The sequence below is a fragment of the Rhinopithecus roxellana genome, chromosome 15, assembly GCF_007565055.1.
Source record: "Rhinopithecus roxellana isolate Shanxi Qingling chromosome 15, ASM756505v1, whole genome shotgun sequence".
Lineage (NCBI taxonomy): Eukaryota > Metazoa > Chordata > Mammalia > Primates > Cercopithecidae > Rhinopithecus > Rhinopithecus roxellana.
Genome location: NC_044563.1, coordinates 9,627,384 through 9,698,263, shown reverse-complemented (window position 1 = coordinate 9,698,263; position 70,880 = coordinate 9,627,384). Strand labels below are relative to the sequence as shown.

The 70,880-nt window shown below is 47.7% G+C and overlaps 2 protein-coding genes and 1 pseudogene across 5 annotated transcripts; 1 reads left to right on the top strand and 2 right to left on the bottom strand.

Moving 5' to 3' along the window:
• Positions 1-3,352: 3,352 nt before the first annotated feature.
• LOC104679450 lies at positions 3,353-4,196 on the bottom strand (annotated as a pseudogene).
• An 8,565-nt stretch (positions 4,197-12,761) lies between these two features.
• Positions 12,762-13,276, top strand: LOC104679365 (U6 snRNA-associated Sm-like protein LSm5). Its single transcript, XM_010384911.2, has one exon. It carries the CDS (start codon positions 12,777-12,779, stop codon positions 13,050-13,052), a length of 276 nt encoding a protein of 91 aa, XP_010383213.1. The 5' UTR covers positions 12,762-12,776; the 3' UTR covers positions 13,053-13,276.
• A 10,189-nt stretch (positions 13,277-23,465) lies between these two features.
• Positions 23,466-54,251, bottom strand: INCENP (inner centromere protein). 4 transcript variants are annotated; one of them, XM_030918726.1, is made up of 19 exons: positions 54,044-54,251; positions 49,605-49,755; positions 49,036-49,149; positions 47,328-48,136; positions 40,081-40,132; positions 39,209-39,263; positions 38,974-39,091; positions 37,800-37,851; positions 37,275-37,392; positions 37,052-37,183; positions 36,583-36,594; positions 33,021-33,130; positions 32,823-32,943; positions 32,344-32,478; positions 31,266-31,450; positions 29,616-29,694; positions 29,349-29,456; positions 27,981-28,131; positions 23,466-26,414 (listed from the first exon to the last, which is right to left on the bottom strand). In XM_030918726.1, exons 2-19 carry the CDS (start codon positions 49,742-49,744, stop codon positions 26,200-26,202), a joined length of 2,706 nt encoding a protein of 901 aa, XP_030774586.1. In that variant the 5' UTR covers positions 49,745-49,755; positions 54,044-54,251; the 3' UTR covers positions 23,466-26,199. The 4 variants fall into 4 exon arrangements, with proteins under 4 accessions (XP_030774586.1, XP_010383214.2, XP_030774588.1 ...); XM_010384912.2 differs by having other exon boundaries at positions 32,356-32,478; XM_030918728.1 differs by lacking the exon at positions 36,583-36,594.
• Between the last annotated feature and the right edge of the window lie 16,629 nt (positions 54,252-70,880).

Here is a 70,880-nt window from a genome sequence, read left to right as displayed (position 1 = left end):
ACATGGTGAAAACCCATCTCTACTAAAAATACAAAAATTAGCTGGCTGTGGTGGCATGTGCCTGTAATTCCAGCTATTCATGTGGCTGAGGCACGAGAATCGCTTGAATCTCAGAGGCGGAGGTTGCAGTGAACCCAGATCGTGCCACTGCATTCCAGCTCGGGTGACAGAGCGAGACTCTGTCTCAAAAAAGAAACAAAACTCTGTGTCTCATTTTCTGGCTCCAGGTCTTACCTTCAGCCTCTTGAACCTGCTGCCATCCCTAATGAAGTTAATAGGGGTCTGCCAGGACAGTGACTGTTTCCACTCTTTATATCCATTCAGTGACTAGGCTCCGCTTGTTCTCCTTCCATGCACCACTCCTTCACTTGCGATCTGGCTTCTTCTCCAACCTTTTTACTGAAGCTCTTCTTACATTTTAATCTGGAATCTAGCTGGAATTTATTTTTTGCATGGTAAGAGGTAGGACTCTCTTTATTTCCAGGTGGTTAGCCTTTAATCTCCAAACCATTTATTAAACTATCTTTTACCCATTGAATTATAATGTCATTTATGCCATATATTAAATTCTATCTATGCACGGATATAGTGGTGAGCTCTTTATATGTCCCCCACACATAGTTGTCTATTTCTGTGCCAATGTTAACATTCACAGTGGTGGGGTGTGTGTGTGTGTGTGTGTGTGTGTGTGTGTGTGTGTCTGTGTGTGTATGTGTTTGAGACAGGGTTTTGCTCTGTTACCCAGGCTGGAGTGCTGTGACATGATTATGCCTCACTGTAGCCTAGAACCCCTGGGCTCAAGCAATCCTCCCACCTCATCCTCCCCAGTAGCTGGGACTACAGGCATGTGCCACCATGCCTGGCCAAAATTTTTTGGAGACAGGGTTTCACCATGTTGCCTAGGCTGACTGATTTTAGAAGTTTCAATATCTGATATAGCAAGTTACTTCATATTGTTCTTCCTAATCTTCTTGGCCATTTTCTGACATATATTCTCCCAGATGAACTTTAACATAATTTTACCTAGTTCCTGAAGAAGCCCCACTGAGATTCTGGTTTGAAGTACATTAAATTGGCCAGGAGCAGGCAAAAAAAAATTACAGATTTGTGGAAATTAAATAACACACTCTTAAGCAGTGAATCAAAGGAGAAGTCAGAGGGAAATTAGAAGATACTTAGAAACATATGAAAACAAAAACACAACATATTAAAACTTATTGAACATGCAGCAAAAGCCGTACTAAGGGGGAATTTTTTTTTTTTTTTTTTTTTTGAGACTGAGTTTTGCTCTTGTTGCCTAGGCTGGAGTGCAATGGCACAATCTCAGCTCATCGCAACCTCTGCTTTATGACAGTGTTGAAGGCACCAGCACAGAGTAAGAAAGCTAAATTTTAAAATGAAGATTTTTTAAAGTAATTTTTTAAATCAAAAGGCTAAAAAAAAAAAAAAAAAAGGAAAGAAACGAAATCTACCAATCTACAACCTAACTATACAACTGGAGGAACTAGAAAATGAACAAACTAAACCCAAAGCTAGCAGAAGGAGAGAAACATAAAGATTAGAACAGAGATAAATGAAATAGAATAGAAATAGAAATGAATAGAAAAATAATAGAGAAAAGCAATAAAAGCAAAAGTTGGTTCTTTTAAAAAGATAACAAAATTGACGAACCTTTAGCTAAGTGGACCAAGAAAAAAACAGAGAAGACTCAAATTACCAAAACTAGACATGAAAGTAAGGACATGACTATTCTGCAGATTTCAGGAGGATTATAAAAGAGTACTATGAATACCTGCATGCCAACACAGTGAATAACCAAGATAAAATGGACACATTTCTAGAAATACAAAACCTACCAAGACAAAATTATGAAGAAATAGAAAATCGGAACAGACCTATAACTCACAAAGAGATTGAGTCATTAATCACAAATCTACTGACAAAGAAAAGTCATAGACCTGATGGCTTTCCTGGTGAATTCTACCAAGAATTTTAAAAAGAACTAATACCGGCTGGGCACTTTGGGAGGCCAAGGTGGGCGTATCACAAGGTCAGGAGATCGAGACCATCCTGGCCAACATGGTGAAACCCCGTCTCTACTAAAAATGCAAAAAAAATAAGCTGGGTGTAGTGGCACGTGCCTGTAATCCCAGCTACTCAGGAGACTGAGGCACGAGAATCGCTTGAACCCAGGAGGCGGAGGTTGCAGTGAGCCGAGATTGTGCCACTGCACTCCAGCTTGGTGACAGAGTGAGGCTCCGTCTCAAAAAAAAAAAAAAAGAAGAAGAAGAAGAAGAAAAGAACGAATACCAATACCTCCCAAATTTTTCCAGAAAAAATTAGAGGAGGGAACACTTCCTAATTCATTCTATGAGGCTGGCCTTACTCTGATAACAAAAGCAGACAAAGACACCACAAGAAAACTACAGACCAATATCCTTTATGAATATTGACATAAAAATCCTCAAAAAAATACTAGCAAACAATTCAGCAGTGCATTGAAAGGATTCCATCCCACGACCAAGTGGAATTTATTCTTGGAATGCAAGGATATTTAAAATACAAAATTTGGTCAATGGAATACACCCCATTAACAGAATGAAGGGGCGAAAAGCACAATTAACAATTGATACAGAAAAGGCAACTGACAAAACTTAACATCCTTTCATGATAAAACATTCAACAAACTAGGAATCAAAGGAACATACAACATAATAAAAGCCATATATGAAAAACCCACAGCAAACATTATACTAAATGCTGAAAGACTGAAAGCTTTTCCTCTAAGAACAGGAATAAGACAAGGATGTCCACTCTTACCACTTCTATTCAGCATAGTACTAGAAGTTCTATCTAGGACAATTAGGCAAGAAAAAGAAATAAAAGGCATCAAAATTGGAAAGAAATAAATGAAATTATCTCTGTTCACAGATTATATAGTCTTACATATAGGAAACCTTAAAGATTCCATCAAAACAAAGTGTTAGAACTAATACAGGAATTCAGCAAAGCAGTGGGACACAAAGTCAACAGGAAAAGATTAGTTGCATTTCTATACACTAACAATAAACAACATGAAAAAAATTATAGAAATAATTCCGTTTACAATAACACCAAAAGAATAAAATACTTGGTGATTAAGGAGATGAGAGACTCATACAATGAAAACGACTATATATTGCTGAAATAAGTTTAAAAAGACATAAATAAATGGAAATATCCCATGTTCACGGATTGGAAGACTTAATGTTTTGGTTGTTTATTGTTTGTTTGTTTGTTTGTTTTTGCCAGACTCACTTTTTAATCATGGCAGGGCCTCACGCACACATGTACACATGCACACACTCAGGCTTCAGCTCTTGTTGAAAGCTGCAGTGTTGACACTCTGCACATGCTCCTCAAACATGGTGATCTCCTCCTCCAGCAAGTCTGTCCCCACCTTGTGTCCTCCACCACACACTGAATCTGCAGTTTCTGGATACCGTAGCCCACAGGCACCAGCTTGGAGGCTCCACAGACCAGCCCTTCCAGCTGGATGAAGCGCACACAGGCTTCCAGCTGGGCCGTGTTCCTCTCATCGTCCCTAGGCTTAAAGTCCAGCAAGATGGAGGAGTTGGCCACAACCACGGGCTTCTTGGCCTTCTTCTCTGCATAGTGCCGCAGCCATTCCTCCTGCAGCTGTGCTGCCTCCTTGTCCTCCTCCTCATTGTCGCTGCCAAAAAGGTCAACATCATCATCCTTGTCATCCTCTGCTGGTGTGATTGGCTTCTTGGCCGGGGCTCCATTTGGCACATGGGAGACAAGTGCTGGGTCTGAGGGACTGTGGCCTGGTGGCCAACAGAGCTCTTCTCCAGCACGTTCAGCCAGGCCTCCAGCTTGGACATGGTCTGCTGCAGCTCCTGCACCACACAGCACAGGCTCTGGTTCTCCACTTCCAGACTGGCGATCTGGACAACGAGCTCACTGTGTTCTCCACTGGGGCCACTAGAGGCCCTGGGGCCTGAGTTTCCCGCCAGGGATTTCTGGATGTTCTCTCTGGCTCTCGCAGTGTCACAGAGGATCATGCTGGCACCATTCTCCTGGCGGGAGGTGCTGGCCACAGGCTCGTTCATCTGCTTGGAGAATCTCCTTTCTGCATCATTATATTTTAACTTGTCGAACCAGATCTTCTCATGTATTGAGAAGTTTGTAGCCATTTTTCTGACACCAGCCAAGGATGCAGCGACCAGGGAAGAGGCAAGAGAACAGAAGACTTAATATTGTTAAGATGTCATTACCACCCAAAGAGTCAATGCAATCTCTATCAAAATTCCAAAGATGGTTTTTGCAGAAATAGAAAAAACAATTATAAAATCCACATGGAATATCAAGGAACCCCAAATAGTGAAAGTAATCTTGAAAAGAAGGAACAAAGCTGGAGAACTTACTACAAAATGACAATAATCAAAACAATGTGGTACTGGCATAAAGACAGTCATGTAGACCAATGGAATAAAATAGAAAGGCCAGAAATAAAGTAAAAATAGAGTTACCATGTGATCCAGCAATTCGCCTTCAGGGTATATACAAAATATTTGAAAGCAGAGTCTCAAAAAAAGATTTGTACACCCATATTCACAGCAGCATTATTCACAATAAAACACAGAAGCAACCCAAGTGTCCATCAACAGACAAATGAATAATCAAAATATAGTACATACATACAATAGAATATTATTTAGTCTTAAAAAGGAAGGAAAACCACATGCTACAACATGAATAAATCTTGAAGACATGTTAAGTGCAATAAGTCAGTTACACAAAAGAAGACAAATAATGTACAATTCTACTTATATGAAGTATGTAAAATAGTCAAAATCACAGAAACAGAGGGTAGAATGGTGATTGCCAGGGGTTGGGGGGGGAGGGAAGAATAGGGACTATTGTTTAACGGGTGTAACTTTTCAGTTTTGCAAAATGAAAAGCACTCTGGAGATAGATGGCAGTAATGGTTGCACAAAATTACAAAATGTATTTCATACCATTAATGTGTACGTTTAAAAATTATTTTTAAAAACTCATTAAGATGGTAATTTTCATGTTTTGTGTATTTTACTGCAATAAAAGAATTGAACAAAGTAATGGGAATTTTTTTTCATGTGACAGCTTTTCACTTAGGGCAGGGCTTTTCAAAACAAATTATAGTTATTAGTCAAGGTTATGTGTCTTGGAGACTTTATTATTATGTCTGTTTGTTTTTAATAAGTACAGACAGGGTCTTGTTATGTCACTCAGGCTGGTCTCAAACTGTGCCCGCCATTCTTTAGAAATTTTGGGAAATACAGGGTTGGGTGCGATGACTCACGCCTGTAATCCCAGCACTTTGGGAAGCTGAGGCAGGAGGATCACTTGAGCCCAGGAGTTGGAGACCAGCCTGAGTGACATAGTGAGACCTCATCTCTACAAAAAAATCAAAAAATGAGGCAGGAAGATTGCTTGAGCCTGGGAGGTTGAGGCCGCAATGAGCCATGATCGTGCCACTGCATTCCCACCCGGGGAACTGAAGTGAAACCCTGTCTCAAAATAAACAAATAAATAAATAAAATAAATTGGGGGAAATAAAGAAAAGCCCATGGGAGTCACCCATATACAACCAATGTTAACTTGCTGGGCTCATGGGGTCAAGTCTTTTCCCATCCATCCAGACACAGATACCTGGATATCAGCATCTTGCTGCACAGGTGGGCTCATGCTCTGTGTGCATTGTTCCCTGGATAAGGCATGATGGCCATTCCCCCATCGTGATAAATGTGCCTAACTCTTCTCTTCCTACCTGCATGTGCAAAAAGGTAGTTGAGTCAAACAAAGCTTCTTTGAGGGCTCCAGTGCTGGCTTCCCAGCTACTACTGGTATTTTTGGGTCCTCGGCCAGTGTTGAGAATCCTGATTTCAAGGACCCTGATTTTGAGGGTCCTGAAGAAGTTCAAAGAGGAGGTGGATATCCAGCCAGCTGAGCAGAAAGCAGCACCAGTCAATAATAGTGAGACCCTCTCTGCCCTTCTCTCTAACAGTGACGTCCTGAGTCAGGGCTCAGTCCTGGGCAGGACAACCCCGAGAGGAACTGGCCTGGAGGCGCAAAGGGCGGGATATCCACTTCACTGTGCCTTGTCAGTATGCAACTCAGGTATGAGAATCTGGCCATTAGGCCCTGACCAGTGATGTTCCCAACATCCAAAGTTACAGAGCCCCCAAAGTCCCCCAGCCTAGAGGCACTTAGCAAAAAATAAAAATAATACAACTCTGTGTTTGACCCTGACATACTCTACCGCTCCTTTGGCCACTCCCTTTCTCTGCCAAACCCCAGGATTCTGTGTACCCCTGCTGCTCCCCCTGCCCCACCAAATCTCCCCTGGCCTCACAGGAACCTGAAAAAAGGGAAGTGAGACAGGACAGATATGAAGCAAATGTGAAGTGATGGTTATTTCACACCTAGGCATCAAGAGACACCGTCATTTGCTCAGCAGGTGGGATTTCTCCTGATGGGCTGCAAGGAGAAACAATGCTGGGTCCAGCCTCAGAGAGACAAAGGTGGCAGAAATCACCTGCCCAGATCCCGCCTGCCTCCTGTTTCCCATTGGCCAAAGTTCACCCCATGAACTTCCATTCCCTGCACTTCTGGGACATGTCATCCGTACAGCTCCATCAGTGGTACCAGATCCCACATCCTGCGGCCAGGGGCCAGAAACCCTGGGTGGGAAATAGCAGTCTGGGGAGAGGGCCCAACTTTGCCAGGGCAAGGACTGGGAAGTCCCCGCTGGCATCAGAAAAGTCTGCGTGCTTTTGGCCATCAAGAGGCAATGGAGGGAAGCCTCTTCACATTGCTGATGTCTTGACATGCGTCATAGCAGACTTGCCTTAGAGCAACACCGTCGAAGTCTAAGGGAGCTTCCTGCCGGACTGCACACTCCATACAGCCTCAAGCTTGAGGTTGCTTTAACTCTTTGAGTGTCACTTTCCAGAGGCTTAGAATGAAGATGAAGATTTTATCACCCTCAACTCCACAAATGCGATCGAAGGTTATGGCCAATGCAGCGCAACTCACCCAGTGCCTCACACACAGTAGGCGCTTTGTGATTAAAGGTTGTCATCCGTATTTCCAGACTGTTCCCTGGGAAGTGGTTAGACAGAGCTGGACAACAAACCCCATCTCCTTGACCCTGACACAGGGAGTGGCAAAAGGAGCTATAGAGTCCACATTAGGGCCAAACATAGATTTTTATTATTTTTATTTTTTGCTAAGTGACTCCAGGCAGCTGGGGGACAACTAGGGGAGGTCCCTGTAGTAATTCCCAGCCCTGCCCTCCTACCCGAGGAATGAGAGAGGATTCTCTCCGTTGCAGTCTGCACGTTGACAACATGTAGACTAACGTGCCTTAGTCTACCGGAGGGAGATAGAGAACACCTGTGTTCTCTGCCCGAGTCACTCTCCTCAATCTGCTTCAGTAGAACATGAGACACGACTGTTGAAGGCCAGCGGGACCTGGTCCTGAGCGCGGCACAGGTGGACGCTCTCCCACCTGAGCCCTGGGACTGGGCCACGGTGGCCCCTGCTCCCACAGTCGTCACTGTCTCAATCCCGATAGTGGAGCTCGTAGGAGCAGCACCTCATTGCCGCCTTTTCTTGGCCCCTTTCATTAAAAAAACTACAATTGCCTTGGTGGTGAGGCTCCTCCCTGCGGAGATCTCCTACAGAGGTAGGTGAGGACTGGGTGCTGGGGTGGAAGAGAGCGGCATGGTAGCTGAGGATAATAAGGGGTACTGGGGTAAGAGGGAGAGATTTGGGGGCCATCTAGGGAACGTAGTGGTCACCTAGGTCAAGCCAGTGTTGCCCAAGTAGCAAAAAAAAAAAAAAGAAAAAAAAAAAAGTCTGGTCTTTTAGCCCCAAGAGATGTCTCTGATGAAATTCTGACCAGATGAAGCCACCATCACTGCCCTGGGCTTACAGATTACCTACATACCCCAAATCAATCACTCTCTCTTTTCTCTCTGTCTTTCTCTAAGCAGTAGAGCCTGCTCTCAATCTGTTAAATCTGGGGCCATCACAAACATGCAAGTAATGACACCATAAGATAATTTGGGCCAGGTGCAGTGACTCACGCCTATAATCCCAACACTTTGGGAGGCGGAGGGTAGGGGGAATCACCTGAGGTCAGGAATTCAAGACCAGCCTGGCCAACTAACATGGAGAAACCCTGTCTCTAGTGAAAATACAAAAATTAGCCAGGCATGGTGGCGGGCGCCTGTAATCCCAGCTACTCGGGAGGCTGAGGCAGGAGACTAGCTTGAACTCGGGAGGCAGAGGTTGCAGTGAGCCAAGATTGCGCCACTGCACTCGAGCCTGGGTGACAGAGGGAGACTCCTTCTCAAAAAAAATAAAATAAATAAAAAATAAGGTAACTGGGGCAGGAGGCCTCTAGCCCCTTTCCCTACCATTCTCGTAGTAGTGGCTGCACCCCTCCAGTCCTTTCTACTGCACCTGCAGCACCTCTGGGGCACTTTCTGAGTTAAGTAATCAGTTATAGGACTCCTCATGGGGATAATCCATGCTTGTCTTGTTACAGTGTCCTGGGGCAAGTAGGACAGGAGCCCCGCAGAGGGCTCCTGCCTCTGTTATTCTTAAATCACAGCTCAAAGACACTAAACACATTCCTCAAGATCCCTTACTCCAATTATCAGGGACCAATTCCCCACCCAAAGCAATCCTGCCAGGCCAGGGGTAGAGCTGGCAGGAAGAATAGAGATCCAAAAAAATGTCATAGCACTCACGGGTTATTAGCTCCTCTTCTTTTATAGGTAACTCCAGAACAGTTCACCTGAAATTAATCTGATACTATCAACTTTCCTGTATCTTAAGAGCAGAGGAATGGGCATATTTAAACTGCAAAGTCATGTAGGTAGGGGTATGTGTGTGTGTGTCTGTGGGCAAATAAGATTAAAGCTTCATGGATCCAGCAACCAAACCTGAGTCAAAGTATCCATATTCATGTCAGCTCTTTCAGGCTTAATAAACTGCAATAAAAGCAAATACCCCCACAAAAGAATGACTACTTAAAAGGTACTGAAAAGATCAACAAAATTGACAGACCACTAGCAAGACTAATAAAGAAGAAAAGAGAGAGGAACCAAATAGACGCAATAAAAAATGATAAAGGGGATATCACCACTGACCCCACAGAAATACAAACAACCATCAGAGAATACTACAAACACCTCTACGCAAATCAACTAGAAAATCTAGAAGAAATGGATAATTTCCTGGACACTTACACTCTTCCAAGACTAAACCAGGAAGAGGTTGAATCCCTGAATAGAACAATAGCAGGCTCTGAAATTGAGGCAATAATTAATAGCCTACCAACCAAAAAAAGTCCAGGACCAGATAGATTCACAGCTGAATTCTACCAGAGGTACAAGGAGGAGCTGGTACCATTCCTTCTGAAACTATTCCAATCAATAGAAAAAGAGGGAATCCTCCCTAACTCATTTTATGAGGCCAACATCATCCTGATACCAAAGCCTGGCAGAGACACAACAAAAAAAGAGAATTTTAGACCAATATCCCTGATGAACATTGATGCAAAAATCCTCAATAAAATACTGGCAAACTGGACTCAGCAGCACATCAAAAAGCTTATCCACCATGATCAAGTGGGCTTCATCCCTGGGATGCAAGGCTGGTTCAACATTCGCAAATCAATAAACATAATCCAGCATATAAACAGAACCAAAGACAAGAACCACATGATTATCTCAATAGATGCAGAAAAGGCTTTTGACAAAATTCAACAGCCCTTCATGCTAAAAACGCTCAATAAATTTGGTATTGATGGAACGTACCTCAAAATCATAAGAGCTATTTATGACAAACCCACAGCTAATATCATACTGAATGGGCAAAAACTGGAAAAATTCCCTTTGAAAACTGGCACAAGACCCGGATGCCCTCTCTCACCACTCCTATTCAACATAGTGTTGGAAGTTCTGGCTAGGGCAATCAGGCAAGAGAAAGAAATAAAGGGTATCCAGTTAGGAAAAGAAGAAGTCAAATTGTCCCTGTTTGCAGATGATTCATGATTGTATATTTAGAAAACCCCATTGTCTCAGACCAAAATCTCCTTAAGCTGATAAGCAACTTCAGTAAAGTCTCAGGATACAAAATTAATGTGCAAAAATCACAAGCATTCTTATACACCAGTAACAGACAAACAGAGAGCCAAATCATGAATGAACTTCCATTCACAATTGCTTCAAAGAGAATAAAATACCTAGGAATCCAACTTACAAGGGATGTAAAGGACCTCTTCAAGGAGAACTACAAACCACTGCTCAGTGAAATAAAAGAGGACACAAACAAATGGAAGAACATACCATGCTCATGGATAGGAAGAATCAATATCGTGAAAATGGCCATACTGCCCAAGGTTATTTATAGATTCAATGCCATCCCCATCAAGCTACCAATGAGTTTCTTCACAGAATTGGAAAAAACTGCTTTAAAGTTCATATGGAACCAAAAAGGAGCCCACATTGCCAAGACAATCCTAAGTCAAAAGGACAAAGCTGGAGGCGTCACGCTACCTGACTTCAAACTACACTACAAGGCTACAGTAACCAAAACAGCATGGTACTGGTACCAAAACAGAGATATAGACCAATGGAACACAACAGAGTCCTCAGAAATAATACCACACATCTACAGCCATCTGATCTTTGACAAACCTGAGAGAAACAAGAAATGGGGAAAGGATTCCCTATTTAATAAATGGTGCTGGGAAAATTGGCTAGCCATAAGTAGAAAGCTGAAACTGGATCCTTTCCTTACTCCTTATACGAAGATTAATTCAAGATGGATTAGAGACTTAAATGTTAGACCTAATACCATAAAAACCCTAGAAGAAAACCTAGGTAGTACCATTCAGGACATAGGTGTGGGCAAGGACTTCATGTCTAAAACATCAAAAGCAACGGCAGCAAAAGCCAAAATTGACAAATGGGATCTAATTAAACTAAAGAGCTTCTGCACAGCAAAAGAAACTACCATCAGAGTGAACAGGCAACCTACAGAATGGGAGAAAATTTTTGCAATCTACTCATCTGACAAAGGGCTAATATCCAGAATCTACAAAGAACTCAAACAAATATACAAGAAAAAAACAACCCCATCAAAAAGTGGGCAAAGGATATGAACAGACATTTCTCAAAAGAAGACATTCATACAGCCAACAGACACATGAAAAAATGCTCATCATCACTCGCCATCAGAGAAATGCAAATCAAAAGCACAATGAGATACCATCTCACACCAGTTAGAATGGCAATCATTAAAAAGTCAGGAAACAACAGGTGTTGGAGAGGATGTGGAGAAATAGGAACACTTTTACACTGTTGGTGGGATTGTAAACTAGTTCAACCATTATGGAAAACAGTATGGCAATTCCTCAAGGATCTAGAACTAGATGTACCCTATGACCCAGCCATCCCACTACTGGGTATATACCCAAAGGATTATAAATCATGCTGCTATAAAGACACATGCACACGTATGTTTATTGCGGCACTCTTCACAATAGCAAAGACTTGGAATCAACCCAAATGTCCATCTGTGACAGACTGGATTAAGAAAATGTGGCACATATACACCATGGAATACTATGCAGCCACAAAAAAGGATGAGTTTGCGTCCTTTGTAGGGACATGGATGCAGCTGGAAACCATCATTCTTAGCAAACTATCACAAGAACAGAAAACCAAACACCGCATGTTCTCACTCATAGGTGGGAACTGACCAATGAGATCACTTGGACTCGGGAAGGGGAGCATCACACACCGGGGCCTATCATGGTGGGGGGGGGGAGGGATTGCATTGGGAGTTATACCTGATATAAATGATGAATTGATGGGTGCTGACGAGTTGATGGGTGCAGCACACCAACATGGCACAAGTATACATATGTAACAAACCTGCACGTTATGCACATGTACCCTAGAACTTAAAGTATAATAAAAAAAAAAAAAAAAAAAAAAAAAGCCCCACCGGCCAGGCGCCGTGGCTCATGCCTGTAATCCCAGCACTTTGGGAGGCCAAGGTGGGTGGATCACCTGAGGTCAGGAGTTCGAGACCAACCTGGCTAACATGATGAAACCCCCTCTCTACTAAAAATACAAAATTAGCCAGGCATGGTGGCGTGTGCCTGTAATCCCGGCTACTCGGGACGCTGAGGCAGGAGAATCACTTGAACCCGGGAGGCGGAGGTTGCAGTGAGCTGAGATCACACCACTGCACTCCAGTCTGGGCAACAAGAGCAAAACTCCATCTCAAAAAGGAAAAAAAAAAAGCTCCCCTTTGCAAGCTATAGTTTACTTCCTCCTTCCAGCATGCAGGGTAGATCTCTTTGGTTGAGAACATTCAAAATTACCGGACAGGAGTGGGGATGTGGTTGAGATTGGCCATGTAAGTTGCTTTCTACTTTGCTGGTTCAGAGCAGCAAGCACTGTAAGGAATACAGAGCAGGTGCTTCAGGCATCAGGTAACTCAGCTTAGCTCTGCGTGCTGCTACCCAGGTTTCTATAGATATCCAAGGAAGCCTCAGAGTCAAGCTCCAAGAGGCTCAGATAGGACAATAACCTGTGATCTGCATTGTTTGCAATCCCTTGGAATACAGGTTACAGATCACTTTCCTTCTCATGCCTGCTCTTTCTTCTTTCCTAAACCTGGAGGAGGCCACTTCCGGCGTAGCCATGGCGGCTAACGCTACTACCAACCCGTCACAGCTGCTGCCGTTAGAGCTTGTGGACAAATGTATAGGATCAAGAATTCACATTGTGATGAAGAGTGATAAGGAAATTGTTGGTACTCTTCTAGGATTTGATGACTTTGTCAATATGGTACTGGAAGATGTCACTGAGTTTGAAATCACACCAGAAGGAAGAAGGATTACTAAATTAGATCAGATTTTGCTAAATGGAAATAATATAACAATGCTGGTTCCTGGAGGAGAAGGACCTGAAGTGTGAATGAGTTTCCATGACTTACACTAGATTCTGTTTTGTCTTTTAATGACAAGAAAATGGAATTTTTTTTCCCCACCTTCTAATGTTTAAATCCCATAAAGCTAAGTTTCCCGTTAAAGGGAAGTGCTTTGAAGATGTGTACCCATTTTTGTAAGTTAATCATAATTATCCTGGAAAAAGAAGAAAAGAGCTTCTTCTTTGGAGACGAAAATAAAGGTGTTTTTGGTTATAAAAAAAAAAAAAAAACAAAAACAAAAACAAAAAAAAACTGGAGGAATGTTTGCATCATGGAAGCCCAGAGGGAAGAGAGGCTGCTATGGGTCTTGCCCCTGCAGAACTCAGCCAGCATCCACAGTTGCTCAGCAGCAAGTGGTATCCACAGCTCAAGGCCCCAGATCCCACTGCAAAGCGTGGACAGGGCGTGTGCCCTGAAAAGCCCATGTGGAGCCAGAAATAAGCTGTGGCTTAGTCCACCTAAGGGAGACAGGAAAAGCCTCACACGGCAGGTAACTAGCTGCTACTTGACAAGAGGAAGTGTGCCAGGCATGCATCTGGGTGGGCTACAGTGAGGGGTGGGGTTAGCATCCATAAGTAGGTCCTACTGAAGCAAGAGAGCCTGGATGATCCTAGGTTTTCTCATCTTCATCCTAACCAAGTGGTGAGGATCGAGCCCCGTTCTATTCCTGAGAATATGGCAGGATGGGCTATTTGTACCATCCCACCCCAGGGCAGAATGAAAGATGCTGAGTAACAGTAACTTTCAAAGAGCAAAAGTTTCTAATTTTGATGAAGTCCAGTTGACTTTTGCTTTTATAGTTCACACTTTTGGTGTCATATGTTAAAAAACCTGTGCCAAACACAAAGACACTAAGATTTTCTCCTGTTTTCTTTTTTATTTATTTATTATACTTTAAATTCTGAGGTATATGTGCAGAATGTGCAGGTTTGTTACATAGGTATACATGTGCCATGGTGGTTTGCTGCACCAGTCAACCCGTCACCTACATCAGGTATTTCTTTTAATGCTATCCCTCCCCTAGTCCCCCACCTACCTACAGGCCCCAGTGTGTGATGTTCCCCTCCCTGGGTCCATGTGTTCTCATTGTTCAACTCCCAATTATGAGTGAGAACATGTGGTGTTTGGTCTTCTGTTCCTGTGTTAGTTTGCTGAGAATGATGGTTTCCAGCTTCATCCATGTCCCTACAAAGGACATGAACTCATCCTTTTTTATGGCTACAAGTATTCCATGGTGTATATGTGCCACATTTTCTTTATCCTGTCTATCACTGATGGACATTTAGGTTGGTTCCAAGTCTTTGCTATTGCGAATAGTGCCACAACAAACATACATGTGCGTGTGTCTTTATAATAGAATGATTTCAAATCCTTTGGGTATATACCCAGTAATGGGATTGCTGGGTCAAATAGTGTTTCTGGTTCTAGATCGTTGAGGAATCACCACACTGTCTTCCATAATGGTTGAACTAATTTACACTCCCACCAACAGTGTACAAGTGTTCCTATTTCTCCACATTGTCCCCAGCATTTGTTGTTTCCTGACTTTTCAATGATCGCCATTCTAAATGGTATCTCATTGTGGTTTTGATTTGCATTTCTCTAATGACCCATGATGATGAGCTTTTTTCATGTTTGTTAGCTGTATAAATGTCTTCTTTAGAGAAGTGTCTGTTCATTATCCTTTGCCCACTTTTTAATGGGTTTGCTTGTTTCTTTCTTGTAAATTTGTTTAAGTTCTTTGTAGATTCTGGATATTAGCCCTTTGTCAGATAGATAGATTGCAAAAATTTTCTCCTATTCTGTAGGTTGCCTGTTCACTCTGATGATAGTTTCTTTTGCTGTACAGAAGCTCTTTAGTTTAATTAGATCCCATTTGTCAATCTTGGCTTTTGTTGCCATTGCTTTTGGTATTTTAGACATGAACTCTTTGTCCATACCTATGTCCTGAATGGTATTGCCTAGGTTTCTTCCAGGATTTTTATGGTTTTAGGTCTTACATTTAAGTCTTTAATCCATCTTGAGTTAATTTTTGTATAAGCTGTAAGGAAGGGGTCCAGTTTCAGTTTTCTGCATATGGCTAGCCAGTTTTCCCAACAGCATTTATTAAATAGGGAATCCTTTCTCCATTGCTTGTTTTCATCAGAGTTTTCAAAGATCAGATGGTTGCAGATGTGTGGTGTTATTTCTGAGGCCTCTATTCTGTTCCATTGGTCTATATATCTGTTTTGGTATCAGTACCATGCTGTTTTGGTTACTGTAGCCTTGTAGTATAGTTTGAAGTCAGGTAGTGTGATGCCTCCAGCTTTCTTCTTTTTGCTCAGGATTGTCTTGGCTATGCGGGCTCTTTCTTGGTTCCATATAAGGTTTAAAGTATTTTTTTCCAATTCCATGAAGAAAGTCAATGTTAGCTCGATGAGGATAGCATTGAATCTATAAATTACTTTGGGCAGTATGGCCGTTTTCACAATATTGATTCTTCCTATCCATGAGCATGGAATGTTTTTCCATTTATCTGTGTCCTCTCTTATTTCCTTGAGAAATGGTTTGTAGTTCTCCTTGAAGAGGTCCTTCATGTCCCTTGTAAGTTGTGTTCCTAGGTATTTTATTCTCTTTGTAGCAATTGTGAACAGGAGTTCACTCATGATTTGGCTCTCTGTTTGTCTGTTATTGTATATAGGAATGCTTGTGATTTTTACACATTGATTTTGTATCCTGAGACTTTGCTGAAGTTCCTTATCAGCTTAAGGAGATTTTGGGCTGAGACGGTGGGGTTTTCTAAATATACAATCATGTCATCTGCAAACAGAGACAACTTGACTTCCTCTTTTCCTATTTGAATACTCTTTCTTTCTCTTGCCTGATTGCCCTGACCAGAACTTCCAGTACTACGTTGAATAGGAGTGGTGAGAGAGGGCATCCTTGTCTTGTGCCAGTTTTCAAAAGGAATGCCTCCCATTTTTGCCCATTCAGTATGATATTGGCTGTGAGTTTGTCATAAATAGCTCTTATTATTTTGAGATACATTCCATCAATACCTAGTTTATTGAGAGTTTTTAGCATGAAGGGCATTGAATTTTGTCGGCCTTTTCTGTATCTATTGAGATAATCGTGGTTTTATTTTGTCATTGGTTCTGTTTATGTGATGGATTACCTTGATTGATTTGCAAATATTGAACCAGCCTTGCATCCCAGGTATGAAGTCGACTTGATCATAGTGGATAAGCTTTTTGACATACTGCTGGATTCGGTTTGCCAGTATTTTATTAAGGATTTTCGCATCGATGTTCATCACTAATATTAGCCTGAAATTTTCTATTTTTGTTGTGTCTCTGCTGGGTTTTGGTATCAGGATGATGCTGGCCTCATAAAATCAGTTAGGGAGGATTCCTTCTTTTTCTATTGTTTGGAATAGTTTCAGAAGGAATGGTACCAGCTCCTTTTCGTACCTCTGGTAGAATTCGGCTGTGAATCCATCTGGTCCTGAACTTTTTTTGGTTGGTAGGCTATTAATTGCTACCTCAGTTTGAGAACTTGTTATTGGTCGATTTAGGGATTCGACTTCTTCCTGGTTTAGACTTGGGAGGGTATATGTGTCCAGGAATTTATCCATTTATTCTAGCTTTTCTAATTTATTTGGGTAGAAGTGTTTATAGTATTATCTGATGGTAGTTTGTATTTCTGTTGGATCCTCTATCATTTTTTATTGTGTCTATTTGATTCTTCTCTCTTTTCTTCTTTATTAGTCTGGCTGGTGGTCTATCTATTTTGTTGAACTTTTCAAAAAACCAACTCCTGGATTCATTGATTTTTTTGAAGTGTTTTCATGTCTCTGTCTCCTTCAGTTCTGCTTTGATCTTAGTTATTTCTTGTCTTCTGCTAGCTTTTGATTTGTTTGCTCTTGCTTCTCTAGTTCTTTTAATTGTGATGTTTTGGTGTCAATATTAGATCTTTCCTGCTTTCTTTTGTGGGCATTTAATGCTATAAATTTCCCTCTACACACTGCTTTAAATGTGTCCCAGAGATTCTGGTACATTGTGTCATTCTCATTGGTTTCAAAGAACATCTTTATTTCTGCCTTCATTTCATTTACTCAGTAGTCATTCAGGAGGAGGTTGTTCAGTTTCCATGTAGTTGTGCAGTTTTGAGTGAGTTTTTTTAATCCTGAGTTCTAATTTGTTTGCACTATGGTCTGAGAGACTGTTTGTTATGGTTTCTGTTCTTTCGCATTTGCCAAGGAGTGTTTTACTTCCAATTACGTGGTCAATTTTAGAATAAGTGTGACGAGGTGGTGAGAAGGATGTATAGTCTGTTGATTTGGGGTGGAGAGTTCTGTAGATGTCTGTAAGATCCACTTGGTCCAGAGCTGTGTTCAAGTCCTGAATATTCTTGTTAATTTTCTTCTCGTTGATCTATCAAATATTGACAGTGGGGTGTTGAAGTCTCCCATTCTTATTGTGTGGGAGTCTAAATCTCTCTGTATGTCTCTAAGAACTTGTTTCATGAATCTGAGTGTTCCTGTATTGGGTGCATATATATTTAGGATAGTTAGCTCTTCTTGTTGAATTGATCCCTTTACCATTATGTAATGGCCTTCTTTGTCTCTTTTGATCTTTGTTGGTTTAAAGTCTGTTTTATCAGAGACTAGGATTGCAACCCCTGCTTTTTTTTTTGCTTTGCATTTGCTTGGTAAATACTCCTCCATCCCTTTATTTTGAGCCTATGTGTGTCTTTGCATGTTAGATGGGTCTCCTGAATACAGCACACTGATGGATCTTGACTCTTTATCCAATTTGCCAGTCTTTGTCTTTTAATTAGGGCATTCAGCCCATTTACATTTAAGGTTTATATTTTTATGTGTGAATTTGATCCTGTCATTATGAGGCTAGCTGGTTATTTTGCCTGTTGGTTGATAAATTTTCTTCATAGTGTTGATGGTCTTTACAACTTGGTATGTTTTGCAGTGTTCCTTTCAATGTTTAGTGCTTCCTTCAGGAGTTCTTGTAAGGCAGACCTGGTGGGGACAAAATCTCTCAGCATTTGCTTGTCTGTAAAGGATTTTATTTCTCCTTCACTTATGAAACTTAGTTTGGCTGGATATGAAATTCTGGGTTGAAAATTCTTTTAAGAATATTGAATATTGGCCCCCTACTCTCTTCCGGCCTGTAGGGTTTCTGCAGAGAGATCCGCTGTTAGTCTGATGGGTTTCCCTTTGTGGGTAACTCTACCTTTCTCTCTGGCTGCCCTTCACATTTTTTCCTTCATTTCCACCTTGGTGAATCTGACGATTATGTGTCTTGGGGTTGCTCTTCTTGAGGAGTGTCTTTGTTGCATTGATCCCTTTATCATTATGTAATGCCCTTCTTTGTCTCTTTTGATCTTTGTTGGTTTAAAGTCTGTTTTATCAGAGACTAGGATTGCAACCCCTTCTCTGTATTTCCTGAATTTGAATGTTGGGCTGCCTTGCTAGGTTGGGGATGTTCTCCTGGATAATATCCTGAAGAGTGTTTTCCAACTTGGTTCCATTCTCCCTGTCACTTTCATGTTCACCAGTCAAATGTAGATTTGGTCTTTTCACATAGTCCCATATTTCTTGGAGGCTTTGTTCATTCATTTTCATTCTTTTTTCTCTAACCTTGTCTTCTCGTTTTATTTCATTAAGTTGATATTCAACTTCTGATATCCTTTCTTCCACTTGATCAATTCAGCTATTGATACTGTGTATGCTTCACCAAGTTCTCATGCTGTGTTTTTCAGTTCCATCAGGTCATTGATATTCTTCTCTAAACTGGTTATTCTAGTTAGCAATTCGTCTAACCTTTTTTCAAGGTTCTTGGCTTCCTTGCATTGGATTAGAACATGCTCCTTTAGCTTGGAGGAGTTTGACAGGAGTAGGCTTCTGGAGCCTACGTCTGTCAGTTCATCAAATTCATTCTCCATCTAGTTTTGTTCCCTTGCTGGTGAGGAGTTGTGATCCTTTGAGGGAGAAGAGGCGCTCTGGTTTTTGGAATTTTCAGTCTTTTTGTGCTGGTTTCTCCCCATCTTCATGGATTTATCTACCTTTGGTGTTTGATGTTGGTGACCTTCAGATGGGGACTCTGAGTGGACGTGCTATTCCTTTCTGTTTGTTAGTTTTCCTTCTAACAGTCAGGCCCCGCTGCTGCAGGTCTGCTGGAGTTTGCTAGAGGTCCACTCCAGACCCTGTTTGCATGGGTATCACCAGCAGAGGTTGCAGAGCAGCAGATTCGTACCTGTTCTTTTCGTTGGAAGCTTCATCCCAGATGGGCACCTGACAGATGCCAGCCACAGCTCTCCTGTATGAGGTGTCTTTTGGCTCCTGCTGGGAGGTGTCTCAAAGTCAGGATACATGGTGGTCAGGGACCCATTTGAGGTGGCAGTCTGACCCTTAACAGAGCTTGAATGCTGTGCTGGGAGATCTGCTGCTCTCTTCAGAGCCGTCCAGCAGGGACGTTTAAGTCTACTGAAACCGCCCACAGCCGCCCCTTCCCCCAGATGCTCTGTCCCAGGGAGATGGGGGTTTTATCTCTAAGCCCCTGACTGGGGCTGCTGCCTTTCTTTCAGAGATGCCCTGCCCAGAGAGGAGGAATCTAGAGGCAGTGGCCACAGTGGCCTTGTTGAGCTGTGGTCCGCTCCGCCCAGTTCGAACTTCCAGGCGGCTCTGTCTACACTGTGAGGGTAAAACTGCCTACTCAAGCCTCAGCAATGGCAGACGCTCCTCCCCGCACCAAGCTTGAGCATCCCAGGTCGACCTTAGACTGCTGTGCAAGTCAAGAATGTCAAGCCAGTGGATCTTAGCTTGCTGGCCTCTATGGAGATGGGACCCGCCAAGCCAAACCACTTGACTCCCTGGCTTCAGCCCCCTTTCCAGGGGAGTGAACGGTTCTGTCTCTTCTGTCTCGCTAGCATTCCAGGCACCACTGGGGTATGGGAAAAAAAACTCCTGCCGCTAGCTCGGTGTCTGCCCAAACAGCCATCCAGTACTGTGCTTGAAACCCAGGGCCCTAGTGGCGTAGGGTTGGAGGGGATCTCCTGGTCTGCAGGTTACAAAGACAGTGGGAAAAGTGCAGTATCTGGGCTGGAGTGCACCGTTCCTCAGGTACATTCCCTCACGGCTTCCCTTGGGTAGGGAGAGAATTCCCTGACCCCTTGCACCTCCCAGGTGAGGCAACGCCCCACCCTGCTTTGGCTTGTCCTCCGTGGCCTGCACCCACTGTCCAACCAGTCCCAGTGAGGTGAACCAGGTGCCTCAGTTGGAAATGCAGAAATCACCTGCCTTCTGCATCAGTCTCGCTGGGAGCTGCAGACCGGGGATGTTCCTATTTGACCATCTTCCCAGCAATCCCTGTTTTCTTCTAGGAGTGTTGTATTTTTAGCTCTTACATTTAGGCCTATGATCCATTAGGAATTAAACCTGATATATGGTGTGAAGAAGGGCTGGAGCTTTTTAAAAACACTCCCAATTGTTCCATGACAATTTGTTGAAAAAATTATGCTGCCCACATTGAATGGCCTTTTCACCTTTGCCAAAAACCAAGTGATCATATATGTGTAGTTCTATTTCTGGATTCCATAAAAGTTCATGTATCTATGACTACCTTCACACCAATATCATACTATCCTGATTCCTGTAGCTTTGAGAACTAGGCAGCCGCTTGGGCTGACTCTGGATCCGTCGCTGAAGGGGGTCCACCAAACCACGAGCATGTAGCCACAAGGGCAATCCCAGATGAGCCCTCAAATTTGTAACTGCCCAAGGGATTCACCTTGCCCGCTGGCTAGACAGAGCCTATTCACCAAGACAGGGGAATCGAAATAGAGAAAGAGTAATTCATGCAGAGCCACAGCTGTGCGGGAGACTGGAGTTTCATTATTACTCACATCAATCTCCTCCTGTAGCTTTGAAATCAGCCTTGTATGTAGTGTAACCTCTCCAAATTTGTTTTTAAGTTGTTTTAGCTATTGTAGGTCCTATGCTGTTAAATAGAATTTTTCAGACAGGATCTTGCTGTGTTACCCAGGCTGGAGTGCAGTGACACAATCACTGCTTATTGCAGTCTTGACATTCCAGGCTCACGTGATCCTCCCACCTCAGTCTCCTGAGTAGCTGGGACTACAGACATGTGCCCAGCTAATTTTTGTATTTTTTGTAGAAACAGGGATTTGCCATGTTGCCCAGGCTGGTCTCAGACTCCTGGGCTCAAGCCATCCACCCACCTCAGCCTCCCAAAGTCCTTGGATTATAGGTGTGAGCCACTGCACCAAGCATAAATACAAATTTTAAAACCAAATTTTTTCATAAACTTCTACCTCCACCCCCCCCCCCCCCCAAAAAAAAGGCCATTTGGGGCTGGGTGCAGTGGCTTACGCCTGTAATTCCAGCAATTTGGGAGGCCAAGGCAGGTGTATCACTAGAGGCCAGGAGTTTGAGACCAGCCTGGCCAACATAGCAAACCCATCTCTACTAGAAATACAAAAATTAGCCAGGCATGATGGCACACGCCTGTAGTCCCAGCTACTTGGGAGGCTGAGGCACAAGAATCACTCGAACTAGGGAGGCAGAGATCATGCCACTACACTCCGGCCTGGGTGACAGAGTGACACTCTCCTAAATAAATAAATAAATGAATAAATAAATGAAAGGCCATTTGGAATTGGTTAAGACTGGGCTAAATCTTTTAGGGGGAAATTGACATGTTCAGTACACTGAGTTTCTGATCCATGAACACAGTATATATCCCACTTAAGTCTTCATTGATTTCTCAGCAATCTTTTGTAGTTCTCACTGTATTGTATAGGTCTTCCTGATCTTTTATCAGACTTATTCCTTAGATTTTGATAATTTTGGACATTATAAATGGCATTCCTTAAATTTCAATTCCTGCTTGCACATGGGTAGTACACAGAAATACAATAGATTTTTGTATATTAACCTTGTATGCCAAGCCCGTATTAATCCTAATAGCTTTTGGGTAGATACTATCGGATTTTCTACAAGTTGTCTCTGCCATTAATTCTTCCTTCCCAGTGCCTTTTTCTTTTTGCCATACTGCGCTGGCCAGAACTACCATAAAATGTTCAGAAGGAATGAGAGTGGGCATCCTTGTACTTGAATTGGTAGCAGGAGGAATGCGTCTAGACATTCACCAGGAAATGTTTGCTGGAGTTTTGTAGAAATGCCCTATCAAACTGCCCAATCTTATTGAAAGCTTTTATCTTAAATTACTAGTGTGGAATCATCGAATCATTGAATTTCTGCATCTATTAATTTATTTTCCTCCTCTATAATTAATACAGTGAATTACATTAACTTCCAAATGTTATACCTACCTTGCATTCCTGAGATAAACTGTTTGGTCAAGATGCATTATCCTGGCCGGGCATGGTGGCTCATGCCTGTAATCCCAGCACTTCAGGAGGACAAAGTGGATGGGTCACTCAAGGCCAGGAGTTTGAGACCAGCCTGGCCAACATGGCAAAACCCCATCTCTACTGAAAACACAGAAATTAGCTGAGCTGGTGGTGCACCCCTGTAATCCCAGCTACTCAGGAGGCCAAGGCACAAGAGTTGCTTAAACCCAAGAGGCAGAAGTTGCAGCGAGCTGAGATCCCACCACTGCACTCCAGCCTGGGCAACAGAGTGAGACCCTGTCTCCAACAACAACAAGAAAGTGTAATACTTTTTATTTAACTTGCACTTGATGAAACTCTAAGAATTCTCGTGTTGATGTTCATGAGGGATAATTGTCTTCTTTTCCTGCAATGTCTGATTTGGGGATCAAAGCAATGCTGGCCTCAGAGACAGAACTGAGTATTCTTTCCTCTTATATTTCCTGTGAGAGGTTGTGCAGAATTAGTATTATTTCCTTAAATATGTGGCAACATTTACCACTAAAGCTACCTATGTCTACCGTTTTCTTTGTGATAACACATCTTTCATAGAGCTATGTAGGTTTTCCATTTCTTCCTAAGTAAACTAATTTGCATCTTTTAAGGAATCTGCATTGCTTTCATCTAAATTGTCAAATGTATTCCTAGAAGTTGTTCATAATGGTCTCTTATTGTTTTAATATCTGTAGAATCTGTAGTGAAGCTACCTAATTTCTGACATTGGTAATCTATCTTTTCTCCTGATCAGTCTAAATAGAATTTTCTTGAGCTTCTCAAAGAAACAGCTTTTGGTTAATTAATTTTCTATATTTTCTCTTTCTAATGTCTGATTTCTGCTCTACTTGCATGATTTCCCCTTTTTTGTGTACACTTTTAATTTGCTCTTTTTTTTTTCTAGTTTCTTAAAGTGGAAGCTTTTTTCTAACACAGGCATTGAGCCCTATAAATTCCCCTCAGTACTGCTTTACTTGCATCACGGGATAAAAAGTTGATACAAAAGTCAACTGTATTTCTACACATCAGCAATGAACAAGTGGAAACCAAAAATCAGAAAAACAATACCATTTACAACAGCTCCAAGAAAATAAATAGTTATAAATCTAAGAAAATATGTATAGGATCTGTATGCTTAAACTATAAAATGCTGAAGAAAGAAACTAAACATGCAAATAAATGGAGGACACATCATGTTCACGGATTAAAAGACGATCATAAATATGTTCATTCTCCCCAAACTTATCTATAGATTTAATGCAATTCCAATCAAAATCCCAGCAGGACTTTTGTAGATAAGCTAACCCTAAAATTTAAATGGAAAGGTAACACTGATACAATAAACTAATTTTAAAAGAAAAATAAAATTGGAAGAATTATATTACCAGATTTTAATACTTATTACAAAGCTATAGTCATCTTGATTTATGTGGTATTGGCAAAAGGAGAGATGTACAGATCAATGGGAGAAAATAAAAAGTCTAGAAATAGACCCATACCAATGTGGCTAACTCCTGACAAAGATATAAAAGAAATTCAGCAGAGAAAGGATAGTCTTTCCAACAAATGGTGCTGGAACAATTAGACATCCATCCATATGCTCCTAAACACAAACAAAAAACATAAACTTCATACTTAAAAAAAAGTTAACTCAAAATAGATCACAAATCTAAATGTAACATGTAAAATAAAAAACATTTAGAAGAAAACAAAGGAGAATTAGGACCTAGGACTAGACAATGGTTTCTTAGACATGACAAAAAAACACACTCTATTTTTAAAATGTAATTAATTGGACTTCATCAAATTGAAATTTTTGTCCTGTGAAAAGCACTGGTAAGTAAACAAAAAGCTGGGCTAGGCATGGCAGCTCACACCTACAATCTCAGCACTTTGGGAGGCCAAGGCAGAAGGATCGCTTCAGACCAGGAGTTTGAGACCAGCCTGGCCAACGTAGCAAGACCCCATCTCTACAAAAAAAATTTTTTAAAAAGACAAGCTACAGATTGGGAGAAAATACTGCAAAGCATATATGTGACAACATATTTGTATCCATAATATGTAAAGATTCTTAAACCCAACGGTAACATAACAATCCAATTTTAAGATGAACAAAAGATTTGAACTCTTCACCAAAGATATACAGATGACAGAAATGTACATGAAAAGATGTTCACCATCAGCCATTAGGGAAATTCAAATTAAAGCCATGATTCGATATCCGTACACACCTATTTGCATGGCTAAAATAAGAAACAGACAATACCAAGTGCTGATAAATATGCAGACCAATTGCAATGACCTTTCTGCTGAATAATAACTTTTTCTTAAACACACTATATAAAGATGCTTTAAGTGATATTTTGATATTGTGGTTTTAGACAGACACACTCGCCAGTTTACTCAGTACAAGCGTCTAGTCAGAGAATAGCGGGAAAAAATTTGAACTGCACAACATATTTAAACAAACCATAAAACGCTTTTCTTGGCATAGGTAGAAACTTCCAGACTTCCATCTATTGTGTTCACTATTTCCTCATTTTTAAAAGTATTCTTGGATTTAGGCTTTATTTTGTCCTTAAGCAGAACTTCTGTAAAAGTTCAAATAGTAAACATTTTCAGCTTTGCATGGATGGGCCTCTGCTGCACAACTGAACACTGCCCTCAGAGCAGAGCCACTGGAGACAACCGGTAAAGAAATGGGCATTTCCATTGCTTGTGTTTCGATAAAACTTTAAAGAACTCACTGCAGCTGGATTTGGCCCACAGGCCATAGTTTGGCAACCCCAGGCTAGAGTAGCAGATGTATACATTCAGAAGGCAGCAGCAGACAGCTCACAGGCAGGACCACAGCCAGCTTTCATCAGCGCTAAGCATTTAATTAGCAGCTGCCTGGTTTTGCTGGGGAAATATCTCGCTGCTTGCAAGCACTGGTCCCAAGGTGGTCTCAAGGGATATCCCTTTTCTACTCAGACCTCATGCTTCACCAGCACACAGATGTTCTCAAGTCCATTTGTACCTGTGCAGCAAGGGTGGAGCCTGGGGAATAGAGAGGGTAGGGGACTAAGTGGCAGGGCTGTGTCAAGACACAGGTCTTTCCCAATGAGCAAGTTTCCCGTTACAAACAGGGAGCACCCAAAAAAAAAGGAAGGAGCTCCACCTGCCCCATTGTGACAGTAACTGAAGTGTTCCTCAGGGGTTATCCAGGCAGTGGAACCACCCACTGCAGCAGCATCTCTGAGGGCGGGCATCTGCACCCGGTGATTCTGAGGCACACCGCACGTGATGGAACAGTACCTTGGTCCTGCAGGCCACCGGTGGCCCAAGACACACAGCTACAGGGCCAGGGCTGAGGCGCCCAGTCTTCACGGTATCAACAGCAGGCTTGAAGGAATATACTTTATTAATCTACCTCCCAAACACTAAAATGCCAAAGACTAAAACGCTAACATTCAGCTAAATTAAAACAACTATTTACAGAGCACTGTCTGCAGGTCATGTGGGGCTGGGCCCAGTTCTTCCCCACCCACCCACCCCGCCCATCCTCCAAACAGGCCTGGGGCCACCTGCCACCTGCAGCAGAAACACCCAGCACAGAGGACGTTTATATACACCTGGCCGAGCCCTCCACGATGGCATGCCAAGAAGGAGGTCAACAGACCAAGACAGAGACCGACAGACAGATAAGATACAGACAGGAGGTGAGGCTGCTAAGAAAGATGCAGGCCAGCCTCAGTGCTTCTTCAGGCTGTAGGCCAGGCTGCTGGGGACCCTGGCGCCTGGCAGAGGCGGGGAGTTCCAGACAGCAGAGCTGGTGCGCTTGTGATAGCGAGGCTTGCTCTTCCTGAAGATATCCTCCAAGTCCAGCGGGAGAATGGCTCCAAAGAGCTCCGGAAGGTTCGGCGGGTGGTAGTACTGGTGAATGATGGCCTGGCTGAGCGGGGTGCCTACCGGAGACGACAGACCAGACACTGCCTTGGGGCTCTCCATGAACCTCCCCATCCCCTGGCCCCCAAAGAGCCCTGTCACCCTCTCCAACCTCCCTACAGAGAGCTCTGTCACCCTCTTCAGCCCTGCCCCTGCCTGTACCACCATCAAACCCAGAGAACGCCCTTGTGTCACATCCTTCCTACCGTCCTCTGGCAGCTTAACCTGTACAAAGCCCTCGAGAGCTTGCATGAGACAGGCACTCCTTGAACCTGTCCCGACCACCACCTGGGAGGCAGGTTCTGTATTCTCCCATTCAGCAGATTTGCCTAAAGGCATACAGCTAACAATGGCAGAGCCTATGTTTGAAGACAAGCCAAGTTCGAGAGCTTAAGCATAGGATGCCATCCTCGACCACCCTGGCCAGCTGCTTCTCACAGACCCCACAGGCCCTGGTGCAGTAATGAGGGGCCTCTGGGCAGTGGATGTGGGAGCGCACAGTCCTGACAACGGGGCTGAGGAAGACCCAGGGGATCAGGAGGCCAGACATGCACCAGCACTTGCTCAGCACCAGGTGCGGCTCTAAGGGCCAGCCCTGAGCTCACTCATGTCACTCTCAATACAACTCCTCAGCTGGGTCTTGTCATCACCCCCCTTTCACAGATGAGGAAACTATTTAAGGAAGCTGTTCAAAGTCACCTCCGATTAGGTGGCTTTGCAAGTGATCTGGCTCCTGCTCACTGCCATCTCCCAAACAACTTGACACTAGCAGTTAAGAGGCTTAAAGCACATGCCAGTCACTGTAGGGTTCAGATGAGGTGAAACTCACAAAAACAAGTTTTTGTGAGTTTTTGTGCAGAGTGCCTACCAGCTATGGGATTCCAGGCCCTTGCATCTGGGGCGTCTGCACCCTTCCCTGACTTCCAGTTCAGCAAACACTGCAAGGCACCCATGGTACCCACTGGTCCTATCCACTCTGGCAGCACCCACCGCTAGCACCTACCCTGCTCACTCAAGCTGGCCTTGCACTCAGGCCTGAGGCACTGCAGTCACGCTCACCCAGGTTCTGGTTTAATGTTGGGGCCTGTAAACTCCAGGTCAGATCCTACTCAAGTGCCTTGGGCACTCCTCAGGGCCTTTCCTGCCTCCCCCAGCTGGCCAGAAGCCCCAGGCTCCAGCTTGGTGTTCTGCCTAAACCCTTTCCCATTCTAGCTCTGTCCCTGCCCCAGGTGGCTTACTTGGGTCCAAGTCTCTTCAGCCTTGCTGGATGTGACTCTAAGGAGGGGCCCAGTCCAAGTTGGGACACCCAGCAGCATATGCTGTGCCGAGGCCAGCGCAATTTCATATATTTTTTTGAGAACAAAGGAACCCAACCTCATAGGTCTGGTCCTCAGGAAAGCACAGTGACCATAGGGTGCCCGACTCTCCCCGGGGGACATGCATGCCCCAGGCCAGAGCCTCGAGCCGCCAACTCAAGCACACAGCAGCCTCCCAACACCATAGCAGCCAACTCACTATTTCCAGGGCCCTCAAGGTGAGGACCAGGGAGGGCCTGAGTCCCCCAGGGAGCTGTGGGCTTTGCTTACCTCGGGCCCAGTTGGGGATGGGCTTCCGGGGATGGGCCTCATCATCGGTGGAGTCGTCGCTATTCAGATCCATCCCGTAGTTATCTGGGTTGATCTTGGGAGGGGCCCTGTGCCCTTGCGGAGTCATCTGATATGAGGTACAAGCTGGAGACTGGAAAAACAAACATGGCCATCAGCTCCCTCCGCGGCATTCCAGTCTCTCACCACCGAGGAGCGCTGGGGCACTGCTCACCTCCTCCCATTTCACAGGAGAAACAAAAGGTGCAGGATCACTTTTTTTCTTTCTTTTTTTGAGACAGAATCTCACTGTCGCCCAGACTGGAGTGCAGTGGTGTGATCTCGGCTCACTGCAACCTCCACCTCCCAGGTTCAAGAGATTCTCATGCCTCAGCTTTCCCAAGTAGCTGGATTACAGGTGTGTAGCACCACACCCGGCTAATTTTTTGTATGTTTAGTAAGGGACTGGGTTTCACTATGTTGACCAGGCTGGTCTCGAACTCGTGACCTCAAGTAATCCGCCCACTTTGGCCTTCCAATATGCTGGGATTACAGGCGAGAACGACTGCATCAGGCCTACTTTTTAATTTTAAAAAGTCACAGAACACACACTACTCTGTGTCCCCTTTTTTCATGCTAAGGTATACTGCAAACTTTCTTCCAGGCCAGTGTGTCTAGAATCCTCCTGGGAACCGCTCAGGAGACTCCAGGATTTGCAACTTAACCATCCATCACTGACAGATACCATACTAACCTCCAAGTTTTCCGCATCTTAACTGTGCTGCAGTGAAAACATTATGTTTTGTTTGGTAACAGCACTGAAGTGAAAATAGATCAAATGCTCACAAGAGGAGCCAGCTGAATTCCAGCACCATGAAGGTACACGACCCTCAAAACTAAGAAATGTACCTGTGCTGAAACAGACAGATGTCTACAATATGCCGAGCGAAAAAAAAACCGTGGGGGTGAGGGGGCTGGAAATCAAGCCACCAAATGGTATGTGTCCATTTTAAATATGTGTGTATATGGGTGACAAAGAGAGACAGAGAATATCTGTGTGTGTTAAAAGGGTTACATATGCAAAACTCTAGAAGGATATACAATGGGCTTAGTAGAGTTTTCCTGAGGGTCCCTTTTCTTAAAACTTTACACTCTTTTATAAGGTTTATTTCCTTTTTATCCCCCACTTCAACAAATTCTACTTTTAGAATAACAAAGAATACAAAAATAGTAAAAACAATTGGGCCAAGTGTATCTGTCCTTTTCCTTAGGGGCCTAACTAACATAGCCTGTGCCTCCAGCTACTGGGAAGAGAATAATCAGACTCCGCCCCTCCGCCCAAGGGCTTCTCCACTGGGGCCCAGGCTGTACCTGCACATCCACAGTCACATTCAGGGCCTTGCTGGCCCCTGCTGCCTCCTTGGCTTTCTTCTCTTGCTCCTCCTGCAGCTGCCGCTCAGCCAGACGCTGCTGCTCTTCCTGGAACCCAGGTGGCAATGGGGTGTTAGGGAGCTGTGCAGGTGCCCTTCCCTCCCCTCCCTTTCCTTCCCCTCCCTAGGCAGCCCCTGCCGCGGGAGTCTAGACCAGCCCACAGCTCAGGGCAGACCCCAGGGGAGCCCGCAACCCAGCTCCCCTCACCTTCTTCTTCTTCTCCTCCAGTTCCCTCTGCAGCCGCTCCTTCTGCAGCCGCAGGGCCTTCTCCCGCTCCTGCAGCTCCCTGAGGACCCAGCAAGAGCCTGTTAGGACAGGAAGTGGCGCCCCAGGCCAAGCCCTGCTCCCATCCCTGCTGAGGAAGCCAGCCCAGCCAGCAGGACACACCTTAGACGGTGGGACTGCCGAACGGGCAACCAGCTTGGAGCCAAGAGCTGCGCTTTTGCCCCAGAGGCTAGAAGTGTGCACACCTGAGGGTGCAGGGAACACAAGCTGAAGCCCAACATTGGGTCCCCACTTTTCCCTGTAACTTTAGGTCTCTGAGCCTCATAATACTTTTATACAATGGAGACCAGAACACATCTCCTCCTGGGTCAACACAAGAATCAAATGGGTTGATCCACAATACCCCTAATTATCCTAACCCTCAGGGCAGACACCGGCTCCAAGCATGAACAAGGGGCTGTGGATGAGTTCTGGAGTCACCTCCACAACACACTGGCTCATGACTTTGAACACGTCATTTAACCTCTCTTGACCTGTTTCTCCCTGTGTGAAGTGGAGCTGATGGCTCCCATGCCACCATGGGCTTCAGTTGAGGACTAAACAAGGAAACAGGTGTAAAGCATGCAGCTGGGGTAACCCACCAAAGCTGCCGACACTGTGACTATCACACCGCCATCCTCAAAGCCCCCCTGCCCTGCCCAGCACCCTGCAATTCTCAAACCACGTTGGCTGTACCCTACGCCTTCCCAGACTCTGACCAGAGGACCACGGACAGCTTTGTCCCCATCAAGCAGCCCTGACGCAGTGCAGCGCTCTGGCTGTGACTTCTCACTTCTCTGATAAGCCTGAAGCCACCCACAAAGACGGACACGGAAAAAAAGTGCTGCCCGGTGTTTCCCAGGAGGTAGAGAGGGAGACGGAACAGCTACGGGGCCTGCGTGTCTCACACACACGAGCCTTGTGCTCTATTGCGTGCACAGACGCGGGATCCCACGTATCTCCTGACCAACTGTGAGTGTGGCTTTTCCTCCTTGGCATCCCCACGACTCTCAGAACAACCAGGCTCAGGACGGGCCCTGGACAAACGCCTGTAAAACTAAACATGTCTGTTGTACAGAGACCACTGCATCTGCACAGCTGGAAGATCTCAGGGCTCCTGGGTCCACGGTTCCCAAGGCAGGGGAATAGTCTGAAAATACCTGAGTTATCGTCCTCACCAGGGGAGATACATTTAGTGGGGACAGGGGCCAAGGATGCCAAACATCCTGCAATGTAACACAAAGATCTCTCCTGCCCAAAATGCCCATGGTGGCCCTGCTGAGAAATACCAGCTCATCCTCTGAGCACCACACCTGCCGGTTACAAAAAGACACCAAAGAGGTCAGCACACGCAGCTGGACACAGAACCAAGCCAAGCCCTAAGCAAGCCCACCCATCACTCCTTGGATCTCCCATAGCCAATGGGGAGTGTATTCAGGTGGACCACTAGCTGTAGGCCTCTGGGTTTGGTGCCAAGGAAACCACCTGCAAACCCTCGCATGCAGGTGGGGCTGTGTCCAGGCAAGGGCCACACCGTCTCTCTTCTACACACACGCAGGGCAGGCAGCGGGCCAGTCAGGTGAGGTCCCTCACCTCTCGGCCTGGAGCCGCTCCTGCTCCCGCCGACGCTCCTGCTCTGCCAGCTGCCGCTCCTGCTCGCGCCGCTCCTGCTCCCGCTGCTCCGCCAGCCGCTTAGCCTCGGCCGCCTTCCGCAGCCGCTCCTGCTCCTCCTCCTTCTTCTTCTGCAGCAGCTCTTGGTGCCGCCGCTCTTCCTCCTCCTAAAACGGAGAGCAAGGTCGGGTGCTGTGGCTGGGCCAGGGCCAGAGGCAGGACAGCAGCCCCACTCCCCCGAAGCCCAGGTGCCCCTCATATCAGCCACCAGCACGGACAACACAGGAATGGTGCCGGGGACATCCCGAGCAAGGCTCTGCCAGAACCACCAGCAGCAGCCTGCAAAGGCATCTCGTGACAGCCGCTGCTGCTGTAGATTTAGCAGAAAGGAACCTCGGAGCCAAACGCGCTAGCTCTGAAACAACGGGCAAGCATTCAAACCCTCTGGCCTGTTTCCTCGTCTATAAAATGGAGACCGCAGTTATTCCTACACTTCATGGGGTTGCTGGATTTATATGCACAACACACTTAGAACAGTGCTTAGCACACAGTAAATACCTGACCTTGGTGACTAGTCAATAAGCCCTAATGATGGATTTGCCTTCTCTAGAGCCCTAAGACTGACTGGGACGAGCTGGGCCCTTACTCTTCTAGGCAGAACAGTCAGGGAATGGACCATAACAGCAATTGTATAGAACGCTCAGCAGGCGTCAGACCCTACTGAGCATTTTAGACATTAACACATTTAACCCTGTTACTCGAAGGTATGGAAGCAGAGAGGTCAAGCAGCCTGCACGAGGTCGCACAGCTAATAAATGGCAGAGTTGAGATAGGCAGTCTGGCTCCAAGTATGAGCACTTAACCCTCAAACTACTGCTGCTACAGAAGATGAGAGGCAGGTTCTGGTCACCATCCCTGCCCTGGAGGCTTCTGGGAAACCTCCTTCTTGGCATGAAGCAACAAGATGGTCTGGGTCAACCCCACAAGGCGGGGTGTGGCCAATAGGGCCCCATGGTGCTGAGACGGTGCCCACCCCGCCCACCTCCTCCCTGAGGCCCACCTGCGCTCGCACCTGCTGCAGCCACCTGAGCCTACGCGCCTCCTCCTCCTGCTTCCTGCGCGCCTCCACCTCCTCCATCTTCTTGGCCGCCGCCTTTTTCTTGGCCTTCTCCTCCGCCAGCCGCTCCTCCTTGGCCTGCAGAGCCCACCCACACATGCCCATTGGAGCACCCACATCCAATCCTGCAGAGTGGGGCCCAGGACTCTGCGTGACAGGCCCCACCTGCCCCTGCACACCCGGCTTGTTCCCACTGCCCAGCGAGGACACCAGAAGCCGGTCCTGCCTGAGTGTCAGACCCGACTCACAAAGGGCTGCCAGGGAAGCCCTCGGCTGAGCTCAGAGCGGACTCCAGGGCCTGTGAGGCAGGCAGGAGTTGGGTACAGGGGTTCAGTGACAAATCAGCGATTTCCTGAGGGGTCCAGTCCTAACCCGTGGGCTAAGTCTGAATTGCCTGGGTCCCCCAGAGCCCAGGCTCCCACCTTCTCAGTCTTCTCGTCGATCTGAGCAAACTTCTGCTCAATCTGCTTCTTCTTCTCCTCCTTCATCTGCTCCACCCGCTCGCGGGCCTGCAGCACCTTGCGGAGGCGTTCCTCACGCTTCCTGCGGGGCACAGGACAGTCAGGGGGAGCCCCGCCAAGGCTGGGGCAGGCCACGGTCCAGGGAGCCAGGCCACTTACAGCTTCACCTCCTCCAGCCGCCGCCGCTTGTCCTCCTCCACCTTCTGCCTGCGCAGCTGTTCGGCCTCCTCCTTCCGCCGCAGGTTCTCCAGGCGCTGCCGCTCCTTCTCCTGGGGTGGCGGGGAGCGAGGGAGATGGGACATGAGCAAGGACAACCCCCCACCCAGCCCCAAAAGCTGCCCACAGTCCCCAGCAGCCTGCGGCCACGTGGGTGGCAGTGTCAGAGTGCTTCTTAGGCAGAGGTATCCCCAACGTGGCCCCAACAGCACCCAGGCCAAGACCCGCAGCTCCCGTCTTTCCTCGCAGGAGCACTCAGCTGCCTCACAAGGGCCTGAGCCACAGTGCTCTCAACTGAGCCCTGCCAGGTTTTGTGCAGCACGAAAGTCAGGCTCCAAATAGGATTTATGTGCTGATGACAACTATATAAACTGTGCATTGAAAACGAAAATGAAGGATGAGCTTGGAAGGGTGAGGAGCAGAAAGGCAGCTCTCCCAGTCACGGTGAATGTTGCAGTAAGGGGGTGGTGCAGACGCAAGGGTTAACTTACTACTATCATGCTTTATAACATCCACACTATGGATACATATTTTTTTGTCTATATCAACTATTTCATAATAGTTGAAAAAAATAAAAGGAAATATTGTCAAAGGCTAACAGATGTTACTATAGTCTAGTGAGACGGATTAGGGATGGTATTAATTTTCTTTTATTTTCCAGACTTCCTGTGGCACGGCTATGCTTTTTTTTTGGAGACAGAGTCTGCTCTGTCACCCAGGCTGGAGTGCAATGGCCCGATCTCGGCTCACTGCAACCTCCACCTCCCAGGTTCAAGCGATTCTCGCGCCTCAGCCTCCCAAGCAGCTGGAGCTACAGGCATGTGCCACCACACCCAGCTAATTTTTATATTTTTAGTAGAGGCGGGGTTTCACTATGTTGGCCAGGCTGGTCCTGAACTCCTGACCTCAAGGGATCCACCCGCCTTAGCCTCCCAAAGTGCTGGGATTACAGGCGTAAGCCACTATGCCCAGCTGGCTACGTTCAGTTTTAAGGCAACTTTTAAAAAGTACTCGTTGGCTGAAAAGCTGATTGATGCTGGCACCCCCTCCAGGGCAGACACAGAAAGCCCCAGGGACGTAGCCACAGCAATGGGCAGCCAGCAGGGATGGGCAGGGGCTCTAAGCCCTCCCTGGCCAAGGACAAGGCTGGTGCTTTCCCCTTGAACAGTCTGGGGCTGGGTGGAGGCAGGGACCCAGAGTGAAGCCCACGCCCGTCACCCCACCCTGGCTCCCAGTGTAGACTCCCACCTTTGGACACAGTGTCCAATAGTGACCCGCTCTTCCTGTACTGGTTACTATTGATTTCTCCTTGGCTTCTGAGCCTAACTGGAGGAGTACTCTCACCTAGAAATCTGGCTCCAAGGTAATACCATCCTCCCAAAGGCGGAGAGAAGGGGTCCCAGTAACAGGTAAGATGGAGTAGACACACTCCACCTCTCTCTCCCACTGAACACAGCTACAAAACCTGGATAGAATGCAAGGAGCGGCTACTTGAGGCCTCTAAAACTAAAGAGGAGCAGGCAGATGGGGAAGAAGACCAGACTTGGAAGCACCAGCCAACCAGCAGTGAGTTCCCCATTGTTTTCCTCCAGCCTAACTCAATACAGCCTGGAACTCCAAAGGAGTCGTTGGGGCATGGACAGAAAGAATTCTAGTCGACTCAAGCAGCAGAAAGGGAGTATCTAATGCTCAGAGAAGGCAGAAACCCCATTTTTGTTTTTTCTCTTTTCTTCTTTGCCTTGTGCCCCAGCCCACAAGCAGTCCTACGGCAACCAGGGGCAGCAGCAGTTAAAGAAAGCTGCCAAGTCAAAATTCGAGGGAGGAGCTGTGAACCCAAAAGTGTGAGCCAAACCCTGCGTGTTGCTCTTCTGTCTGTGCCCCTGCCAGGTGACCCTGGACAGAGAAAGCTGCCGAGTCAAAACTCAAAGGAGGAGCTGTGATCCCAAAAGTGTGGGCCAAATCCTGTGTGTTTTTCTTTCTCTGTCCCCCTGGCAGGTGGCCCTGGACACAGTCGTAGAAGCACACAAAGCAGAACAAGGTAACTAAAGCACCAGCTTCCCAGCTGGAGGACAGAAAAGAGAGCCCCAGAGGAGATCAGGAAAATGATACTGCAGGTAATTGACAAACAAATAGGCTCAGCTCCAAGCTGCAGATGCTAGGATCCGACCCTAATTATCACACCAAAGGCTGAGAACTAAACTAACAGACCACTTTCCAGGTCCCAGGCTGACTGCTGACTGGCACACACCTGGGAAAAGTCCAAACAGCACTGCCATCTTCAAAATCGGGACTAATATTGGAACCACAGTCCCCAGAAGGCAGATGGGAACCTGCAGCCTAAACCTAACCAGGTCAATTGCTGCTAAATTGCAATGCTGAGAAAATAACAACATTGTCCATAGATTTAAACAAGACCGAGAGGCTCGTAAGCATAATGTTCAGGATGCAGTCCAAAAGGACTCCATAGGCCCCTGGTCTCCTAACTATGCACTGTCCCCACCCACTAGATGCCCTGTGCAGGGACCTGGGATCCCCAAAGCAGGAAAGAGCCACTTTCTGGTCTTCTCTATCACCCCGTGAAACCTGCAGGGCTCTAATCAGTCTGGGTGGGGCACAGGTGGTAAGGCCACTGGAAGGTATACTGTCAGTCACCCTCTCCAACAAGAGGGGAACAGGCCTCCATGGGGAGAAGCCAGTTCAGGGCCCACCTGGCCAGCTGCTGGGAAGCCCCTCCCACCTGCCGAGGCCCTCAGCTGGAGGCAGAAGCCCTCCTGGCTGTCACAGGTGTCCCTGTGTAACTGCAGAGGATTCTTCAGAAGCCTTACAGGAACTAAAGGAATGAGGCGGCTGTGGCCTTGGCAAATGGCATGGGGAGCTGGGGCTGAGGGTTAAGCATGTCCCCACCCGAAGGTCCTTGCTCAGAAGCCAGCCTGGCTCAGCTCAGTTCTGAGGTGTCTGAGAAGAGAACAGCTTCTGTGACTTGTTTCTAGATGCTGCCACTCACTGTTCTGCTGTCACCCAGCACAGCAAGACCCGGCCTTCCACCTCAGCTCAGACCCACACTTGCCCTCCCCCGTCATCCCACTGCCTCAAGGCTACTGCTCAGGTCTGTGAACCAATAAATCTCAGTGGCTCTGGGGACCACAGACAACCGGTCTGTTCTCTTCAAAGACCTACAGACCCTGAGGAGGCCTGGTGCTGGGGAGGAGGGAGGGAGATGGCTGTGGGGAACACGTCAAGCTGTAGCCCTGGTGAAAAGCCACACCCCTTCGCTTCCTCCTAGGAGCAGAGTCAAGGGCAGGGAGGGCAGAGAAGGACGCTGGGGCCCAGAACTGCTGGGCGCCTCCAGCCAGCGCACCCCTCACCGTCCCACGCTCTTCCTAAGGCTCCCCTCCCGCTTACGATGTTAGTGCATCTACAGGTGCTGTCAGCTACGCAGGGAAGGGGCTACAGCGGGTAAGTGCTAGGTGGGGCGAGGTTACCGACAGGAAAAGGCTTTACTTACGACGAAGCTGCACTGTGGAGAGGAGACAAGGGAAAAGGCAAGAGTTAATGCCAGGCCAGGGGACGTCCTGCCAGGCAGGCCACATGCCCAGCTGTGCCAGCAAGTGTGCGTGGGGCCTGCCCTCCTGCCAGCAGCACCCCCACCGCCTCTCCTGTCACCCAACCCTCACCCCAACAGTGGAGGTGTCCACAAGTACCCCTCACCTTAACCACACAGATCTCCAGGGCTCACACTGAGCCGGCCGAGCCTCCAGGCTGCAGTCCGGAGCCCACAAGGTCAAGTGCAGGACAGTGCCCCCAGAGATCAAGGCAGCTGGTGGCCACAGAGGCTTCAGCTGGCCCCTAACAGTGCCAGGCCACACCTGCCTCCGCCCAGGCTCACACTACTCCCAGTATCTTAGGGGACAGACTGGACCTTCAGCCACACTGCCCGGCTCCCACAAAGCCCGACCTGGGCACAGGCCCCTTACCTTGGGGTCCACGCGCAGGGGAGTGTTGCGCTTAATAAAGGACTTCATGACGCTGCAGGGGGCTGAGGTCGGGGTCATGAGCATCTGGTTCCTCTGCACCGTGTGCAGAAAGGTCCGGAGGGGCCGCACCACCTGCAGACGAGGACCAGGGTCAGGAGTGGGCAGGCAGGGCAGGGTACCGATGGGGGTCAGGGCTCTAGGGCAGGGCAGGCTCCTGGCTCACCTTGCTGGTCGGGCAGGGTGAGGAAGGGGTCTTGCTCCTGGGGGGCTGCAGCTCCTCATCCTCCAGGTGCTGCTCCTCGTCCAGCTCACTCACCGCCTGCTTGTAGCTGCGCTTCCTCCTGGCAAGGCGCGGGTGGCGGCATCACAGGGCAGCCCGCCACAGCCCATCGAAAGTCACCTCAGTGAACAATACCGGGCCCAGGCCACCGGCCTCTAGGCTGAAAGAGGCTGCAGAGCCTAACCAACCCTCTGCTGCCCACTCAGAGGAAGGGAGGTGAACAGTCCAAGGTCACATGGCCAGGAGACCACCCTAAGACGGGGCCAACAATCGGTTTGCCCTATTCCCAGGCTGGCGCTCATCCACAGCATGGAGCCGCCTCCTTGGTTAAGTCTCAACACCAGGCCACACCCCAGCAGAGAGGCTCTGAAGCCCCTGAGCACACATCCACCCTCCCTGAGCAAGGACACAAGGCCATGTCCTCCGGGGCCCTCAGAGTGACCCACACATCCCTTCCCTCATGCAAACCTGGCACTCTGCGGTGGCTCTCTGGGTCCATCTGTTTGGTCTGTCTTGGCCTCTGTGAAAACAGCAATTTCAGCAAGGCTGCAGAAATGATGGCGGCGGCAAGGTAGGAATGGGAGCCTAGGGGGAAGGGGTCCCTGGGCAGCAGCCTTGGCAGTGGGCAAGGCTCCCTTCCTGGCAGCTCTGGGATGGCCAAATGCAGACATAACAGCCTTAACCCTGACTAGCCTTGAGGAATCTACAGATGCCAGGGCCTGGCTACGCGGAGCTCATGAACCCCTCCCCCGCCAGTGCCTGGCTCTATGGTAGGCAAGGCAGGGCGGGATGGTCCTGTCGAGGCGGCAGCCCCCGACGTGCCCCACCCACCTCTGACACTAAGAACAGCGTGTGGACACCTTGTAGAAGCAGGAGCTCTAAGCCCCTTGTGCAGCTTCTAAATTCCACCCCTCCTGGGCCATGCGGCTGGTGTGGCCATGACAGGAGGAGGGGGTGGCTCCGGCTGCAGGGTCAACATGTGGGGTGTAGAGTCAGTATGTTTTGTTTCACTGCTAGGAGAAAGTGCACGTGACTCCAAAAGTTCCTCGCAGCAGCCCTGAGGGCTACGAGGCTGGCATGACCATTGTCCCTGACCACGTCATAAAGAGGAGGAGGCCATGTTCAAGATCTCATAGCTATAGTGCACTTCCCACCAGAGAGAAGCACCCTTCTCAGGGAGATGTGAGCAGGACCCCGGGACACTCCCAAACCCACTGTTCTCCAGCCCTCTTTGGACAGGGATGGACCTACAAAGGTCAGAAAGGAGCTGGCAGCAGAGGCAAAGCAGGAGGCCAGGTGGGTATTCAATTCCCAGCCCACGGCTCTTCCCACTGGCCCCTGGAGTCGAGGTCAAGGCCTTACCTGGCCTCTTCATATCCGTACCCCAATGCAGCCCCTTCCCCTGCTTCCTGTCCCAACCAGCCACAGCCCCCCATGCAGCACTCCGTGACAGCTCCAGCCCAACAGTGGGAGCTGAAGCCTACAGACTCAAAAGAGATCTCTGCACCCCCAGGTTTCATTTCTCTTTAGCCTACTGGCCCAGAAAACAGGGCTTCCTTATCCCCAGAGAGAAGGTCAGGCCAAGGCCACCAAGGCCCGCTGTGGCTCTGGGCACTACAAGCGGCAGGTCAGGAAGCCTCACCTTGCTGCCCTGCAGGGGGTGTTTCCGGGCTGCTGGCTGCAGGCTTCGAGTTGGGTGTGCTATTGGCAATCTCCGTGTCACTGCGGGGACACGAGTTATTTCCGTTGTTCCCAGGGACCTGTGGAAAGAACCAAGGCTTTAGGGATCTCAATCTGGAACCCAAGGCCCAGGATGGCCGCAGGGCAGAGCAGGAGCTCCAGAGGTGAGTCCTCCCTTCCCCAGGCAGCCGCCTTACCTCTGGCTCAGCTGCCGCTACAGGCTCAGCCTCCTCAGGGGACTCCTGCTCAGGACTGAAAACAGAAGGGGGACTCTGTGAGGACTGCCCAGCTAATCCAAGCCCTCCCCCATAGGAAGTCCCTCTCCCACTCCAGGGATGGGGGACTCAAAATGTCAACACAAGGTACCCTGGCCAGGGCCACCAACCCACAGCCCCTGCGGGATGGGAGGATGGCAGCTCCAAGCCATGGCTCCGTGTGCAGACGAGGGATGTCAGCCTCAGAATGTGGCTTCATCTCCCAAGCACCCCACCACAGAGCTGACACAGAGCCCTGTCCTCAGTTCCACCTCCACCTCTTGGACCCAGGTGAGCTGCATCTCTTTTGTGGTCTGTTCTCCATTCACCATGGGGCCGGCAAGGCCAGCAGGTCTGCCCAGTCACCCTGTTTCCCCATCCCAAGAACAAACCCTCTGCTCTGCAGGAAGGAGGGAGGGGGCTGGTTTTAGTGATGGCAGGACATGGCCTCCAGGAAAAGGAGTCTGTGTCCTGGCCAGAAGCAGCACTGGATGTAATCCTGGAGCGCCACTATCCTACCCCACCCAGTCTGAATGGCAGCTGGCAGCTCCGCCTCACCCCCAACCTCTGGAGCTCACGCCCAGGGTCAGGTCTGGCCAGGCAACCAGCAACACGGACGGGCGCTGCAAGGAGACCAGGCGGCCAACACCCACGTCACTCACTGCCTGGTCAGACAGGGGAAACGGGCAGCCCCTGGGCAGTCAGGGATCAGTGGGGAAGGCTCAGCCCAGGAATTGCTTCCAGCCCTGGTGCTCACCTTGGCTCCCTGTCCTGGTGTGCCCTGCCCACCTGCAAAGCCCTGGAACTGAACTCACCCAACTTTTTCAGGCACCTCAACATTCAGAAGCCTCTCCAGGTAACTGTGACCTGAGGGGGAAAAGAAAGGCACAAAAGATGTCATCAGAAACCACATAGGTCCCACTCAAAGGGGTCCAGGGGACCAGGTTCCAGCAAGGTCCTGGCCACTGCTCCCATCATTAGCCTTGCCATGCCCAGGACCCTCCCCTCAGCACTCATCCTAGCGTCTTTATCGGAGTTCCTGGCTTCATGTCCCCTGCTGCTTCCCAGATGGTCTTCCCACGCCCATCTGGGTACGGCTGGGCACCCTCACTGGGCTGGGAATATCTTGAGAAGAGGGACAATGTCTGTTGCAGCTCCAGGCCCCAAACTCCCAGCATGGGGCCCAAGACAAAGCAGCTTATTCTGTCAACAAATATTCATCAAGTGCCTACAGTGTACTGGGACCTGGGCCAGGCCCCAAGGCCCCAACGGCGAGCAAAACAGAACCACTGTCTGGTCTAGATAACAATCATCAAATAGTCCCGTCAACAACACCAGCATGGGCAATGATGGAACACAGCAGACAAATTTTTTTTCTTTTTTTTGAGATGGAGTCTCGCTCTGCTGCCCAGACTGGTGTGCAGTGGAACAACCTCAGCTCACTGCAACCACCACCTCCTAGGTTCAAGCGATTTCTGGCTAATTTTTGTATTTTTAGTAGAGACGGGCTTTCGCCATGTTGGCCAGGCTGGTTTCGAACTCCTGACCTCAAGTAATCCACCCGCCTAGGCCTCCCAAAGTGCTGGGATTACAAGTGTGAGCCACTGCGCCTGGTCCAGAGCAGAGAATTTTAAAAGCCTATGACGGGGGGACCTGAGCTGGTCTGGAGGAGTTGACAGACAAAGGAAGAGGAGGTCCAGGCCAGTGGTTCTCAGCTTGCATTCTCTGATCCCTGGATGTCCTTAAGACCCTTGGGGGATCCACGAGGTCATAACTAATCATGATACTAAAATCATGATACTAAAATGTTACTTTCCCCCTTTCACTGTGCTGACACTTGCCCTGAGGGCACAAGAGCAATGGGGGAACAAACTGCTGAAGCCAGCATCAAACACTATCCTCAGACCACACACTCACAGGAAGGAGAGATGTCCAGTTTCACTGACGAATGTCCTTGATGAAGGTGTAAAAAGTACTGATTTTTTTTTTTTTTTTTTTTTTTGAGACAGACTCTCACTCTGTCACTCAGGCTGAATGCAGTGACGCAATCTCAGCTCACTGCAACCTCCACCTCCTGGGTTCAAGTGATTCTTGTGCCTCAGCCTCCCAATTAGCTGGAATCACAGGCACGTACCACCACACCCAGCTAATTTTTTATATTTTTAGTAGAGACAGGGTTTCGCTATGTTGACCAGGCTGGTCTCGAACTCATCCTCAAGTGAACCACCTGCCTCAGCCTCCCAAAGTGCTGGGATTACAGGCGTGAGTCACCGCGCCTGCAAAAGTCCTAATTTTACTAAATCTAAACTCAAGTACATGCCATTTCTACTCTTCTGTGTGCTGAGGTGGGAAGTGTGCCGAATGCCTGTTGCTGCAAACCCAGCTCTCCGCGAAAAGCGCTCGTCTCTAAGCTGCCACCTGCACTAGCCACTTTTTCACCTGGAACACTATTATTATTTAAAAGAATGACTGACACACAATGGTTATTCCATCTTGGCTATCTGGAAGACATTTTCTCACAGGTCAATGAAGTGAATCCATCACAAAAATAGAACACCATGTGCTAACAATAATTTAAAAATTGAAACGAAAAGAATCCAAGAGTAGAATTTTGAAAAGCATGTATCCGCCACCAGCAGGGCCACAGCATCCTAATACCTAAGGACTTTTCTGATGAGGTTAGAAAACAAATGTGCTTTTTTAGGATATTATATAATGAAGGGTGTCAACACTTGGAAGACGTGCATAACCTGGTGAAGCAATATTTTCCAAATGATTGATGTATGTGGTTATGAAATCACACACATCTAAAAGATCCATTCAAAGTGTGGCTGGGCGTGGTGGCTCACTCCTGTAACCCCAGCACTCTGGGAAGCCGAGGCAGACGGATGATTTGAGATCAGGAGTTTGAGACCAGCCTGGCAACATGGTGAAACCCGTCTCTACTAAAAAAACAAAAATTCGCCAGGCGTCAGTGGGCGCCTGTAATTCCAGCTACTAGGGAGGCTGAGGCAAGAGAATTTCTTGAACCAGGAGGTGGACGTTGCAGTGAACCAAGATCATGCAACTACACTCCAGCCTGGGTGACACAGTGAGATTTCATCTTAAAAAAAAAAAAAAAAAAAAACAAGGTGCAAGGTAGACCCCTATGGAACCAGCAACATGGTTTCAGACTCTACACCACAACAAACCTTGAAGAACTACCACTTCTTGCGCTGGTCCTGATAACAAAGAATATGCACAATTATCTGAAAAAGCTATGAAGATATTCCTCCCTTTCCCAACTACACGTCTGTGTGAGGCCAGATGTTCTTCAGCTACTTTTTTGTTTTTTGTTTTTTTTTGAGACAGAGTCTCACTCCGTCACCCAGGCGGGAGTGAGGTGGTGTGAATTCAGCTCACTGCAACCTCCACCTCCCGGTTTCCAGCAATCCTCCTGCCTCAGCCTCCCAAGTAGCTAGGACTACAGGCACACACCACCACGCCCAGATAATTTTTTGTATTTTTAGTAGAGATGCGGTTTCATCATGTTGGCCAAGATAGTCTCGATCTCTTGACCTCATGATCCGCCCGCCTCAGCCTCCCAATGTGCTGGGATTACAGGTGTGAGCCACCGCGCCTGGCCAGTTCTTCAGTTACTTTAACCCAAACAGCGCAATGCAACAACAGATCAAACACAGAATGAGGCTTCTTTAAAGTCACACAATAAAGAGATTTGCAAAATGTAGAATAATGCCAGTCTCCTCAGTACATTTTTGTTTTGGAAAAGTTATTTTTTCATAAAAAGTTTTTTTTTTTTTTTTTTTGAGGCGGAGTCTCGCTCTATCGCCCGGACTGGAGTGCAGTGGCCAGATCTCAGCTCACTGCAAGCTCCGCCTCCCGGGTTTACGCCATTCTCCTGCCTCAGCCTCCGGAGTAGCTGGGACTACAGGCGCCCGCCACCTCGCCCAGCTAGTTTTTGTATTTTTAGTAGAGACGGGGTTTCACCGTGTTAGCCAGGATGGTCTACGATCTCCTGACCTCGTGATCCGCCCGTCTCGGCCTCCCAAAGTGCTGGGATTACAGGCTTGAGCCACCGCGCCCGGCCCATAAAAAGTCTTATTGTAAACAGGTGATAGGCTTGGTACTTACATTTTGTAATGTCAAAATATTAAACAATATTTTTAAATCTTTAAAGTACTAAATATTCATATAAAAATATTAACTAAAATTTCAATACTTTTAAAATCCTGTTTTAATTTCTAATACAGTAACTATCAATAGATAAAACCTCATAATCGAAGCTTTTTTTCTTTTTAACAGAGTCTCACTCTGTCACCCGGGCTGGAATGCAGTGGCGCAATCTCAGCTCATTGCAGCCTCGACCTCCTGGGTTCAAGCAATCCTCTCACCTCAGTCTCCTGAGTAGCTGGGACTACAGGCACATGCCACCATACCTGGCTAATTTTTCCCATTTTGATAGAGTTGTCCAGGCTGTCAAAAGCTTTTTGAGGCTGAGGCTTAATCAGTAAAAACAGGAAGCCCGGGGCCCTCACCCTCAGCACTCACCCTGGCACCCTCACCACAGCTGCTAGCTTTATGTCCCCGGCTTCTTCCTAGCTGGGAGCATGCCTGTTCCCAGTGCCACTGGTCTGGGGAGAAGGAGGGCCAAGGCCGCGAGGCAGGAAAAAAAGAGGCTTTTTGGGGGAACAGAGAGAAGGTAGCTGAGCTGGCGCATCCTGAGCCATGGGGGCTTGGCCAGAGTTCAGGCTGGGAGGCAGCCAGTGGGAGGTTGGGGCGCACAGGGTCTCAGGAAAACAGGGAAGACAATAGGCCACAGAGAAGGGAAGCCGGGACCCTTTCTGGGTATAGTAGCCAGGTTTGGGGAGGTGGTGGGAGCAGCTGCAGGGCTGGGCTGACAGTCACGAGTGGTGATGACCCCCATTTAAGGGGTCTATACCCAGAGGATACGTCCCCCTCATCTCCCCATGCAGTGTCATCCCAGCTCATGTGCTCCCTGATGAAGCTGCCCACGTGACTACATGGCTCTCCCACCAGCACAAGGGTTCTCTGGAATGCTAAGTGCCATCTGCAAGCCATTCAGGCCTCAGAGCTGGTCTGGTGGTAGGGAAGTGGCCCAAGCACTGGCAGAGGGACGGAAGGGCTGTTCTCCAATGCAGAGGTGGCTCGAACGCTCCAAGGTAGAGCCCTGTGGCAGTGGGCCTGTCCCTTCCTATCCACTTCAGAACTGCTGCCCCACAGGCCCCACAGGCCCTGCAGGCAGGTGCGCACCAGGCCAGGAGGCAGGGGATTCCTGCCGGCACACAGCAGTTCCATGCCCCGGGGCCACACTCTGGCTTCCAGGGGCCCCCTCGGCCCACCCTGCCTGCTGGCTTTTTTACCTCATTTTCCCATTCCTCTGGTGCAGGTGTTTCCTTCCCATCCCGAATTTAATTTTTAAGAAATTAAACTCATTGATTTCCCAAAACTTAATGAATTGAACTCAAATCCTTGTGTCAAGTGCTGCTCATTGGGAAAACCCAAACCAAGACCCCACCTCGGAGCTGCCCGAGAGCCTCTCCCAGAACCTGGGATCTGGGAGACCCCCGGGAAGCCTCCCCTCCGTCACCGCCCCACTCCCTGACACCCTTGCAGCTCCTCGCTAGGGGTCGGCCTTGTCACACCCAAACTGAGCATCAGCCGTTGGTGAGTTTTCTCAAATAAGATGTACTGAGTATCCACTACACCCAAGCACTAAGATGAGTTATCTACTCACATTCAAAGCAAGTGTTATCACCATTTCACACAGAAAAACTGAGGCTGAGAGAAGGGGTGTGCCCAAGGTCACCCAGGGTCTGTGTGACTCCAGATCCTAGATTCTGTATCCTCCTCTCTCTCCTCTACCCACCTCAAGAAGACAGATGATGCTGGGCTGGGAGTCAGACAGACCTAGGTCACATGCAGCAGTCAAATCAGAAGCCCATTCATGGGCAGGGAACGGGTAGATAGAGAGGGAAAAGTGATGGAAGGGCATGAGAGCTGCAGATCCGGATGTCTGCTCCAAAGGTCTCAGAGATTCTCTGCAACCCTGCCTGGCCCTCCCTCTACAGGTCCAGGCTCACCTGCCCCCTTGGGCTCCTTCCCAAGATCAGATCCAGGCCTGAGAAAATCTCCAAAACAGATCAGAACCATTTAGATCCTTCTGAGAATCCAGAAATAGACAGTGTGCCACACTGCACATCTGTACATGCCCCAGACTGTGTCACCACAAACCCTGGAGCAGGCCCATCCCCAGGCAGCGTGACTCAGGCAGAGAGAAAGCTGCCAAGGTGAGGTGCCCTCCCCTGCCTGACAGGCCCTGCCCTGGGGCCTTGCACAAAGCCTCTTCTGCAAGCACCTGACTTTCTGGACAGAATGAAACATGCAGTGCTCAAGCCCCAGCTTCCCGATTTACAGATTCCATGGCCTCCTTAAGCCTCAGTTTCCTCCTCTATAAACTGAAAAATTCCTCACAAGCTAACAGTGTTGCTATAAGGACCAAATGAAATAACCTTTCCTTTTATAAATCTTAAAGTGCCTGGCAGATGCCAGCCACTATTTAATATGCATTAAGATAAAACCTGGGCTGGGCGCAGTGGCTCACACCTGTAATCCCAGCACTTTGTAGGCTGGGTGAGGCTTAGGTCAGGAGTTCGAAACCAGCCTGGCCAACATGGTGAAACCCCATCTCTACTAAAAAACAAAAAAACAAAAATGAGCCTGGTGTGGTGGCAGGCGCTTGTAATCCCTGCTACTCGGGAGGCCGAGGCAGGAGAATTGCTTGAACCCGAGATGCAGAGGTTGCAGTGAGCCGAGATTGTGCCATTGCACTCCAGTCTGGGCAACAGAGTGAGACTCTGCATCAAAAAAAAAAAAAAAAGACAAAACATAAATCCTGGCCTATCCTCACTACCAATCCTCTGGCTGCATCCTTACAACAGCCTCCTATCTGGTCTCCCTGTTTCCCTCCATTCACCATCATCAGGCCACTTCTTTTGCTTCAGTGGGGTCAAGTTCAAGCTCTTGTGTGAGACATGAGCCCCAGACCCCCATCACTTGTTGCTTTAGGCATCAGGGTCTTTGTACAAGCTGTTCCCTCTGCCAAGAATACATATCCCCGCATTTTTTTTTCCACTTAGCAAAAGCGCAGCCATCCTTCAGAACCCTCCTAGCTCAGACTTCAGCTCCTCCTCATGCAGCCAGCCGCCCCTCCAGACACCTGCTCCAGTGGGCAACGGCCCCCTAAGCTGAGATCTGAGAGAGCAGCTAACATGACCCAGTCCTTCCCATATGCCAGGCACCCTTCTAACTCCCCGTGTGGGGTGACCAAAGAAAACCTCACAACGACCCTTTGAAGTGACGTGATTAACCCCACTTGACAGGCGAGGAGTGGAGGCCCCAGGCTGCGAGGTGGGTGAATGGCTGAACTGGCACTCAGACCCACGCTGGCCAGTTCCAGAGTCAGCTTGGCTCCCCCTCCTGGCTCCCATCAGATGCCCAGTCATCTGATCTGCCAGAAGGAACCTGCTGCCATAATTCCCTCCTCCAGATCAAACGCAGTGTCGCTAATGGGCGGCGCACAAACCCGGTGAATTTAAGCAGCCTCTGCAGCATGGGGTTGGGAGGAACGAGCTGGCCCTGGGTAAGAGGCCCAGGCTCCAGCCTCAACATGGCCAGTAACCACGGCCACGTGGTGGCCAACCTCCCTGAAGCTCAATTTCCTCTCTTGTAAAGCAAGTAGGTTGGGTCAGATCTGCACCATCCAATGTGGAAGCCACTAGCTACATGTAACTATTTAAATCTAAAAGAAGTAGAATGCAATACAATTTAAAACTCAGTTCCTCAATCAGACTAGCCACATTTTGAGGACACAATCGCCAGATGGGGCCAGCTAGCGGCCACCACGCAGGACAGCACAGATGTGGAACATCTACCTCACAGCAGAAAGCTCTCTGGACAGCTCCTTGCTAGATGATCCCTCAGAAACCCTCCATCTGAGCCTGGCACCAAGGACCACCCGCCACTGCCAAGCCCCCAGACTCACAGATGATGCGGCCAGAGGCAGCGGGTTCTTCGGCAGTCTTCTTGGCAAGCCTTCTGCTCGCCCTGCGGACAACGCTTTCCTGTTTGGCCACCAGAGAGTACTTCTGGGCTAAGACTTGGGGACTCAGGGAGGACGGGGCGATCAGGTTGTGCCGCACCGACTGAGAGTCCGCAGGAGAGCCCGTGGGCATGGAGAAGTTATCCGGCAGGATGGGAGCCAGCACCCGCTCCCGCCACGGAGAGTCTGGAGAGCCTGGCGAGTCCCGTGGGCCAGGGGAGACCCGCGCAATCCTGAGCTTAGACACAGACCGCCCTGTCCCGACCCCTTGACCCTTGGGGTCCTGGGGTGTAGCCATCAGGGAGCTCACTGTGATGGACTCCTGCATCCTGGCCTTTGACTTCTTAGGTGTTGATTCCTCATCTGATGTCAGGATGCCCCGGGAGGCTGGAGTTGTGGCTGAAGCCGGAGTCGGGGACAGAGTACGGGGCAGAGGCTGGACGGACACGAGCTGGGTGACATGCTGCTCAGCATTGTGGCGCTCACTGATGCCAATCTCCACCACAGGCACCAGCTGGCACTGGGTGCGGTTATCCTTGGGCTTCTCGGTCAACATCGTGGGAGACTCAGGGGTGGGCGAAGAAGGTGCAGCCAATGCCATGGTGGCTGCAGCAGCCGCAGCCGCCGCACGGGTCACACGCCGCAGGACGGAGCCATTCTCCCCCACCATTGTGGCCAGCTTCTCTACACTGTCCTTGCTGCGGAGGCGTCGGGAGCTCAGCTGGCTGCTCCGAGACTTTCTGCGGGATAACCTGGCAGGGGCAGCAGGGCAGAGGCTGAGACGGGCAGCAGGACAGGGTAGCACCCAGTCTCCCTAAGAGCCACCAGCTTGGATGGAGTACGATGAGAGAATGTGAAGGCAAAAGATCTGGGTTCCAGCCCAGATTCTGCCACCTCTAGCCAGGAGGCCCCAGGCCATTCTTGTCTGAGCCTCAGTCTTCTAACTGTAAATTGGGGATCATGCCACAGTCCTCACAGAACTGGCTAGGAAGATTATATTCATCCAAACCGCTGGCTGACTGAAGCCATACCGCACCGAGTCCCCGCTGAAAGCCTTACACACGCTCTCCCTTAATCCAGAGCATGCCCCTGAGAGGTAGGGACCACTATCCCCATTTTAGGGATGAGGAACAGAGGCTCAGAGAGGCAGAAATTCAATTCAAAGCCATACTGCTCTGCTAAGGGGCAAAGCTGCGGTTCACACTCAGGTCTAACCCCAAGACCCAGCCTCTTTCCCTAGCACTCTGCAGCCCCAGTCATTCTTGAGGGGGACTAAAATAAGCATGACAATATGAGGGCTGGGACAAGCCACGTGGTGCACACCTCTGGTCACACTCACCTAACAGAAGGACGGCTTCTCTTTTTCATCCCACCTATGAAAATATTTGCCATCCTCCAGGGCCCAGATCAAATACCCCCACCCCCAACACACAGCCACAGATCTGGACTCCAAGGTCTTGGGTCAAGCTATAGTTCCCCGTGGCATCCCAACCCCTCTCAGCATGGCCCATGCAGTACCCGCGGTGGTACCCACTACCCCTCCTACAGGCTGCTACTTCCAAATCAACATCTTCAGAATCGAACTCTCCCAGATGGCACCAAGCCTCCGCAGAGCCCACTGCTCAGCTCACCCTCCCCCAACCCTTCCTACCTTTTCCTGACGGGGTCTCTGTTTTCATCCTGAACATAAGAAATCCGTCTCTTCTTCCGTCGGTTCTTCTGAGAAGGTGTTTTGGGCATCAGTTCTGGCTCTTTGCTGAATTCTCTGTTTGGCACAGGAGGGTGTCACTCGAGGCTGCCTGGGAACCGCCGGTCCCCTCTCCCACCCAGCCTGGCCCCTGCCCATTTCCTGGCCGCGACAGGTCAAGCTGGGGTGACCAGCACCAAGCAAGCTCTCCAAGGTCATGTGGGCACTCAGGGCTTCCTCCTGGAGACACGGCAGGGAAGCAAGCCCCCAGGCGCACGTCCATTGCCCCACACCCTGAGAGGCCCAGCCAGCAATGATGGCGAACAGGCAAGGGACTCGATCTTTCCTGCTGCCCCTTCCCATGACACTAGGTCAGGCCCTAGCACACTGCACACGGAGTATACAGCAGGGAGCCCTGACAGGTTGTCGGTTTTGCCAGGCAGGTAGGGACGAGGAGCTGTTGTGTCCCCAAGACCAAAGCAGCCCAGACAGGCGCTGGTGTTCCCATCCCCTCACTGTGCCCCTGCCTTCACCTGGTGAACATGCGCTTGGCCTCCTCCTGGATCTCCTCAAGCCACACCAAGTCCTTATTATCCATGTTGCAGAGAAACTCCATGAGCTTCTGGTCACATAGCTCCAGCAGGTGAATGGGCCCTGGGGCTGTCGTCCCCATGGTGGCTCTGTCTGGTGAAGAGAGGGACAAGAGGCACAAGTTAGAGGTTCAGGGTAGGGGTCTGGGGCTTTCTCCAAGCTGCCATACCCATCCCACCCACAACCACCACAAACACCCAGTGCCCGAACCAGGGCCCCTCTCTGCTCACAGCCACTCCCCAGAGCTGCAGAATTCCAAACACTAATGCCCTAGCCTCGTTTCTGCAAAGAGGGGCCCTTCTACTCACATTCTTCAAATACCTCCTTGTCCCCACCCTCCACAGCATGACTATCCCCAGTTCCTAGCCAATTCTGACATTGATGGTCCTCCTTACAAACGGCCTTTTCTGGGCTGAAGATGACAGGGCACTGCCATCTGCCTTCCTGGCCACCCCAGGGCCCCTCACTCCCTGCCCAAACACAGTCCTGCTCTCGCTCTCCAGTAGGCCCTCATCTTACTACTCATGGTTAAGTAAGGGCTAAGACACAGCCACCCTGTGCTACATGCAAGCTGACTCCAGACATCAGGCCAAAGAACATCCAACCCAACTGCCTCTTTAAGAGGCCAGTGAGCAGAAGGGATTCTGTGTTCCAAAGGAATGAGTGAGAAAGTAGTGATCCTGAGATATGCCCTCAAAGGGCCTCCCATACCTCTCTCCCTTGAGCTGAAATGCCCTCCAAATGGAGCATAAACAGAACATGAAGGGAACGGTAAGCAATATCTTGTTTTTTTTTTTTTTTTTTTTTTTTTTTTTTTTTTGAGACGGAGTCTCGCTCTGTCGCCCAGGCTGGAGTGCAGTGGTCGGATCTCAGCTCACTGCAAGCTCCGCCTGCCGGGTCCACGCCATTCTCCTGCCTCAGCCTCCCGAGTAGCTGGGACTACAGGCGCCGCCATCTCACCCGGCTAATTTTTTGTATTTTTTAAGTGGAGACGGGGTTTCACTGTGTTAGCCAGGATGGTCTCGACCTCCTGACCTTGTGATCCGCCCGCCTCGGCCTCCCAAAGTGCTGGGATTACAGGCTTGAGCCACCGCGCCCGGCCGCAATATCTTGTTTTTAAGAAAACTTGCCTATAGGCATTCAGCAAGGGAAAACACAAAAACAGTTTCTTCTCACTTTCTTATAAAACTAGCAGCTCAGGTATCCTCCTGAAAACTTGATAACCAGCCTGGCATGGTGGATCACACCTGTAATCCCAGCACTTTGGGAAGCTGAGGCAGGTGGATCACTTGAGGTCAGGAGTTCAAGACCACCCTGGCCAACACAGTGAAACCCTGTCTCTACTCAAAATACAAAAAAATTAGTCAGGCATGGTGGTGCGCGCCTGTAATCCCAGCTACTCAGGAGGCTAAGGCAGGAGAATCACTTGAACCCGGGAAGCAGAGGTTGCAGTGAGCCAAGATTGCGCCATGGCCACTCCAGCCTGGGCATCGCAGTGAGACTCTGCCTCAAAAATAAACTTGATAACCATTACAAAAACCTCAAGCAAGGAAGAAGTACAGTCAGCCCTCCATACCTGTGAGTTCCATATCCATGGATGCAACCAACCACCAGTGGAAAGGATTTGAAAAAAAAAGCTGCATCTCTACTGAACATGTATAGACTTTTCCCTTGTCATTATTCCCTAATAATACAGTATAACAACTATTTGCATAGCTTTTACATCGTATTAGGTGTTATAAGTAATGTAGAGATATAAAGTATACAGGAGGATGTGTGTAGGTTATATGCAAATACAATGCCATTTTATATCAGGGACTTGAGCAACTGTAGATTTTGGTATCCAAAGGAGGTCCTGGAACCAATTCCCTGAGGATTCCAAGAGACAAACGTATTCTACTACATCACAGCAGGGGCTCAATAAATATCCCAACAGGAGAATGAGTGAAAGAACAAATGAATGGGTGGTGGTCATAAGCCATAACAACAGGCTGCGTGCCTCAAGTCAGGGCAGTGACCCACCATCCTGATTTACCGCTTCAAAACCAAGAACCGGCCGGGCACGGTGGCTCATGCCAGCACTTTGGGAGGCCGAGGTGGGCGGATCACAAGGTCAGGAGTTCGAGACCAGCCTGGCCAATATGGTGAAACCCCATCTCTACTAAAAATACAAAAATTAGCCGGGTGTGGTGGCACATGCCTGTAATCCCAGCTACTCAGGAGGCTGAGGCAGGGGAATCACTTGAACCTGGGAGGCAGAGGCTGCAGTGAGCTGAGATCGTGCCATTGCACTCCAGCCTGGGCGACAGGGCGAGACTCCGTCTCAAACAAACAAACAAACAAGAACCATGCACAGCTTAGCCTCCCATCTACAATGGAAGGTCTTGGAAGGAAGGGACAAATTGCTGACCCCTTGATCCCTCACAGGGCATAGCACCAGGTCAGGTTTCAGTCTCATGGGACCTCCTTGGGCTTGATTCAGGGACACACTAGCCTTTGTTCCTCAACAAGCTGTGGCCTGTGTCTGGAACACAGTCTCCCATTTTGTATGGCTCACTCCTCATGGCTTGGATCTCAGATCCTCAGGGAAACCTGACCACCAATCTAAAGTAGCCCCAGCCACGATCCCATCCATTGACTGTAATTCTCTGCAGAGCACTTGCGTGCTTGTTTACCTGTTGCTTACTGCCTGTCCCTGCCCACTAAACAATTGCTCTCTGAGGGCAAGCCCCTGTCTGACTTGCTCATTGTTGAGTGCCCAGAGCACAGCAGTGACTGGCAACAAGGAATACTTGTTGAATGAATTAATCCACCCATCAACTCTACACCTAGAAATAAACATCCTACAGGTGCTCATCCCACCACACAAAGGGCACCAAATAAACTTAATCTGCACAGGTTAGAACTGACCAACACATGTTCAAAGCCCCTGCTCCTAGATGCCAAGGGCAGCAATAATCAGGGCAGGGCCAATCGGGCAGGATCCTACAGGCTCTGGGCTGAAACCTCGGCTCTGCAGCCAGCCAATCACAGGCAAGGCCTTTTCACTGCCATCCCTCACCTTCCCCTAACCCTTCTGCACCCAGACCACAACCCTGGCAAAGCGCAGGACCTCAGGCCAGAAAAGAGAAAACTGTTTAAGGAAGAAAAAGATTTGCGGAGAAAAGCAACAACTGGCTAACTTTTCAAAAAGTATTTGTTCAAATGGGCAACGTGGATGAGAGCTTCTTTCACAAAGTCCATGAAAGCAGTTGGACTTCTTTCATGGGGAAGTTTGCTTAGATCTTAGCGCAGCCATTTAAAAAGCGTTACCATAAGTTAAAACAGAGGTGACCCTGAAAAAGAAGGAGTCAGTGTACCAAGAATCAGGCTCCTGGAAGAGCAGCAAAAATCTCTTCTTCAGCCCATGTAAGCAACTGCACACAGATAAAGAGCACCCAACACCCTACTGAGGGAGGCACTCTCCACTCTTCCTCTCCAACACTTCTTTCACACCATACACCAGACTGAAGGCCCCATCGCCCTCCTCTATGACTCCTGTTCTTTTCAGGGTGCTGTAAGTTGGGTGCCTACCACACCTCTGTGCAGAAAGCTCATAGCAGCTGCTCCCATTTACTGAGTTCTACTCCACGCCCGAGTCAGACATCATCTCATTTAATTCTCACCACAACCTTGAGGATATGCATGAGAAGAGGAGGAAATTGAGGCAAAGAGAAGTCCAAATCAGCCGGTAAATCAGGGGCATAAATAGAACCGTGCCCTTAGCCACTGGCTATACCTCCTTTAAACCGTGCGCTTAACCACCGGCTATACCGCCTTCTAAATATCCACCTCTGAAAGGAAGGCGCCCAGTCTTGGCTCTGGGCAACCCCGCGAGCAACCCATGTTAGCTGAACGAGACTGAACCGCTGACAGCGAACAAGATTGAGGAGTGACAAGGGGCGGCCCAGCCTCCGGAAATGGTCAGTTTAAAATGCTGCTCAGCTGGGAGCGGGGGCGTTGAGAGAGGGGTTTTAACTGCACAGAAATGCCATCTGGCATCATTCCGTCAAACCACAGGGTTGGTTTCGGGTTTCCTGCGCGTCCAAGTCGACAATAATCCTCGCAGGCACAAAACAAGGTGCTAGGCAGCCGGGAGCGGAGGGGACGGGGCTATGCTCTAGGAAGCTGAGGGCCTAGGTGGAAGGGGTGGGGGGCATCTCGGGCCCGAGAACCAAGGCAGGCGACCTCGCCACTTGGAAGAGGTGACCCTCATATGCCCAGGCAGCCAGGAGCTGGGTTGGGGAGTCACGACCCTGGTCCGGAGTCGGCAGGGACCGAGCAGAGGACCAGGGAAATAATCGCGAACCGCCCCCCAATCCCCACGCCCACGCGCACTCACTCGACTGCGCCACGTGCCCTGAAGGCTGCTCCGATCCAAGTCCGGTGGTATCCCTAGCTGACGCCCCGCTTGCCCAGACCCACTCGGCTCCGGGCCTTCGGGGCTCACCGCACGGGAGGAGCAACCAGGCGGCGCAGCGCGGGCGAAATCTATGATTTTCAAAACTAAAGGCTCAGCCAATCCTCGGCAAGTTTGTCTGGGCGGTTGCAAAACTTTAAGCCAATCAAATAACAGGAAGTACGAGTCCGCCCTCCTATTGGTTATGTCGACTAGCAATCTGCGGGACTAAGAGGCGGGGAAAGGAAGCGAAAGACTTTAAGCCCCCTCAGCTTCCGGGAGCTCTGGCCGCGGCGGAGAGAGGAAGTAGACCCCCGCCTGGGAGGAGTCCGCAGACCCGGAACTACGAGTCCCGGCGAGCACTGCGAAGGCCACGAGCGGCTTCCTTTCTTCTCCAAGCACGGTGGCAGGCTACTGATCTCTGCTGCTTTTTTTTTTTTCTCATAAAAACATGTATGTATATACTTACATTGCTGAAAGAGCAGCTTTTTAATGTAACAAATTATCTAGGTACAGAAGTCATAGGTTCCTCTTCCGGTGAGAAAAACGTTCCTCAAAATACAAACCAAACAGCATGCCAGAGGGAATTTCATTGTACTGAAACATATACAAATTAAGGCTACCTTGGTATATAAACAATTTAGAAATTATGATAGAATAGTTCCACCAAATCATTTACGTGTAAGAATTCATGCCATTTATTAAAGAATTGGTAGTGGGGCTCAATTCAAACAATATTATGCATCCTTATATTCAACTTAATACACTTAGCAGCTATAAGGAATGTAACTGTAACCTCACTTCCTGAAATACGAGTAATGTTAAAAATCCAAACCCATCAAAGGCCAGGGGGTTACGGTATTTGGCTCACGAATCGAAAAGCCTAATCATTTCAATTTAATCTTTACAACTAGAACAAGATCCAAACATGGGAAGTTTTCTTATTTTTCTTTGCTTTTGTGGTTGTAATGCCCTTTTGATTTCCTGAGCAAGCTGAATGCATCTTATAAATACTACCATTGGACAAAGGATCTAAACATTGAGATTTTGTACTAAATCAAGGTTTCAAGTTGGCACAATGTTTTTACTAAGGCATGTTTCACTTAGTTCATCTTTCCAATATCGGGGGGCGGGGGGGCAAAAGACAAGGACTAATATGTCCTGTAAAGAATCTCTGACCGGGCGCGGTGGCTCACCCGCCTGTAATCCTAGCACTTTGGGAGGCCGAGGCGGGTGGATTGCCTGAGCTCAGGAGATCGAGACCAGCCTGGGCAACACAGCGAAACCCTGTCTCTACTACAATCCAAAAAAATTAGCCAGGCATGGCGGCTTGCGCCTGTAATCCCAGCTACTCGGGAGGCTGAGACAGGAAAATCGCTTGAACCTGGGAGGCCGAGGTTGCAGCGAGCCAAGATCGCGCCATTGCACTGCAGCCTGGGCCACAAAAAGCAAAAAACTCCGTCTCAAAAAAAAAAAAAAAAAATATATATATATATATATATCTGCCGCTTTTGAGAAGTGAAAACAAAACGCCTTGTGAATGGCAACAGAGTGCGCGTTTATCTAGAACCTTCTGTCATCTCTTGGGCGACAGAATCCTTGGTCACCTACTCTGGTACTGGACGTTTCTTGAGAGCGGTGGTTCTCATCCAGAGGAGGTTTTGCCCCACCCCCGCCCCTCACATTTGGCAGTGTGTGAATTCATCTGGGTTTGGGAGAAAGGGCTAGTGGTATTTAGTGGGTAAAGGCCAGGGATGCTGCTAAACACCATCTAGTGCATAGGACAGTACCCACAGCAAGGAATTACCAGGCCCCAGATACCAGAATTGCTGCTGTTGAGAAACTGCTTTAAACAAAGTCACTGTACTGTGTGAGTCAAGGTTTCTGTTACCTGTAAAATAAGGCAGTTAAATCTTGAAGAGATTTGTACATCCACAATCAGCTACCAGCAGATAGTTTACGCCGTTCCCAGGTCGTCTGCAGCATTTTTCCTCTACCCTTTGTCCCTCTCTTTATCAATTCTGTTTTTGCCTTTGTTATTTTACTCAATTTACCAACTCACTCCATCATATGTGAGTAAAAAATTTGTGAGCAAATTCACTAAACATTTCTGAGTTATTCTTTGAAGAATGTAAATAATTGGAAATCAGCTAAATCATAAAAGGATGTTACCCAATCGTTATTCTCTTTATTAATTCTGACATGAATATCTCAAATTGTTTATTTGATTGTCACCTCAGAGAGTTTTCTACCCTGTGCAATACATTTTAGCAAGTTTCCAAGTGGATTAAGGTCTGTCTTTCTCAAGAGAAGGAAGAGCAACTATAAAAGGGGCTGAGGGGGCCACGCGCGGTGGCTCACGCCTGTAATCCCAGCACTTTAGGAGGCCGAGGCAGGCGGATCACGAGGTCAGGAGATCGAGACCATCCTGGCTAACACGGTGAAACCCCGTCTCTACTAAAAATACAAAAAATCAGCCGGATGTGGTGGTGGGTGCCTGTAGTCCCAGCTACTCAGGAAGCTGAGGCAGGAGACTGGGGGGAACCTGGGAAGCGGAGCTTGCAGTGAGCCGAGATCGCACCACTGTACTCCAGCCTGGGTGACAGAGCGAGACTCCGTCTCAAAAAAAAAGAGGGGGGGGCGCTGAGGGCGCCGGGCGTGGTGGCTCTCGCATGTAATCCCAGCACTTTGGGAGGCCAAGGTGGGCAGATCACCTGAGGTCAGGAGTTCAAGACCAGCCTGACCAACGTGGAGAAACCCCGTATCTACTAAAAATACAAAATTAGCCAGGCGTGGTAGCGCATGCCTGTGATCCCAGCTACTTGGGAGGCTGAGGCAGGAGAATCGCTTGAACCCGGGAGGCGGAGATTGCAGTGAGCTGAGATCGTACCACTGCATTTCGGCCTGGCGACAAAGCAAGGACTCCGTCTCAGAAAAAAAAAAAAAAAATTGTAGAACTGAACATAGTTGCCCCTTTAGGAACCTGCAACGCAGTCCAAGCGACATATGACTGCAGTCCCAGTCCCGGAGCCAGCTTCCCTTAAACTCCACCTACTGTTACAGCGCCTGTGGGGCGGAGGGCGCATGCGCAGCCGAGTCGTCCGCTCAGGCGCAGACGATCCAAAGCCACTGAGTTTGCCCCTGGAGTGAGGGAAGAGCGGGTGCTGAGCTGGGCGGTGTCCTTCCCGGGCTCTTTGTGCTCAAGGGATTTGTACCCACCCTCGTGGACCCTGGGGCCTGCAGCCGTCGCTCTGGGAGTCTGGTGACCCGCGAGGCCGCTCACCCGGCCTGAGGAGGGGGTCAGGCTGCAGATGGTGATGTGCCTGGGGGTGGGTCCTGGCTTCTCTTGGATACCCCCAGCTTGTCCCGAATGAAGTTTTCTTTTTATTAAAAAAAAAAAAAAATCCATTTGTATTGCGAAATATAGAACACATCTTTTAAAAAGTGCACAAAACAGTTAAGCAGCTTATTACTTTATCAAAAACATTCCTGAAAAGCCACCTCCCAGGTCAAGTAATAAAGCTTCCATAGCCTCCCAGAGGCCTCCTGAGCCCTCCCCATACCCGCCCTCCTTAAATTAAAAATATGGTAATCATATTATTGCTTTACCATCCAAGCAGCATCCCTAAGCATTATAGTTTAGTTTGCTTTTAAAATAATACTTATCACCGGGCACAGTGGCTCACGCCTGTAATCCCAGCACTTTGGCAAGCCTAGGTGGGCGGATCACCTCAGATCAGGAGCTCGAGACCAGCCTGGCCTACTTAGCGAAACCCCGTCTCTACTAAAAATACAAAAATTAGCCAGGCGTGGTGTCGCGCACCTGTAGTCCCAGTTACTTGGGAGGCTGAGGCAGGAGAATCACTTGAACCTGGGAGGCAGAAGTTGCAGTGAGCAGAGATCACACCACTGCACTCCAGCCTGGGTGACAGTGTGAGACTCCGCCTCAAAATAATAATAATAATAATAATAATAATAATAATAAAATAGTAATAGGCCGGGTGCAGCGGCTCACGCCTGTAATCCCAACACTTTGGGAGGCTGAGGCGGGCAGATCATCTGAGGTCAGGAGTTCAAGACCAGCTTGGCCAACATAGTGAAACACTGTCTCTACTAAAAATACAAAAATTAGCTGGGCATGGTGGCGGGTGCCTGTAATCCCTGCTACTTAGGAGGCTGAGGCAGGAGAATCACTTGAACCTGGGAGGCAGAGGTTGCAGTGAGTGGAGATCGCGCCACTGCACTCCAGCCTTGGCGACAGAGCAAAACTCCATCTCAAAAATAATAATAATAATGCTTATAATAATGTAGCCTATGGTCTCCTCTGGGTCTGGCATCTTCTGCTTCCTCAGCTCCACAGGACATTTTTTTTTTTTTTTGAGAAGGACTCTCCCTCTGTCACCCAGGCTGGAGTGCAGTGGCACAATCTCAGCTCACTGCAACCTCCGCCTCCCGGGTTCAAGGGATTCTCCTGCCTCAGCCTCCCAGCTGGGATTACAAGCGCCCGCCACCACACCGGACAAATTTTTGTATATTTGATAGAGGCAGGGTTTCACCACGTTGGCCAAGCTGGTCTCAAACCCCAGATGTTTTCCTTCTTTCCAGAATTACACTCTTTCTCTTCCTGTGGTCCAGTGCCTAGAAGACTTGCCTCATATTTTTGGTCTAGTTTTTCTGTTGTTTGTGGTGGGAAGGCTGATTCTGTACTGGTTCCTCCATCATAGATGATAGCAGAAGTCACCCGTGCTGTGTTTTATTTGAGGGCCTGTGTGTTGAAGTTTCAAGGTCTCCCTCTTGTTAGTTGTTGCCCTATGATGATGATGATGGCTGAGAGGCTTATTTACGCTAACCAAAAAATGTGCAGATGGAAGGTTAATAAAAGAGTGCCTTTTATCAACTGGCAGTGAAGAATAAAATTTCATCAGACTCGAATATTTGTGTGCATATTATTGTTCAGTCTCTTTCATAAGCAGAACACACGAGGGAAATCATAACCAGCCTTTTTTTTTTTCCCCCAGAGACAGGGACTCAATCTGGCACCCAGGCTGGAGTGCAGTGGCATCATCATAGCTCACTGCAGCCTCAACCTGGAGCTCAAGCAGTCCTCTGCCTCAGCCTCCCAAGTAGCTGGAACTACAGGCACGTGCTATCACACCCAGGTAATTTTTTACTTTTTTGTAGAGATGTGGTCTCATTATGTTGCCCAGGCTGGTCTGAAACTACTGGCCTCAAGTAATCCTCCTGCCTCGACCTACCAAAGTGCTGGGATTTTAGGCATGAACCGCTGCACCCGGCCAGAGGCTTTTATTGAGGGTTTAGTATGAAGAATTACTGTCATGAGTAGCCAGTTAACCTGGGGGCAATCCAGTGTGTTCTGTCTCTAAGGCACAATGGAAGCCATGGATAATCTGAAGGTTGTCAGTACTCACGGAGTTACCATGGGATTGCTAATAGTTTAGAGGAATATTTACCAATTAGAGGAATGATTAATGGCATCAAACTATGGAGGACGCCTCAGACACAGCCAGGGACCTAGTAAGGCACACAGGGAGAAAACCATGTGATCATGAAGGAAGAAGGCCAATTCGAGGAATGGTTAACGGCATCAAACTCTGACAGCTTGGTGCATTCCATTTATATCAGAGAGAGTCTTGCCAATGGAATCAGAAATACATGAAGTCCTCCAGCCATAACTCCCTGCATCTATCTCCACCTAAAAGGAGAACCTGTCCTTTGGAACAGGAGATACTTCAGGTTTGGTGACTGAAACTCATTCTCCCTTATACAGCGCTTGGAGAGGAAATGCCAACATTTGCCTCTCTGACTTTCCTTTTGCTTTGCTCAGGTGACCTTGCGTGTCTCTGCTCTGACCCATTATAAGTGATCTCAGAGTTGAGCTCCAAGGTGACAATTTTGTTTTCTGTTTTCCTCATTTCCAGCTTCATCAGGAGCACCTCTCTGTAGCTCCAAGTATTGAAGGTAGTCGAGCACGTTAATGCTTCGTTGCATTCTAAGCCTAACTTCTATTACAGAATAGTTTGACTGGCTGTGGGTGGTCCAACTTTCTCTGTTTCTTTGTCATACTTTCTTTGTAAGGGCATAGCACCCTTTTCTACCCTGGCTGACAAAGACATTGGATAAGGAATTCCTGCTCAGGATGAGTCACTGGACTGGAGATTTGAAGTTCCCATATCCTTACAATTTGAAGTTTTCCAGTCGTTGGCTGCTTTGGGGGAAGTCAACTTAATTTGGTTCAGCAAAATCAAAGTAACCACTGAAAGGTGTTTGAGGGATAAATCTCTGCAAAATCTGTATTCACTTGCTAGGGCTGCTGTAACAGTGTCACAAACAGAGCAGCTCAGACCACAGAAATGTATAATTCCACGATTGTGGAGGTCAGAAGTCTGAGATCAGGGTGTTGGTCAGGTCAGTCCCTTCTGAGAGGCATGAGGGAGAATCTGTTCGGTGCAGCTGATGTTTTGTTGTTGTTGTTGTTGTTGTGTGTGTGTGGTTTTTTTTGGGGGGGATGGAGTTTCACTTGTCACCCAAGCTAGAGTGCAATGGCGCGATCTTTGGCTCACTGCAACCTCCACCTCCTGGGTTCAAATGATTCTCCTGCCTCAGCCTCCCGAGTAGCTGGGATTACAGGCGCCGCCACCATACCCAGCTAATGGTTGTATTTTTAATACATGGGATTTCACCATGTTGGTCAGGCTAGTCTCGAACTCCTGACTTAAGGCGATCCACCAGCCTCCACCTCCCAAAGTGCTGGGATTATAGACGAGAGCCACCACACCGGCCTGCCTCTGATGTTTTGCTGAAAATCTGCCTTCATGATCACACAGCACTCTCCCTGTGTGCCTTACGAGGTCATGTAGCTGTGTCAGAGGTGTCCTCCACAGCGAAAGTCGCAGTGGGAGGCAAACCAACCATGAGGTGGTATCTTGCTTTCCCTGCCACAGAAGGACAGGTCACGGTAGTTCCCCAGCTACTCCAGAAATAGTTGGAGCTCGTGCAGCCTAATGAAACTGTGGTGCAGTGGCGTGGGCCCCGGACTTGGAACAAAAACCCCTGGGGCACCTATGTGACTTACAGGACCAGTGTCCCCATCTGCAGAATGAGGGCGTTAAAACACGTTAAAACATAAAAATTAAGGTGGCTTCTTAAGGTCCCTCCACCGCCAAAGATGAATTCTTTCTGCAACAGAGGAATCAAGCTTTAATCTCAATTTATAAATGAGCACCATACTGTCAGTCCACTAGGGGGCAGTAACTGTCCACATTTGGATCCACTGACCCACAGGCCTTGAAACACCATGACACCTTTACTAGGAAAATAAGAGGCAGGTGGGTGGGATAAGGACTCTCTCTGGTTTTCCCCTCAATACCAAGCTACAATAAAGCCTTATAAATCGTGGCCATTTGGGGCAATAAGAGAAAAATGAGTATTTTGTCGTTTTCTACGTCAGTTTGAATTTCTCTGGATTTTACCCTTTACCCATGAGGAACGATCTCTTTCTCTTTTTCTTTTTTCTTTCAGACAGTTTCACTCTGTCGCCCAGGCTGGAGTGCAGTGGTGCAATCTCACCTCACTGCAACTGTTGCCTCCCGGGTTCAAGCGATTCTCCTGCCTCAGCCTCCCAAGTAGCTGGAATTACAGGCAAGCGCCACCACGCCCGACTACTTTTTGTATTTTTAGTAGCCCAAGTACTTGTTGTGTTTTTAGTAGAGACGAGGTTTCACCATGTTGGCCAGGCTGGTCTGGAACTCCTGAACTCAAGCGATCCGCCTGCCTCAGCCTCCCAAAGTGCTGGGATCACAGGCGTGAGCTACTGTGCCCGGCCTCATCTCTTTTTCTTAATATGTTACTTGTTAAGTTTCAGAATTTCAGAACTGAAGGGACCCTTTGCAATTGTGGTAAGTAGCTAGCTCAAGGCAATGGCAAGTAAATGGCAGGACCAGGAATACAAACCATCAAGTGTATTTTCTCAGCTGTACAATGAGAGGTGATCTCTGAAGTTCCTAAGTCTAAGAGTCTGGCTCTCTGGTCTTCATTATCCAGACTGATTTCTGCTTCCCCATGGTGGATCTAAGCATTAAATTGGGCTGGTAGGTTGACTTTTCTGAATATGGAGAGCTGGATTATCTAAAACCTTTCTCATCAGAATGGAATTTAATTGAATCTTATTAAATCCATTATATCACATTAAATCTCAAGTTGCATTCATTAAAATGGTAGTTCTCTGGACTTTTGGATTTCACAGAGTAGCAAAATTTGCAAATATGTTTAGGCATTAACTTTGAGTTAATTTTATTAAGTAAATATGTATGGTTTTTTCTTTTAACACCTATCCTTTATTATCCTACTATTATAAAAAACATTTAAACTCAAAAAGAAGAGGGCATGCAATCTCGGAATACATCAAAGTGACACAAATAAATTCCTTTATGAGGCCGGGCACAGTGGGTCACACCTGTACTCCCAGCGCTTTGGGAGGCTGAGGTGGGTGGATCGCCTGACGTCAGAAATTTGAGACCAGCCTGGCTAACATGGTGAAACCCCATTTCTACTAAAAATACAAAAATTAGCTAGGCATGATGGTGGGCACCCATAATCCCAGCTACTCGGGAGGCTGAGGCAGGAGAATCACTTGAACCCAGGAGGTAGAGTTTGCAGTGAGCCGAGATTGTGCCGCTATACTCCAGCCTGGGCGACAAGAGTGAAACTCCATCTCAAAAAAAGAAAAAAAAAAAAGAAAATTCCTTTATGAAAAACTCATTGCATTGATCTTAATTTTCTCATTTTGTACAAATCAATAAAATCCTTGTCACCCACTGGATCCAGCCTACAGATCAGCCTTGAGAACATTTGCTTAAAGCAACTGACAATGTTATAAACGTTGCTCCACGAAAGAACCCTGCTGCCTGTGAATGCCTCTTTCAAGAGATGATGAAGGCAGAACACATATCCAAGTTGGGCAAAAGAAAACAGTGGGGGTAAAAAAGTATGTCTTTAAAGCTGCACTTCCAAAGAACTTTCTGAGAGATTTGTAACTTCTATTTCTGTATGATAAAACACTCTTGGCGAGGCATGGTTGCTCATGCCTGTAATCCCAGCACTTTGAGAGGCCAAGGTGGGCGGATCACCTGAGGTCAGGAGTTCAAAACCAGCCTGGCCACCATGGTGAAACCCCGTCTCTACTAAAAATACAAAAAAAAAAAAAAAAAATTTAGCCAGGTGTGGTGGTGCGTGACCGTATTCCCAGCTGTGTGGGAGGCTGAGGCAGGAGAATCGCTTGAACCTGGAAGGGGGAGGTTGCAGTGAACCGAGATCATGCCACTGCACTCCAGGCTGGGTGATGGAGCAAGACTCCTGTCTCGCAGGAAAAAAAAACAAAAAACAAAAAAACCCACATTCTTAAGGCCTAAAATTACTAAAAGTAAAACAGGAAAACAAAAATGGGGGGAGGGTTCCTTCTGTGAATGCAAACATGCTTGACCAGTGAGATGTAGTCGAAAACCTAGACCACTGGTGTGGACTGACATTGTGTGGACTCTCCATACTCACATACAGCAGATGCAGAGAAGGGCACAGAGGGAGGGAGTGATAAACCTGAAGATAAATTGAGAAATCAGAATTCTCGCTTTCGTGTACTCAGCGACTTCTTGGCAAACCGTCTAATCCCAGTCTGCAGTTTTAAAGAACATACTATGATTGTTAGCAGCACCCACTCAGATAATGCTGGAACTTGTTTGTAAATAAAGTTCCAGCTTCGACAAACCACATGCTCCTCACAGCCATTTATGCACTTTGCTTCATCTGTCTCTTATACTGTCTGAGAAAAAAATAGAGATGGGGGGTCTCACTATGTTGCTTAGGCTGGACCTGAACTCCTGGACTCAAGCCCATCCTCCTATCACAGGGTGAACCCCCAAATTGGAGTTCAGCCCAGGAGGCCATGTGATTTCTTGGCTTTGCACAGGAAGGATTCAACAGTTAACAGAGTAAAGTGAAACAAGATTATTTTAAAAGTAAAGGAATAAGAGTGGCTATTGCCATCAGAAGAGCAGCCGTGAGAGCTGCAGGTTGCTATTTTTATGTTTGTTTCTTGCTCATATGCTGAACAAGGGTGACTTATTCATGAATTTTCCAGGAAAAGGTCAGGGAATTCCCAGAAACGAGAGTCCCTCCCCTTTTTATGTAGGGTAACTTCCGGATGTTGCCATGGCGTTTGTAACCTGTCATGGTGCTGGTGGGAGTTTCCTTTAGCATGGACAAATCGTGGATTAGGATTCGTGTATAATGAGCAGTGAGAGGACCAGGGGTTGCTTTCATCACCATCTTGGTTTTGGTGGGTTTTTGCTGGCTCCTTTACCACATCCTGTTTTATCAGGGGGTTTCTTGTGACCTATGTCTTGGGAAACAAGTCCTGCCAAACTCCTGTCACACCCCCACCTCAGCATCTCTATAGCACAGAGTGCCCTTGTCTGCATTTGCCACATGTGAGTAGTCACCTGTATTGGTCCACTCCCATGCTGCTATGAAGAAATACCTGAGACTAGGTAATTTATATAAAGGAAAGAGTTTTTTGTTGTTGGTGGTGGTGGTGGTGGTGGTTTTTGTTTGTTTGTTTTTGAGATGAAGTCTCCGTCTCTTACCCAGGCTGGAGGGCAGTGGTAAGATCTCGGCTCACTGCAACTGCTGCCTCCCGTGTTCAAGCAATTCTCCTGCCTAGGGCCATTTCAAAATATTCAAATACATCTACTTTGGAGTAAAATATTTTTATTTCCTTCAGGGTTTGCCATCTGTCATGTCATGCTATGCCAGTTAGCTTGGAATTTGGCATCTCACTGCCATAGTTGTTTTCTCAGTCTTATAATCTCTATTTTAATGTTCGTGCTGGTCAGCTGGGCCTAAACTCCAAAAGAGAGAAGGTATCATGAAGTGTGTCTGACCTCCCTTCCTGTCATGGCTGGGAATTCCATTTTTCAGGTTTCTCTGGGGTCCTCTTGGCCAAGAGGGGATCTATTCAGTTGAATAGGTGGCTTAGAATTTTATTTTTGGTTTACAAGAGAGTTGGAGAATGACTTGGTATAGGAAACTCATACAGTTGATGTCAGAAGTGTTGTAAGAGTAGAAGGAAGGTATTTTTCTTTATATGGATTTCCCACCAGAGCGATGTTTTCTAATTTGTAATTATTCCAATGTGAAGAGATCCCGCTAGTATTAAAAATGCTGGGCCAGGTGCGGTGGCTCACGCCTGTAATCCCGCACTTCGGGAGGCCGGGGTGGGCGGATCACCTGAGGTCAGGAGTTTGAGACTGACCTCAAAATGGAGAAATCCTGTCTCTACTAAAAATACAACATTAGCCGGGCATGGTGGCGCATGCCTGCAATCCCAGCTACTCAGGATGCTGAGGCAGGAGAATCGCCTGAACCTGGGAGGCAGAGGTTGCGGTGAGCTGAGATTGTGCCATTGCACTCCAGCCTGGGCAACAAGAGCGAAACTCCGTCTCAAAAAAAAAAAAAAAGAAAGAAAAAAAAGAAACACTATGTGAGGACTGCCAAGCTCAAATAATTTGGTAAAGCTTTTGATACTAAATATAAAACAGGGTCCCTTTTACATTTTGCCAGGGAGCACACTAGTAAGCCTGTGAAACCCTTCATAGCTCAGCTTCTTAGCCACCATTGTAGGTTTTTACACGAATTTTTCAGACATTCCTAATTGTACTGTCAGAAGGATGCATAACTTGAGCTAGTCAAATTAAATATTTATGGATTGAATAAAAGCTTGGATTTGATCATACTAGCAGATCTTTCTTCCTTATTCATCAAAAATGACAAGCCCAGAAATAGCCCTGGTTGGATATCAGTATTATTGTGCTCATAACTTTGGTTTGAGGATAAATTGAGGCCTTGCATAATAAATAATCCATCTCTTCATTATAGCATTGACCATCTTAGCTATATTTTACAGATTCTTCAGATGGCCGCAGTGAATGGTTTGGTCATGAGATTCTTCCTTGGAAAATAAAGATACAGCTGGAGATCCCTATTGGGCTGAGGACATAAATAAATCAATGTTTTCTAGTTTGCACTGTAGCTCCAACATGTTAAAAGAAGAGGAGGAGGTGGAGGAGAAGGAGGGAGGGAAAGAGGGACAGGAGAAAAAAAATACAAAGAAAATATTCAAATCATAAAAGAAACCTTAACCCAAAATATATGTGGATTGGAAAGTGTTATCGATAAGCCCTAAGTACAGGTCTTAAAACTGGAAATTTGACCTGGCATGGTGGCTCACGCCTGTAATCCCAGCACTTTGGGAGGTTGAGGCAGGCAGATCACCAGAGGCCAGGAGTTTGAGACCAGCCTGGCCAACATGGCAAAACTCCATTTCTATAAAAAATACAAAAATTAGCCGGGCATGGTGGTGCATGCTTATAGTCTTAGCTACTGGAGCCTGGGAGGCAGAGGTTGCAGTGAGCTGAGATCGCACCACTGCACTCCAACCTGGGTGATAGAGTGAGACTCCATCTCAAAAAAAAAAAAAAAAGCTGGAAATTAATAGGGACATTCAGAGTGCTCCCTACACACCGTGTGTGCCTGATAAAACCAGGAACACCGTGGGTATTTCTGCCTCTAAGCAAACAGGAAACAATAACTGCTTGGGATGTAGAGGGCTTCTTGCCATTACATCTCCCCTGAACTTGAAGTTATACCCAAAGATCTCATTTCCTCAGAAGAGATGAAAATAATATTGTAGGTAGGCTGAATGAGGCAGAGAGGGAAGTTGATATAAGAAGATAAACTGTTTAGGATTGTCACCCTACAGGGAAAAACAGAGACACAAAATATAATTTTAAAGAGTTTCCTTGGGCAGAGATAAGGACAGTTGCCCGGAAGACTCAGACCCAAATAACCTTGATATGAGCTCTCGTTGGTTTTGTGTGTGTGTGTTTTGTTTCATTTTGTCTTTTTGAGACAGAGTCTCACTCTGTCACCCAGGCTGGAGTTCAGTGGTGTGATCTCAGCTCACTGCAACCTCCACCTCCCAAGTTCGAGCAATTATTCTCCCTCGGCCTCTGGAGTAGTTGGGACTACAGGCACGCGCAACCATGCGTGGCTAATTTTTGTATTTTTAGTAGAGATGGGGCTTCACTATATTGGCCAGGCTGGTCTCGAACCCCTGACCTTGTGATCTGCCTGCCTCAGCCTCCCAAAGTGCTGGAATTACAGGCATGAGCCACCATGCCCGGCCCTCTGGTTGGTTTTTAAAGGCAAAAAGAGGCACAAGGAGTGGGTTGATAGCAAAGTTGTTTATTAGGAATTCTCATTGATTTACAGAAATAACATTGGTTGATGATTGGCTATTCATTGTTGAACTATAGGGTACGAGTTATGGTGTCCAGTGTGCAGCATTGTTCGATTACATTATAGCTACTTGTGGCGGCAGTCAGTCTAGAGTCCACATAACAAGCAGCTTGAAGAAATGGTTACCTAGCTCAAAGGGGAAGTTGGACAGGACTGCTGCCTCATTCCCGTTCCTCTCTGGGCCTGATAATTTAGAGGAAGCTCGTGTTCCTTTCTTTTTCTTTCCCTTCTTTTGATCAAAATCCCTCTACTTGAAAGCATCGATGATCACAGAGTAAGTGTCAAGGCATCTCTTGTTGCTGGGAAGGCTCATTCCTAGATAGCTCTGTCCCATGTGACTAGGGTGGGTGGGGTTGAGTTGGGATAGGAGAGAACTCAGTGAGGAATTTTAAGAGCACCCAAAAGCCAGTTGGGCTGGCATCACAGAGGGGTAAAAAGGAGACCTCAGTCAAGTTGTTGATTTACACAACTGCCGTTGCTTGTCGAATCATGTCTAGCTTTTGGAATACCATGATTTTGATTTTCTCAGAAGAAGGAAAACATCAAGAGATACATAGTATTGATAATTTGGATGGTAGAAATGTTATGTATGTAAGGACTGTAAAAAGAAAATTTGTATGCAGAATGAAAAGAGCCTATTTCCTTAGGGAGCCAACTAAAATTGTAATGAAGGGACGGGCGCGGTGGCTCACGCCTGTAATCCCAACAGTTTAGGAGGCTGAGGCGGATAGATCACCTGAGGTCAGGAGTTCAAGACCAGCCTGGCCAACATGACAAAACCCAGTCTCTACCAAAAATACAAAAATTAGCTGGGCATGGTGGCATGTGCCTGTAATCCAAGCCATTTGGGAGGCTGAGGCAGGAGAATCGCTTGCACCCCGGAAGTGGAGGTTGCAGTGAGCCAAGATTGCACCATTGCACTCCAGCCTGGGTGAGAGAGCAACTCTGTCTCAATAAATAATTAAATAAAAATGTAATGAAGAAAATTAAATTCAGATTCTTCTTTGAAACTTGTTGTAGCCAGGTAACTTCTTTTCTAATGTTTTCTAGATGAGTTTCTATTTCATGGGAAGTATTTGTGTACACACATCAAGCAGTATTTGCCATCATACACATGCCTCCTTACTCAGCTGATATATAATCTAAAGCAATGCAATTGTCCAGCACAACCTTAGCCAGAGAATCAATAGCTTTTTTTTTTTCTTCCAAGACAGAGTCTTCCTCTGTTGCCCAGGCTGGAATACAGTGGCCTGATTTTGGCTCACTGCAACCTCCGCTTCCTGGGTTCAAGAGATTCTCCTGCCTCAGCCTCCCAAGTAGCTGGGATTACAGGTATGTGCCACCACACCCCGCTGATTTTTTGTATTTTTAGAAGAGACAGGGTTTCACCATGTTGGCCAGGCTTGTCTAGAACTCCTGACATTGTAATTCACCTGCCTCAGCCTCCCAAAGTGCTGGGATTATAGGCGTGAGCCACTGTGCCTGGTCATCAATAGCTTTTTGTTGAGCTTTGATGGAGGCAGCAGTTTCATTAGCAATATTTCCAAAGGTTACAGAAAGATTTCTTCTTTTTTTAAAAAAAAAAATTTATTTATTTTTCCTTCTTTATTCATTTATTTATTTAAGATCAGGTCTAGGCCAGACACAGTGGCTCACACCTATAATCTCAGAACTGTGGGAGGCCAAGGAGGGGCGGATCACGAGGTCAGGAATTCAAGACCAGCCTTGCCAACATGGTGAAACCCTGTCTCTACTAAAATTACAAAAATTAGCTGGGCATGGTGGCGTGTGCTTGTAATCCCAGGTACCCAGGAGGCTGAGGCGGGAGAATTGCTTGAACCGAAACCCGGGAGGCAGAGGTTGCAGTGAGCCACGATAGCGCCACTGCACTCCAGCCTGGGCGACAGAGTGAGACCTGATTTTTTTGTTATTGTTTTTGTTTTTTAGACAGAATCTCACTCTGTCATCCAGGCTGGAGTGCAGTGGCGCTATCATGGCTCACTGCAGGCTGGACCTCCAAGCTCAAGCATTCCTTTCACCTCAGCCTTCCGAGAAGCTGGGTCTACAGGCGTGCACCACCACATCCAGCCAATTTTTTGTATTTTTTATAGAGGCAGGGTTTCGCTGTGTTGCCCAGGCTGGTCTCAAAATCCCGGGCTCAAGCATTCCTTCCGCCTTGGCCTCCCAAAGTGCTGGGATTACAGGAGTGAGCCACCGTGCCTGGCCTCAAGATTTCTAATCATGCGTTCATGGGGGTATGCCCGTGACATGTCTCCACTGAGGCTAAAGCATTCTCCCAGTGAAATGCGTGGAGCTATCTTCCTGATGGCCAGGCAGATGAATTAGCAGGTTTCCCCCAAATAAAATCTCCATTTTTCCATGTAAAATAGATTGGTGGTCAAGCCTAGAAAACAGTTTGAAGGAACTTTTCTCAAAAGTTCCAGGGTTAGGTTTCTTCAGAGGTACATGTAGACAGACGGGAGACCAAGTATCTTTTTTTTTTCTTATTTATTTATTTATTTTTTAAATTTGAGACAAAATCTCACTCTGTTGCCCAGGCTGGAGTGCAGTGACACGATCTTGGCTCACTGCAACCTCTGCCTCCCCTGTTCAAGTGACTCTCGTGCCTCAGCCTCCCAAGTAGGAGATTACAGGCTGTGCCACCACACCCCACTAATTTTGTGTAGTTTCAGTAGAGATGGGTGTTTCACCGGGTTGGCCAGATTGGTCTCGAACTCCTGGCCTCAAGTGATCCACCCGCCTCAGCTTCCCCAAGTGCTGGGATTATAGGCATGAGCCAACATGCCTAACTGTGACCATATATCTTAAGAGACACTGCCCTTCAGTTTAGCAGCACAGGTGTTGGTAAACAACACCTGATACAGTCCCTCCCAACAGGATTGGAGGGAATCTTCTATTTGATGGTGATTCCAATAAACAAAAACTCCAGGTTGGAGGCCATAATCCCTTATGTCTTCATCTCTAGGGAGCTTACTGCTAAAATAACCTTTAACTAATCTAGAATTTTCAGTGAGAGGCTTTGTAAGGCCTTGGCAATAATGAAGAAAATCAGCTGGGCACAATGGCTCATGCCTGTAATCTCAGCACTTTGGGATGCCAAGGCAGGAAGAACACTTGAGCCCAGGACCTCGAGACCAGCCTGGGCAACATAGTGAGACCCCATCTCTACAAAAAAATTTGTTTCAAAAGTTAGCCAGGCATGGTGGCGTGCACCTGTAGTCCCAGCTACTTGGGAGGCTGAGGTGAGAAGATGCCTTGAGCTCAGGAGGTAGAGGCTGCAGTGAGCCCAGACTGTGCCACTCCGCTCCAGCCTGGGAGACAGAGCAATACCTTGTCTCAAAAATAAAATAAAGAGAAAATCACCCTTAAGGAAAGCTAGTTTGTAGGC

Bases quoted from the DNA above. Each gene is read 5' to 3' on its own strand.
- LOC104679365 (XM_010384911.2), top strand. From the start codon at position 12,777: ATGGCGGCTAACGCTACTACCAACCCGTCACAGCTGCTGCCGTTAGAG.
- INCENP (XM_030918726.1), bottom strand. From the start codon at position 49,744: ATGGGGACGACAGCCCCAGGGCCCATTCACCTGCTGGAGCTATGTGAC. The intron at 39,092-39,208 runs GTAAGGCGGCTG...TTCTTTCCACAG, and splicing joins TAGCGGCAGCTGAGCCAGAG to GTCCCTGGGAACAACGGAAA. The intron at 28,132-29,348 runs GTACAGCCTGGG...TTGTTTTTCCAG, and splicing joins ATGTGACTGTGGATGTGCAG to TCTCCAGCTTGTACCTCATA.